Below are 72089 nucleotides of genomic sequence, written 5' to 3'. Positions count from 1 at the left end.
TCATCGGCAGGCGGGACGATGAATTATACTTTGAACTTCGAGACATTCCCCTCGTCACCTCGTTAATAACCTCCCCGAGAACCCAATTGGGACAAAACCTGGGTGAGGGAAAAAGAGTACGACTCGAGTGGCGTTATTTTTCAGAAGTGGAAGTATTTGAGGTGGGCGACATTCCAGTTGTTTTGTAGTAGTTTTCCCTCTATTGTTTCTAGTTGGAATGCCCCTTTGCTTTCCGCCGCTGTGATTTTATACAGCCCGTCCCAGTTGCTTCCCAGTTTTACTTCTTTTGGGTCTTTGGTCGCTTGTGTTTTGGCCTTGAGGACGTAGTCTCCGACTTTGAGTGGTCGTATTTTGGCCTTCTTGTTGTAGTACTTTTTTCTTGTTATTTTTGGGCTACCATTCTTACATGAGCCATATCTCTCCGTTCTTCTACTTTGTCGAGGTCTTGTTCTCTGTTCTCGTCTTTGTTTAGTCCACTTTCATTGGAGTATCTCAGGCTAGGTTCTCTGACTTCAACGGGTATAATGACGTTAGTCCCGTAGACTAATGAATATGGCGTTTCGCCTGTGCTGGTTTTTGGCGTGGTTCAGTAGGCCCATAGTACCTCCGGTAGCAGTTCCGGCCATAGCCCTTTGGCGTCCTCGAGCTTTTTCTTTAGTATATTCAATATTGTTTTGTTGGAGGATTCTACTTGACCATTGCCAGCAGGATAATATGGCATTTAGAGTATTCGCTATGCGCCATATTTCAAAGAACTCGGTCGTCTTTTTTCCGTTGAACTGAGGTCCATTGTCGCAACTGATTTCTTTGGGTATGTCGAAGCGGCATATGATATTTTTCCATATGCATGTGATGACTTCCTGTTCGCGTATTTGGGCGAATTCACCTGCTTCCACTTATTTGGAAAAGTAGTCAGTTAAAACTAAAAGGAAACGTGTCTTACCTCGCCCCATTGGGAGGGATTCGACGATGTCCATTCCCCATTTGATGAATGGCCATGGTGAAGTGATGGAGTGCAGGGGTTTACTTTCTTGGTGTATCATTGGTGCCTACTTTTGGCATTGGTCACATTTCTTGACGTAATACGCGGCTTCCCTTTTCATAGTGGGCCAGTAGTATCCTGCCCGAATGAGGCATCTGACGAGGGTTCAGTTGCCTGTATGGACACCACAGTGAACCTCGTATATGAGCACACACCTTGTTTGATTTGGTCCTAGGCATTTTGCCAAAGGACCACCGAACGTCCTTTTGTAAAGGTCGTGATTTATGAGGCTGTACCTGGCCTCCTGTATTCGAAGCTTTTTGGCTTCCTTTTTGTCTTGTAGAAGTGTTCCCTCCTGCAAATATGTCATGATGTGGTTGCGCCAATCCCAAGTTAAATTTATAGAATGTATCTCAACTTGGTCTATTGACGAGTGGAGGAGGGTGACCACATTCTCCTTGGTGATATTTTTGGTCGCTGCTGCCAGTTTGGCAAGGCCATCTGCTTCGATATTTTGCGCTTAAGGTATCTGATCGAGTCAGCATTCATTGAATTCTGGCAGTAGCTTATGGATTTCTGCCCGATATTTCTGTAGCCTTTGTTCCTTGATTTGGAAGTCCTAGTAACTTGGTTAATGACGAGTTGTGAGTCACACCTGAGGATGACTCGCCGTGCCCCATATTTGAGGGACAGTTTCAATCCTGCAATTACGGCTTCATACTCGGCCTCGTTGTTAGTCATATCGGGGCACCGTATGGATTGGCGAATTACTTCGCCTGTGGGGACTTCGAGTACGAGTCCTAGTCTAGATCCCGACGCATTAGATGCGTCGTCGATGTAGAGGACACAGAGGTCGGGTTGCCCAAGGGAGGTGAGAAGCACTTCCTGCTCGACCTCGGACAATATTTCAGCACTAAAGTCGGTGACGAAGTCAGTGAGTACTTGCGACTTTATCGTTGTTCGTGGATGATAGGTTATATCATGCTCGCTTAATTCTATGTCCTATTTGGCCAATCTTCCCAACAACTTGGGTTTATGTAAGATGCTTCTGGGGGGGGGAAGTGGTCACCACTGATATAGGGTGACATTGAAAATATGGTCTAAGCTTTCATGAAACTATGACCAACGCCAGAGCCAGTTTTTTGAGGTGGGGATACCTCGTTTTGGAGTCAATCAAGGTTTTGCTGATATAATAAATCAGGGATTACATACCTTTGTAATCGCGGACCAGAACTGTGCTTACCGGGACTTCTGAGACGACCAGGTAGATCAAGAGGCGTTCACCGGGATCTGCCTTAGCGAGTAGTGGCGGTGAGGACAAGTATGCTTTTAGTTCTCTTAGGGCCTCGATGCAATCTGAATTCCACTAGAGCTCGTTGTCTTTCTTCAGCACATTATAAAATTTATGGCATCTTTCAGATGACCGTGAGATGAACCTCGACAGGGCGGCTATCCAGCCCGTCAATTTTTGTACCTATTTTTTGCTGGTTAGTATTTCGGATATTCCTTCTATGGCCTTGATATGGTCTGGATTGACCTCGATGCCTCTTTGTGATACCAAAAAATCGAGGAATTTGCCTGAGGTTGCACCGAAGGTGCACTTTTTGGGATTTAGCTTCGTTCTATACCGCCTTAATATGCTGAAGGTCTTTGTAAAGTGGTCAATGTGGTCCTTTTTCCTTTTGGATTTGACCAACAAGTCATCGATGTAAACTTCCATAATTTTGCCGAGTTAGTCTTTAAAAATTTTGGTGACCAACCTTTGGTATGTCGCCTCTGCATTTTTTAACCCGAATAGCATGACTCTGTAGCAGTACGTTCCCTGATGGGTGATGAAAGTGGTTTTCTCTTGGTATTCCTCCTCCATGAGGATTTGGTTGTAATCCGAGTAGGCATCTAAAAAGATAAGCAGTTCGTGCCCTACTATTGCATCGATGAGTTGATCGATATGGGGCAGTGAAAAAGTGTCTTTCGGGCATGCCTTGTTTAGGTCCGTGAAATCAACGCACATCCTCCATTTCCCATTTTTCTTTTTTACCATGACCACATTTGCGACCTATTAGGGATATTTTGATTCTTGGATAGAATCGTTGATGAGTAGCTTATCAACTTCAATGCTGATGGACTCATTGATTGCAGCATTGAACTTTCTCTTTATCTGTCGCACCGATGGATATAGCGGGTCGACGTTCAGCTTGTGCGTAGCGATGTCTTTTGAAATGCCCGGCATATCTGAATGGGAGAAAGCAAACAAGTCGGCATTGTCAGTTAAGAATTTATGAAATATAACTGGTTCTGAGAGATTGTGTCCGATATAAGCCTTTTTTGTGCTGTCGTTGCTGTCTAGTTGGATGGAATCGAGATCTTCTATTGTCAACTCAGCAGCCTTTACGATGTCGGGATCTTTGATAATGTCTGTCTGTGCATTGGGTTTGGTTCCCGAAATTGCTAGTTGTTGTGTTTCTTGCTCCCATCAGTTGTTGGGTATGCGCGCAATCCTAGGCGATGCGATAGTATTCTTGTGTGGTACGTTGTTCGCCTCGGATGATGAATATTCCACATGGAGTAGGGAACTAGATTACTTGATAGAGACTTGACGGGATGGCCCGCATGGCTTGTATCCACGGTCGCCCTATGATGTCTTTATAGGTTGTGGCTTAATCCATGATATGAAATGTTGTTTACAGGGTGACTCCTCCGGCTAGAACGGGTAGCATTATTTCTCCAGAAGTTCGCTCGACTACATTATTAAAACCCGTTAGTGTTATGCAATGCGGTATTATTTTATTTTCGAGCCTCATCTGTTCGAGGACTCAAGGATGGATTATACATTCAATGCTTCCATCATCCACCATTATTCTTTTCACATCAGTATCTGCAATACGTAAAGTAATAGCAAGAGCATCGTAGTGAGGGAAAGACAAACCGTTGGTATTTGACTTATCGAAGGCGATACTATCTTTGAGGTCATCATACCGTTCGTGAGTGATCAACCGTTTGAGTTTGTGTGTAGTGGTGAATTTCACATGGTTGATGCTGTCCTGTCACCTCCACCAATGATCATTTGTATGGTACGAGCGAGAGAGGGAAGTTTTGGAGGTCCCTAGGGTTGTTCGCGTCTGTGGGCAAAGTTGGCTCGCCCTCAATCGCTCATCAATTCTTTTGGGTATCCCTGATTTAGCATTCTCACTACCTCCTACTACAAACCTATGCAGTCCTCGATTTTGTGACCCTGTTCCTGGTGAAATTCGCAGAGGGCATTTGATTTCCGAGTACTTGGATTAGAATTCATCTTTTGCGACCATTGTACCTTCATGACGAGCTTCTCTAGTGCGTACACTATTTATGAAGGAGAAACACAAAAATTGTGAGCATATAAGAGCGGAGGCATACCTCTTTCGTTTCACAATGTCGCGGTATGTTGAGGAGGGCCATCCGTGTGTCGCGGGGGATGTGGGATGGCTGTTCTGATGTAGGGCTGATGTCTCTCTCGACCAAGATGGGGGCCTAACTGATCCCTTCGATCGTCAATGTGACGATCCTTACTTGTTTATGCTTGAACTAACGTTATCCGTTGGATCGTGCCATTGAAGTCATCCTTGTCGGCTCCTACCTCGGCGTAATAGGCATTGTGGACTTCTTCCCAAGTGGTGGGAGGGTATTTCATGAGCCTACTTACTAGCTTTCTGGTTTCTCTCGACCTGTTTCTGCTCAACCCGTTCTGGAAGGCCGCTACCGCCATCCCCTCTGATACATTCAGTAGGCTCATTCTCACCCTGTTAAACCGGGCTAGGAAGTCCCTGAGTCCCTCGCCAGGTGTCTACCTAATGGCGAATATGTCGTTTACCCTGGCTTCCGCCTTTTTAGCCCTTGCATGAGCGGTGACAAACATGTCTGCCATTCTTTGAACATTGCTATTGTTTGTGCCGGTAGTTGTGAGTACCATGTTAGAGCTCCCCTGTTAGGGTTTCGCCAAACTTTTTCAGTAGCACTAATGGTACTTGTTCTTTCGAAAGATCGTTGCTTTTTACCGCTGTAACGTAGTGAACGATATGATCTTCTGGGTCTGTAGTACCGTCATATATCTTCAGGTACGGTGGCATTTTGAAGGTTTTAGGAATGTCATAGGTGGTTGCTTCCTCGTTGTATGGTTTCTCGATGAATCGACCAACGTCCCATTTCGGTAACAACTTCAGGGCGCTTGGTATCTTATCGACCCTTTCTTGATGCTTCTTCATCTGGTCGTGGAGCGCCTTATTTTCGCTTTCCATTTCTTCCATCTTCTTTAGAATGGCGGCGAGTGCGTCATTACCTGCATCAACAGTGGTATGTGTGTAACCAGTTCGGGGGCATCTTGTTCGTCGGTGGCTGTCGTGATTTCTATGTGTGCAATGTCCTTGTTCTCCCTTTGGGTGGGTTTATCAAGTATGTTGTTTGTTGATACCCAATTTTTTTCTATATATTTTCAATATGCAAAATACTTTCAAAATAGCATATATATGCATATATAAGCATGTCCAAGGTTTTTATTATTTTTTCATAATTTTAAGGGTTTTAATTGATTTAATTTTTCCCTTTTACCCATAAAATACCCAGTAATTATTTCTAAAATTATTGTTTTGATAGACCATCTATTGGATTTCTATATTTATGCCAAATTATGGCTAAGGTAATTTTTACATATTTTTATAATTACATTTAGTATTTTTAAAGCTAAATTGCACATAATTGCAATATTAGCCCTTTTAAGATTTAATTACGTTTTATATGCATAAAATTGGATCCTGTATTTTTAAATTTCTAATTATGTATTATAAATCATTTTAGCATTTAAATTATATTTTCAGAAATTTATCTACTATTTTCTATAAATTAAATAGGGAAAAACTGGCTATTTAAAATATAGCCAAACTGGCTTCCAATTATGGCCAAATCGGACCCCAATTCCCAGCCCAATTTACAATTAAAAAAACCGACCCACACCCTATTAATCCATACTCAAACCCGAAACCTACCAACCCCATTTAGTCTCGATCGTTGATCTCTCATATCAACGGTCCACGTCGTTTCTTTCCATTTTTAATCGAGCGACCCCCCAAACCCTACCCCATTCTTTCATTTGCGCCACCTCTGAATCCTCTCCTCCTATCTTCTCTCTCAGACACCCTCAAACCCTAATCATTGTCCGCCCTTCTCTGGCCATCTCCCTCGCCGGAAACCATGACCTCTCATCATCTCCTAGCCTCCGCTTCACCTCACGCTGGTTTGACACTACCTTGAGGTCCTCAGGAGAACCTTGAGAGGTTCAACTCCTATCTAGGGTCTTTCATGCCATTTCTCAGCCATCCATGGCTGTTCGAGTAAGATCTATGACTTTTCAGGCTAAGGCCAGTAACATTTTAAGGTCCTCTCGTCTTCTCTGGGTTCTCTAAAACCCTAACTCTTGAGATTTTTCACTTTTCTTTTAGATCTGTCTTAAATCTAGGTACATCCATGAGTTTTTAATCGATTTTTCTTCATCTCTACTATTTTCCGAAAACCCTAGATTCACTATTGTTCGTTTCTTCTTAGATCTTTCTAAATCTGAGGTGATTCGAGTATTATTAAGCGTTTTCCTTTAAAAACCTCCTGTTTTAACTAACTATTTCGAATTTTCTATCACTCTTCCTAAACTAGGGTTCATCCCAAGTTGTCTTTCGAAGGTTTTTTTTTGACTTCTAAGTGTTTGATTAATTATCCTTTAGTCTTCATGACTGATTTGTGCAAGAATATGAAACCCTAGTTGATTCTATGTGGTTCCTTCAATCTTTGCTTCGATTTTGGGTGTTTTTGTGGTACCAGTCGTGCTAGTTTACTCTATCTTTGGACTTAAACATTTTTCCTTGTTAAATCCAGTATTTTTGTGGTTTTGCCCTAATTAATCTTTATTAGGGTTCGAATCTATTTCTCCGGCTAATTTCTATATCTTTGTGAGGTTTTACTTAGCCTAATTTTTGTTTATGGAAGTTGAGTGTTTCTTTTTGGAAATCAGTGTTATTTTAAAAGTTTTGGCTGGTTGATTTACTATGTTAGAGATCCATATGCGTAAATCTTGGGTGTTTCCTTGTTTATGGCCGTAATTTGTCATACTGACCTTATTTGATTGCTCGTATAATTGTGGATTCTTACTGATTCCTTTGCATGGTATGATTGGGATTCTTTCCTTAATTAGATCTCTGCTATTACCGTTTGATCAATTACCCCTAATTAAGGGGTTATTCTGAACTCCTTTATGTTATTGGTTTATGTGATCCTATGATTTCCTTAATTGACTGAATGTTGATTCCTTTACCTTATTTTGTTCTACTCCTAAAGTGCTATATATACACTCTTGTTTTACCTCTCAAGACACGAACACAGTTCAGAATATACACACACATACTCAAACTCTCTCCTCTTTCTTTGCTACGTGTGCCAACTGCATGCCTAGCCGGCTGAAAGCCAAGGCTAGACTGTGGAACTCTACTTGCTTTACTTTCTGCACTTTGTTTCCCTAACTGGTATGTTCCTAATTCAATTCTGAAACTCAACTCTATGTGCTCCATGTCTCCTTCTACACTAATTTAATGGCTTATGTATTTAATTGCCCTTCTTGTTTACTGGTTTATTCAGCATGCTTAAGTTTTGCCCTCTCTTGTTCAAGTGTGTAATTAGCACGTCTACTTGAGTTCTTGTTTATTCCCCTCAACTAGTATGCCATGTTAGCATTACAGACTCTTAAATGTGCTTGGTTAACACAAAGTGGCATGACTAATTATGTGTAATAGACTCCTGCCCTCAGCATGACTACTCCTACACCCTGCCTCTATGTCTTATTGCCTATTACTATTCTAATTTCGAGCATGATTCCCTTGTTAACATTTTGAAGTAGTAGTTGGTGTGCTGGAGGCCAATCAGCTCCTACCTATTCTTTGTACTTGCTGGTCTATATGCTTCTCTTCTCATCCATGTTTGTGTGTTTCTGATTTGAGCTCTCTGTGTCCCCAACCCCTTACTTCCCTGCCTGTGAATATTGAAAGAATACTAATCTTTGAACTTGTTCTGTGTGTGCTGGCTTGTGCCAAGTTGTTGTTGCTCCTAGTTCCTTATCTTTTCAAATTTATTTTCCTAAGCAACGCATCTGTTGTTTTGCAAACTTATTTCAAACGTGCTTTGTCAAAACTGTTTCCAATTCAACCCTTTTAAATCTATGTCAAGCACTCTCCCATATACTCTTAGACCACTAGGTTCTACCCCTTTTATGTGAGCCTTGCCTTGGGACCCTTGAGCTCTCTCTGAACTTGGACATATAAAAGCTGGCCTTTCCACACTGCACTTACTCTGTCTTGGCTATGAAATTTGGGTGTGAGCACTGCCCGGGATCCCTTGAGGTCCTTAGGTAACTTTGACACACCCGGATAAGAAAAGACCATGCAAAAATCTTGGCACTTGAGGTGATTTATTACATAACTCAGGGAGGAAGTCCTAATCAGGCTCTTTATAGTGTAACTTCTTAGTTTTCATTTCTACTTATGTAATTCATTTCAATGTTGGTTTGTAATAACCTGTTGTAAACAAGTATTGGTGTGGCTAGTGAAAAGGGATGGAGTAAATATGCATGCCACAGTTGTTAAAGGTAGAAAACATGTTATTAGGTTTATATTCCTAATTGCGTAATAGAAACCATGCTTAGGATTCATATATGCATTAAAATCATGCTCTTAGGTCCCACGTTTATTGATTCAGCATGTGCACCCTTATAAAATCATGTGTTAAAATCTGCTAATAACTAGCACTTTACTATTATGTTATGCGCTGCCATGTACACTTAGAGATCATGCCTTAAGATAAAACAACGCTAATAAACATGTCATTTTTCATGTTCTGAAAGTATGTAATACTTATGCATTTCCTGCTCAGGTCTTGCATATACATCACTCTGCAATTTTGTGCATTAGAAATCATGCCTTTAGGATTGCATTCGCATCCGCTTAGGCATCTCTAGTACTGGTAATGATTCCAAAATTCTAAACATTTATAATAGCGATACAATTCAAACAGTCTTCTCTAAGTAACTTTGATAACTGGAATATTATTTTATACCTAGGCAGGCCTTAGGTGTTAAATTTGTCAAAACTGAAAACATGCTTTTTATGTATGATGTTAAAATCAGTAAGCAAGTGTGATTCGAACTTCTTTTCTGAGTCATGCAATAAATCCGGTTCGATTGTTATCACTTAGATACCATGCTTAGGATCTTAATTCAGACCTTAATTGTGTATGAGTCATGCTGTTTATGTGCATTGTATGTGGAGGTATATTTGAGCCTTTCGTTTGTCTTCCATGCTCCCTTTAATTGAAGTCCTACTTGTTATTGTATGTCGCCTTAGCATTTTACCTTTAAACTTGAGGGTTTGCCTAAAACCCCCTTTATAGGATATGAGTCTTAAATTCCTCCGGGACTGAAAGGAAGGGACAGGTAACAACATGCAATAGGGGTCGAGACCAACCCTCGCTTTAATTACCTTCAGGGGGCGGGAAAGGATAGATATGGGTATGATGACCGGTGCGTTAATACCACGTGTAGCCCCTCTTTTAGGAGTGTCATACCGGGTATTGCATTGATGTGATCCATATTATAAACAAACCTAGGACACCCCCTCTCTTTACATTCACAAATGCACTTAGATTATAATTCCTTTAAACTCTTGCTTTTCATTAATTGCTTTTCAAACATCTGTACTCTTAAACTTAAATCCCCTACTATTTGAGCCATACTTGCTTATCTGCTAATTGTACAAATTCATAAAAAGCTCTTTGGCCAGGAACCACACTAGTGGATCCTGAGGGGTGCCCAACACCTTCCCCTTAGGATAATTTCAAGCCCTTACCCTATCTCTGGTTACCAAACGTAGTTATAAATGAACCCTATAGGTATCCTAACACACCTTAAATCGTTAGGTGGCGACTCTTCAAGAACGCAAACCCCCTTTCCCAAAAGGAAAGAGTTGTCCCATAACCAAAAATGTCATAAACCCGATTCCGTGAAGGAAAAAGGGGGCGCGACAGCATGGCGACTCTGCTGAGGATATTTAGGCTTTTACCATTTCATACCGTTTTTGTGAATTTGTACCCCTCCCTATGTGCAATTATTTGTTTAATTCCTTTAAGCGTTTGATTTCTTTTTCAAAAGCAAAACTGACATATCTTTCTTGTTTCCTTCCTTTATAGCTATTTTAAATTATAAAACTGCTATATTTATCGCTTTCTTAACGTGCAAATACATGCCAACATGCTTTTAATTATTGCATAATCATGCTCAACATCATACTCCACTCGTGCCAAATAAATACCATAACAACGCTTGGTGAGTTGTTGCGCCCTTCCTATATCATTACCCCCTAAAATTTAGAAAGGCTTATTTGCGGTAAAACTAGTCGATCAGCGGTGCAGGCGACAGTTCCGTGCCTTCCCCCTTGAGTTTTCCACTCAAGGGTACCAGTCTAAAACCCTATAGAAATATTACTCTGTTTAAATTGTGCATACATCATTGTCAAACTTAGTCGGGTCAGCTATGTTGTCCACGTAATGATCCTTTAAGATAGCCTTGTCAAAAAGTTCACTGGGTTTCCCTAAACCCAAACGGACATCATCACGTTTTGTGCATTTATTTGGAGAACTAAATGCTTCATGCTAATTGTTGATATTAAATAGTCGAGTCTGGTGGGGTAAGGGCCTAATCTTGTTTGTCTTGCAAAAATATAAGGCATGGTCACCAATATCCACCCAAGATTGCTAAGTTGGTGGGAAGATTTACATTTTAGTGACAAAACCCTCGTCAAAAAATATCTGGGTAACCTACCATCTCTCCTGGAGATCCAACCTAACAACATGATAATAGAAGCTGCTACCTTATTTTGGGATTGTGAAAGGGCCGTGTTCTGCTTTGGGGACATCGAAATGACACCTTTGCTAGAGGAGATAGGAGGACTGGCTGGTCTAATGTGGGAAACTCCGGGTTTGCTAATGGCTGAGAACCACACAAGCAAGGGTTTCCTAAAAATGATGGGTTTGAAGAAGAATACATAATTGGTATGCCTGAAGGAATCGTACATTCCCTTTGACTATCTGTATGAAAGGTAAGGTCACAACAAATCATACCATACCTACCATGACGAGTTTGCCATCACGTCCTTGGGACATATCCATCATAGGGTTTTCATCTTCATATTTTGTTTCCTGGGTCTGATCGTGTTTATAATGAAGAAAGGGAGAATCCATACTAGGCTGACTATGGTAACCAAGACCCTAATGGAGGGGATTGGTGGCAGACATTCAGCATTATACCCATGATCATCACAGACATATACCGAGCCTTAGAGAAGTGTCAATGAGGAGCGAGACACTTCGAAAGCTGCAATCTACTACTTCAGCTTTGGCTCATGGAACATCTCCAAAGGGGTGAATACCGACAAGAAATTTAGCGAAGGGTCTGGGATGATCATATCGTTTTCCACCATCCGAAGCGAATAAATTACATCCCCGATATGTTCACTCAGCCTGAGAATGCCAAAGGAAGGGTTGAACTCTTTGATAATCTGACTGAAGAACAGGTTCAATGGATGTTCAAGTGGTTTCCGATAGAGGAGTTCATCGCACGATCCAAAGAAGCACCTTTCCTGATACTGATTGGTCTAAGAGGAACATACCCTTACATCCCTCTTTGAGTTATAAGGCAAGCAGGTAGGAAGCAAGTCATGCTTAGGGTCGACAAGATGAGCCATCTTCGAGCTGACTTCTAAAATGATGATAGTCCACACAAGTGCCAAGCCCAGCACATGTGGCACTGCAAGATCGTAATGGGGAAAGACACCATCGAGCCAGACAGATATCATGCTGGTTGTACCCCTTTCTTTTTGGGTTGGTTGGAAGACAATTGGGATGGTTTGGGCCAGCCAGGGTTCGTTCGAGGTCACAGAATTATAGATGAAAAGGCCGAGGCGCAAGTCAAGTACAACCAGCTGCGCAAAAGGATCCGTAAATGCCAGAGAGAACACCGCGATACAAGAGTCCAACAAAAAGCTGATTGTGGAATGGAAGGACATGGCTATCAGTGCCAACTAAAGGCTAGGATACTTGGAGCGACGCATAGTAGAACTAGAGGGAAAATTTCTCAAAAGGGTTGAAGACTGTCAAAAGGCTGAAGGGACCAAAGGTGGACATCTAGCCAGAGCATACCTGTTGCTGGGACTTCGTGAATTGGGGAAGCTGTTCAAAGGAGCCAAGGATGCCGAGTCTGGGGAAGGTCCTTCTGGGACCAAGTAGATAGGAGTTTACTTTTTCACTTTATGAATGTAATAAGGCCAATGGCCATTAGTGACTTTTATTTCTTGCTTATTTAGTGTCGTTTGGGATTCGTCTATTTTTAATCAATGAAATGAGGCATTTAGCATTCTAAGTTCTCCAAGTCTATTTGTCGCAAGGCCTACCTCGGGCACAAAGAGGTTCCCGAATTAGGACACACTTTACATTTTCGCACTATGTGTTTAAATATTGCAATACATTTTATAATCCTCACTAACTTGATTAGCTTTTTTTATTTTTTATTACTCCCCTCCCCAAAAGTTAGTTCGTGCACTCTAGCATTATTATCTTATTTCACAAGATCCAAGGGCCCTCCACCCACTCCTCCTCTTAAGTCCCATTAAAGGTAAGAACAAAGGCAAAATGTAAGATTTAAACAACATTAGGAAGGAGAATACATCTGAACGGGTAGAGGCCACTAATGGCTAGGGTATTCGGGTTCCTAATGAAAATGTGTCACAACTTGAACAGAAACTGTTGAAATTCCAGAAAGAGTCGATTAGGTTTGAAATCTGGCAAACCTGTCATTTTCCCTCAACACCCCAGATATCAACTTCCCCAATGCTCAAAACCCTACACCTCCTCAAAATATCCCAAAACAGCAGAATCATCTCGCACCTCATCATCACGCAGCTCCACCAAATAACCAATGCAACACCTGCCATACCCCTAACAACACTCCACTACTTATCCTAGAACCTCAGAAGTCCACAAACGACCATTTCCACACCCATACACCAGGACACCATAACAATCCTATCCACGTGGAGACCATGCCACACTCCACTCAACCTATCTCATGCGTACCTAAGACTGATGAAAAGGATCTGCTTATCAGGAACTTGGCCGAGGAACTTAAGAAACTGACCAGCCGAATTCAGGGCATTGAGGGAAGCAAAGGAATCGAGGGGCCGAACTATGAGAATCTTTGCATACAACCTGATGTCGAACTGCTTGAGGGGTACAAACCTCCTAAGTTCGAAATGTTTGATGGCACGGGTGATCCAAGGGTCCATCTGAGGACATATTGCGACAATTTGGTTGGAGTAGGAAAGGATGAGAGGATTTGAATAAAGTTGTTCATGAGGAGTTTGAAGGGAGATGCATTATCTTGATACATCAGCCAAGATCCCAAGAAGTGGTCAAGTTGGGTGGGCATGACATCTGACTTTATGGACAGATAGAGAACGCACCAGACGTGTTCTATATCCAGAATTTGAAGAAGAATCCAACAGAGACGTTTTGCGAGTATGTTACTCGCTGGAGGTCCGAAGCTGCTAAGGTCAGACCCGCCTTAGAAGAGGAGCAAATGAACAAGTTCTTTGTCCGGGCTCAGGACCCGCTGTACTATGAACGACTGATGATGATTGAGAACCACAAGTTCTCCAACATCATCAATAAGTGAAAGAATTGAGGAATGTATTAAAAGTGGTATGGTTACAAACTTCGAAGCCTTGAAAGCTACGAACAAGGCTTTACAGTCCGGTGGTGTGTCCAAGAAAAGGAACGTAGGGGCCGTAATGGTTGCACAAAGGACCAAGTCTCCCCTCAAATACCAAACTTATCCAGCACCTCCACTCACATACCAGCCAACCCCAAAATAACCAAGCACCCTCACCTTCATACCAAGTTTCGCCACCAACTTATCAGTCATCTCCACCTCCTACATATCAACTTACTTCACCCAGATATTCCCAACTCGCTCATGTCTAACAAACCTATAATACTCAACCATCCCATTATCAATCACCCCCTGCACGCCAAAATTTCCCTAGACCCCGACCTAATTTTGATCACAAACCTCCAAAATAATATACAACCATCGCTGAACCCATCGACCAGCTGTATGAGGGGCTCAAAGCTGCTAGTTATGTCACCCTCATCCCTGCTGCAACCCCTGAGAATCCTTCTCAGTGGGTTAACCCAAACAAGTCCTATGCATGCATACCACTCCGGCATGAAAGGGCATACCATCGATGAATGCCGCTCTTTGAAAGACAAGATAAAGTCCTTGATTGATAACAAGATCACTGGGGAAAAAGAGCTCGCTCCAAATGTCCGTAACAACCCTCTGCCAGACCATAAGTGTGGAGGTATCCACATGATTGAAATAGAAGATGACTAGGACCCCGAGGGATCAATCGGGTTGATCGTAGAAGGTGATGACCCAAAGAAACCAATAATTACTCTCAATCCAATCATAGTCCAAATCCAACAGTCTGAGGACACTGAGGTGAATATGTCTATACCTCTTGAGTTTGAAGCAGCGCCATCCGCAAAGGCACCGACACCGATTGAGGTTGAATTCGTGTCTCCAGCAAATGCACCCACATCATTTGAGGTTGCAGTCTTGCCACCCAAGGCACATGTTCCGTTTGAAGTGAGGATAACAGCACCAATCCCAGTGACAATGTCTACCATGCCACCATTATATACAAATGTTGTACCTTGGGACTATACTGCCGAGACGAGAAGGAAAGGCAAAGTCAAGATTGAAGAAACTATCGCAGCACATGGTATGACAAGAACTTGTAAAGTCTATACCCCTGAACTTCTAGCTAAATCAAGCAACCAGGCCTCCAATCGGCTGCCCCTCATTGAGACAGGTCCGGACGACCTTTGGAGGAAAATATAAGCAAGGAATATTCGGTCATCGACCAGTTAAACAAGACGTTAGCACAAATATCCATTCTCTCTTTGCTGCAAAATCCTGAGACGCACAAGAATGCTTTGTTAAAGGTTCTAAATAAAACATACGTACCAAGTAACATCACTAGCAGGGAAGTGGCAAATATGGTAGGACAAGTGCTAGAAAAACATAAGATCACCTTTCATGAGGACGAGCTGCCACCTGAAGGGCCAGGGCACAACAAAGCCCTGCACATCACTGTGCAATAAGAAGATTATTTCATCACCAGAATCCTGATCGATGGAGGTTCCAGTTTTAATATTTGTCTGCTCGTAACACTCAAGAAGTTGGGTAAAGGGCTGCATGAGATAAAGGACGGAGCAATCAATGTGAAAGCCTTCGATGGTTCTCAGAGGTCCACCATTGGTGAGATTAGTCTATGCCTGCAGATGGGACCAACCTGGTTCGAGGTCGATTTCTAGGTAATATATGTGCCAACGTCTTACAACTTGCTACTGGGACAGCCATGGATTCATGTTGTTGGGGCCGTAGCATCAATGCTGCATCAGGCAGTAAAGTTCGAATGGAATCACCAAGAAGTGATCATTCACGGTGACGGTAGCAACCCTATATACAGTCACCAGACCATTCTAACAATCGAGGAAAGAAGGAAGCTAGGTGGAGAAACTTACCACCACATTGAGCGGGTTAATGCTATCGACAAAGACAAATGGTGGGATAGAAAAATCGAGAGTATACTGAGTTGGAGTGGGTAAGAACCCGACAAAGGGCTCATCAAGAACCTCCAAGGAATCTCTAAACCCATAAAACTCAAGAAACATGGCACTACCTTTGGTTTGGGATATGAATACACCTGGGAAGAATTCAATAACTGGTCGCCATGATGGCGCAGTCCTCACTGTCCACTAGAGCAGCCAATACCACATCTGGAGCAGACCTTCCAGCAGGCTGACATTATTTATGGGCCAGATGAAGAAGAAACACTTGCAACAGTGAAAAACTTGTTTCTAGAGGACAGTGATATAGACTGTTGTGTTATTCTCGAGGAGGAGGGGGAGGAAGGCCTTTCCATAGGCTATAAGTAGAGGGGCATATCTCAAGAATTGGACCATTAGGACAACCAAAGCCCGACGAGCCTTGGGGTAGCAAGGCTAAAACAAGCATTATTCACTGCTTTATTTATTAAATGATTTTCTTTTCACATTTTTCAATTCCCGCAATAAGATCTCCAATGTTTAAAACAACAACATTTTTTCTTATGAATTAATATTTATTGCTATTGTTTTCTCTCCTTACTTTACCAATACAACATTACTATTACTTGTCTTGAAGAACTAATGACTATGACATGCAATGAGACAACACAACAAACAGACATTGATTCAGAGAAAGATGACATAACCGATGAGATTTTCAAAGAAGTTGAGAACTTTGAGAACGGGCCTAAGTCCAACCTGGACGAGATAGAGATTGTCAACCTGGGAGATGCAGAAAACACCAAGGAAACGCGAATCAACATTCACCTATCGCCCTCAAAGAAGAAAGAATATACGGAATTTCTGAAAGAGTATGAGGACATATTCGCCTGGTCGTATGATGACATGACTGGTCTGAGTACGTCTATTGTGGTTCACAAACTGCCAACCGATCCAATGTGTCCACCGGTAAAGTAAAAGCTCAGAAAGTTCAAACCTGATATGAGTTTGAAAATCAAAGAAGAAGTCACCAAGCAGATCAACACTAAGGTTCTCAGGGTAGTAGAATACCCAACATGGTTACCCAACATTGTGCCAGTACCAAAGAAGGATGAGAAGGTCAAAGTCTGTGTCGACTACCGGGATCTCAATCAGGCCAGTCCGAAAGACGACTTCCCTTTGCCAAATATACACATCCTAATTTACAATTGCGCCAAACATGAACTACAATTATTCGTAGATTGCTTCGCTGGTTATCATCAGATCTGGATGGATGAGGAAGATGCTAAGAAAATGGCTTTCATTACGTTGTGAGGAGTGTACTGCTACAAGATGATGCCATTCGGCCTGAAGAATGCAGGGGCCACCTACGTGAGGGCCATGACTACCATTTTCCATGATATGATACACAAGGAGATAGAAGTATATGTAGATGATGTTATTATCAAATCCATGAAGGTCACTGACCACATAGAAGATCTGAGGAAGTTCTTCAATAGACTATGGAGATACAACCTGAAATTAAACCCCGCAAAGTGTGCATTTGGGGTTCCTGCTGGGAAATTGCTTGGGTTTATTGTGAGCCGTCGAGGAATAGAACTAGATCCATTGAAAGTCAAATCCATTCAGGAACTACCATGCCAAAGAATAAGAAGGATGTGAAGAGTTTCTTGGGAAGGCTTAACTACATCAGCCGATTCATAGCACAGTCTACAGTTTTCTGTGAGCCAATCTTTAAGATGTTGAAGAAGGACACCGTCACCAAATGGACCAATGACTGCCAAAAGGCCTTCGAAAAAATCAAAGAGTACCTATCAACACCACCAGTCTTAGTCCCGCCCGAGCCAGGTAGACCCTTATTACTCTACCTTGCAGTGTTGGATGGAGCTTTCAACTGTGTTCTGGGGTATCATGATGAAACAAAAAGGAAGGAACAAGCCATTTATTATCTAAGTAAGAAGTTCACCCCGTACGAGGCCCGATATTCTCTATTGGAACACACCTGTTGTGCTTTGACTTGGATAGCTCAAAAGGTGAGACATTACTTCTGTGTCTATACTATATATCTCATATCGAGAATGGATCCCTTGAAGTACATTTTTCAGAAGCCCATGCCCACTAGCAAGCTAGCCAAGTGGCAAATCCTGTTGAGTGAGTTCGACATTGTTTACATAACTCAGAAAGTGGTCAAGGGAGAGGCACTAGCAGACCACCTTGCTGAAAACCCCGTGGATGGAGGATACGAACCCCTGAAAATGTATTTTCCTGATGAAGAGGTATCATTCATAGGAGAAGACATTGTGGAATCCTATGATGGTTGGAGAATGTTCTTTGATGGAGAAGCAAACTTCAAAGGAGTTGGCATAGGATCAACCCTACTATCAGAAACTGGTCAGCATTATCCAGTGTCTAACAGGTTCCCCTGTACCAACAATATGGCCGAGTATAAAGCCTGCATCTTAGGACTCAAAATGGCCATTGATATGAATGTTCAAAAGCTGCTAGTGATTGGAGATTCATACTTACTAATACATCAGGTACGAGGAGAATGGACGACCAAGAACTCCAAGATACTCCTGTATCTGCATCATGTAGAGGAATTGAGAAAGAGGTTCACGAAGACGGAATTCCAGCATGTTCCCAAAATCCAGAATGAGTTCGCCGATGCATTGGCTACCCTATCATCTATGATACAACACCCCGACAAGAATTTCATCGATCCCATTCCGGTGAAAATCCATAATCAGCCAGCTTATTGTGCCCATGTTGAAGAGGAAGCAGATGGAAAGCCTTGGTTTCATGATATCAATGGATATTTGGCAAAAGGAGAGTACCCGGAGCTTGCTAATCCTACTAAAAAATGCACACTTCAGAGATTGTCCAACAACTTCTTTCACAGCGGAGGAATCCTGTATAGGAAGACTCCCGATTTAGGATTATTAAGACGTGTCGACGCAAAGGAAACATCCAGGCTACTAGAGGAAATTCATGTTGGGACCTGCGGCCCACATATGAATGGTTTTGTCTTAGCAAAGAAGATACTCCGGGTCGGTTACTTTTGGATGACTATGGAAACAGACTGCATCCAGTATGTCCGAAAATGCCATCATTGTCAGATACATTCAGACATGATAAACGTACCTCCAAGCGAGCTCAATACAACAAGCTCACCGTGGCCGTTTGCCGCCTGGGGGATGGATGTTATTGGACCAATTGAGCCTGCCGCTTCCAATGGACACAGGTTTATCCTAGTAGCCATCGACTATTTCACCAAATGGGTCGAAGCAACATCTTACAAAGCAATAACTAAGAAAGTCATGGCAGACTTTGTCCGTGACCACATTGTTTGTTAATTCGGGATTCCAGAGTCAATTATTACTGATAATGGCTCCAACCTTAACAACGACTTGATGGAAGCTATATGCGAAACTTTCAGGATCAAACACAAGAATTCAACAGCCGTAGAAGCTGCCAACAAGAATATCAAGAAGATATTAAGGAAATAATAGAGAAGCATAAATAGTGGCACGAGAAGTTATCATTTGCTCTACTGGGGTATCGCACCACAGTCTTCACATCAACCGGGGAAACCCCCGATATGCTGGTTTATGGTACAAAGGCTGTCATTCCCGTTGAGGTGGAAATTCCTTCCCTAATGATCATACAAGAAGTTGAGCCCGACGACGCGGAGTGGGTGAAAAGTCGTTATGAGCAACTAGCCCTTATAGATGAAAAGAGAATGAATGCAGTCTTCCATTGTCAACTCTATTAGAATGGAATGTCCAAAGCCTTCAACAAAAGAGTCAAGCTAAGACAGTTCACACCGGGGCAGCTGGTGTTGAAGAAGATTTTTCCGCATCAAGATGAAGCCAAATGGAAGTTCTGTCCCAACTGGCAAGGTCTATACATGGTTCACCAGGTTTTTGCAGGAGGAGCCCTCATACTTGCAGAAATGGACGAAGAAGTCTATGCAAAGCTAATCAATTCAGATGCAGTCAAGAGTTACTATGTGTAATCTTTTTGCTTTCCTTATATGATGTAAATTGAACTATGTCTGACCTGATTCCCGTTTAAGAGGGGATACGTAGGCAGCCCTATGGGTTCGGTCACAATTCAATAAAATTTCATCCCCCCCCCAATTGGAAACTGGGGCAGAATTTTGAGGAGGACCCTCAAAATTCCAAAGTAATTTCAGCCAATCGCCGCATAAGTAGCAGTCAGAAATGTCAACCCATCAAACTGGGGCAAAATTTTGAGGAGGATCCTCAAAATTCTGTTGCAGGAGAGGTTGCAATGTCTTGAGCTACATCATAGTCGCCGGTTCATTTAAAAGCTATTTTTAATTATACACTTATGTCATACTTTTACAAAATCATGCATGATTATTATTGAAAATGCTTTGTTTAGCAATGCTACCCCAACGATACAAACGGTATCACCAGATCAAAGCCGAACGAGTCAAGCAAAGCCAGCGGGGATACAAACTAACCTTCCCCCTTACAAAACGCATGATTTTTCTTTGAATGCAGGCACTAGGATTGTGTAATCCCTTAAACATACTGTACGCCCGTGGGACAAACATTGTTCAAGAATATGATTCTCAAAACCATTGCACTTGCCGATACTTGCTATCCGCACACACTAGTAATGCTCTGTAGTCACAATGCTCCCAGTAATCACAACTCGCAATCTACTATCAGCTAAGAAAAACTCCACTGTCATTTGTTATTTTGTTTCTTACATAAGGCTACTATTTTGCCTTCTGAGACTAAACGATGTCTCCATCTGCATCTGCATTGCATAAGGCTACCATTCTGCCTTCCAATTTGCATAAGGATACCATTCTGCCTTCCGAGACTAAATGTTGTCTCCATATGCATTTGCATTGCATAAGGCTACCATTCTGCCTTCCAACTTGCATAAGGCTACCATTCTGCCTTCCGAGACTAAACATTGTCTCCATCTGCATTCGCATTGCATAAAGCTACTATTCTGCCTTCCCATCTACATAAGGCTACCATTCTGCCTTCCGAGGTTAAGCTCTACCTCCAACTGCATTCACATCTTTGCATAAGACTACTTTTCTGCCTTTTGAGGCTAAGCTCGGCCTCCAATTTTCTTCGAAACTAAGCACTATCCCAAACACTATTTATCTCTCTTCTCTTACAGGCTAAGCTCTGCCCTTCAATTCGCAAGACTAAGCTCTATCTTGTCCGCATCATTCTACTGCATCCTTCATGGGCTGAAATATCACCAACTTATCCAAATGCATCATCGTTCGGAGGCACCATCTTCATAGCCCGAGAACACCATGTCATGGCCTGAGGATCTCTTTCAATCTTTTGCATATCATTATTCAAAGGCGTCATGGTTCGGAGGCACCATCCTCATAGCCCGAGAACATCATTTCATGGCCTACGAATCCCTTATCATATGCTTCATGGCCCAGGACATCATGGTCTAAGGACATCATCCTCATCGTCCGAAGACAACATTCATGGTCCAACAAGAATTTGCATCATGTTTAAATTTATGCACAATATACGCTTGTATTGCTTCTATTTGTAGGTAAGCCGACGAGCAACGACTATCCCACCAGGAGAGATCCCACTCCAATTCCCCCATCCATAACAAACCTAACCATTCCCGTAAATCGTCCACTCACACACCCCTAGATATTGCGTTTGTTCTTGAAATGTCTTCATCGGTATACTCCGTCGATGGATCCTGAACTACATACGGCCTGATTCTTGTAAAACCAGGGATATTTAAGCAACTTAGAAGCTAGGGTGCGGCCTAAATCTTCCCAAATCGTTTCGCTCGGTCAAAATTGGCCATCATTTCTTTATCCGAAAACTCTTTCATTCTTCCCGGGTAAAGAGGGGTAGCTATTGATACCCAATTTTTCCTTATATATTTTCAATATGCAAAATACTTTCAAAATAGTATATATATGCATATATAAGCATGCCCAAGGTTTTTATTATTTTTTCCATAATTTTAAGGTTTTTAATTGATTTATTTTCTCCCTTTTTATCCATAAAATCCCCAGTAATTATTTCTAAATTATCGTTTTGATAAGTCATCTATTAGATTTCTATATTTATGTCAAAATATGGCTAATGTAATTTTTATATATTTTTATAATTATATTTAGTATTTTTAAAGCTAAATTGCACATAATCGCAATATTAGCCATTTTAAGATTTAATTACGTTTTATATGCATAAAATTGGATCATATATTTTTAAATTGCTAATTATGCATTATAAATTATTTTAGCATTTAAATTATTTTTTCAGAAATTTATCTACTATTTTCTATAAATTAAATAGGGAAAAACTAGCTCTTTAAAATATAGCCAAACTGGCTTCCAATTATGGCCAAATCGCACCCCAATTCCCATCCCAATTTACAATTAAAAAAACCGACCCACCCCTATTAACCCATACCCAAACCCGGAACCCACCAACCCAATTTAATCTCGACCATTTGATCTCTCAGATCAACGGTCCACGTCATTTCTTTCCATTTTTAATCGAGCGACCCCCCAAACCCCACCCCATTCTTTCATTTGCGCCACCTCTGAATCCTCTCCTCCTATCTTCTCTCTTAGACACCCTCAAACCCTAATCACTATCCACCCTTCTCCGACCATCTCCCTCGCCAAAAACCATGGCCTCTCATCATCTCCTGGCCTCTGCTTCACCCCAGGCCGGTTTGACACTACCCTGAGGTCCTCAGGTGAACCTGGAGCGGTTCAACTCCTATCCATGGTCTTTCATGCCATTTCCCTACCATCCATGGTTGCTCGAGTAAGATCTATGACTTTTCCGGCTAAGACCAGTAACATTTTAAGGCCCTCTCGTCTTCTTTGGGTTCTTTGAAACCCTAACTCTTGAGATTTTTCACTTTTCTTTTAGATCTGTCTTAGATCTAGGTATATCCATGAGTTTTTAACCGGTTTTTCTTCATCTCTACTATTTTACGAAAACCCTAGATTCGCTATTGTTCGATTCTTCTCAGATCTTTCTAGATCTGAGGTGATTCGAGTATTATTAAGTGTTTCCCTTTAAAAATCTCCTGTTTTAACTAACTATTTCGAATTTTTTATCACTCTTCCTAAACTAGGGTTCATCCCAAGTTGTCTTTCGAAGGGTTAATTATCTTTTAGTCTTCATGACTGATTTGTGCAAGAATATGAAACCCTAGTTGATTCTATGTGGTTTCTTCAATCTTTGCTTCGATTTTGGGTGTTTTTGTGGTACCAGTCATGCTAGTTTACTCTATATTTGGACTTAAATATTTTTCCTTGTTAAATCCAGTATTTTTGAGGGTTTGCCCTAATTAATCTTTATTAGGGTTCGAATCTATTTCTCCGACTAATTTCTATATCTCTGTGAGGTTTTACTTAGCCTAATTTTTGTTTATGGAAGTTGAGTATTTCTTTTTGGAAATCAGTGTTATTTTAAAAGTTTTGGCTGGTTGATTTACTCTGTTAGAGATCCATATGCGTAAATCTTGGGTGTTTCCTTGTTTATGACCGTAATTGGTCATATTGACCTTATTTGATTGCCCGTATAATTGTGGATTCTTACTGATTCCTTTGCATGGTATGATTGAGATTCTTTCCTTAATTAGATCCCTGCTATTACCGTTTGATCAATTACCCCTAATTAAGGGGTCTATTCTGAACTCCTTTATGTGATTGGTTTCTGTGATCCTATGATTTTCATAATTGACTGAATGTTGATTCCTTTACCTTATTCTGTTATACTCCTAAAGTGCTATATATACACTCTTGTTTTACCTCTCAAGACACGAACATAGTTCAGAATACACACACACACACACACACACTCAAAATCTTTTTTTTCTCTATTATTTGTGCTAACTGCTTGTCTAGCCGATTGAAAGCCAAGACTAGACTGTGGAACTCTACTTGCTTTACTTAACTAGTATGTTCCTAGTTCAATTCTGAAACTCAACTCTATGTGCTCCATGTCTTTTAAATCCATGTCTCCTTCTGCTCTAATTTAATGGCTTATGTCTTTAATTGCCCTTCTTGTTTACTGCTTTATTCAGCATGCTTAAGTTTTGCCCTATCTTGTTTAAGTGTGTAATCAGCATGTCTACTTGAGTTCTTATTTATTCCCCTCAACTAGTGTGCCATGTTAGCATTATAGACTCTTAAATGTGCTTGGTTAACACTAAATGGCATGACTAATTATGTGTAATAGACTCCTTCCCTCAGCATGACTACTCCTACACCATGTCTCTATGTCTTATTGCCTATTACTATTCTAATTTCGAGCATGATTCCCTTGCTAACATTTTGAAGTAGTAGGTTGTGTTCTGGAGGCCAATCAGCTCCTACCTGTTCTTTGTACTTGCTGGTCTATATGCTTCTCTTCTCATCCATATTTGTGTGTTTCTGATTTGAGCTCTCTGTGTCCCCAACCCCTTACTTCCCTGCCTGTGAATGTTGAAATGATACTATTCTTTGAACTTGTTCTGTGTGTGATGGCTTGTGCCAAGTTGTTGTTGCTCCTATTCCCTCCTCCTTTCAAAACTGTTTTCCTAAGCAACTCATCTGTTGTTTTGCAAACTTATTTCAAACGTGCTTTGACAAAACTGTTTCCAATTTAACCCTTTTAAATCTATGTCAAGCACTCTCACATATACTCTTAGACCACTAGGTTCTGCCCCTTTTGTGTGAGCCTTGCCTTGGGACCCTTGAGCTCCCTCTGAACTTGGACACATAAAAGCTAGCCTTTCCACACTGCACTTACTCTGTCTTGGCTATGAAATCTGGGTGTGAGCACTGCCCGGGATCCCTTGAGGTCCTTAGGGAACTCTGACACACCCGGATAAGAAAAGACTATCGAACAATCTTGGCACTTGAGGTGATTTATTACATAACTCAGGGAGGAAATCCTAATCACGCTCTCTATAGTGTAACTTCTCAATTTTCATTTCTACTTATGTAATTCATTTCAATGTTGGTCTGTAATAATCTGTTGTAAATAAGTATTGGGGTGGCTAGTGAAAAGGGATGGGGTAAATATGCATGCCACAGTTGTTAAGGGTAGAAAATATGTTATTAGGTTTATATTCCTAATTGCACAATAAAAACCATGCTTAGGATTCATATGTGCATTATAAATCATGCTCTTAGGTCCCACATTTATTGATTCAACATGTGCACCCTTATAAAATCATGTGTTAAAATCTGCTAATAACTAGCACTTTACTATTACGTTATGCGCTGCCATGTACACTTAGAGATCCTGCCTTAAGATAAAACAACGCTAATAAACAGGTTATTTTTCATGTTCTGAAAGTATGTAATACTTATGCATTTTCTGCTTAGGTCCTGCATATACATTACTCTGCATTTTTATGCATTAGATATCATGCCTTTAGGATTGCATTCACATCCGCTTAGGTATCTCTAGTGCTGGTAATAATTTCGAAATTCTGAACATTTAGAACGACGATACAATTCAAACAGTCTTCTCTAATTAACTCTGATAACTGGAACACTGTTTTACACCTAGGCAAGCCTTAGGTGTTAAATTTGTCAAAACTGAAAACATGTTTTTTATGTATGCTATTAAAATCAGTAGACAAGCCTAATTTGGACTTCTTTTCTAAGTCATGCAATAAATCTGGTTCTACTATTATCACTTAGCTATCATGCTTAGGATCTTAATTCAGACCTTAATTATATATTAGTCATGTTGTTTATGTGCACTGTATGTGGAGGTATATTTGAGCCTTTCGTTTGTCTTCCATATCCCCTTAATTGAAGTCCTACTTGTTATTGTGTGTCGCCTTAGCATTTTACCTTTAAACTTGAGGGTCTACCTAGAACCCCCTTTATAGGATAGGAGTCTTAAATTCCTCCGGGACTGATAGGGGTCGAGACCAACCCTCGCTTTAATTACCTTCACGGGGCGGGAAAGGGTAGATATGAATATGATGATCGGTGCGTTAATACCACGTATAACCCTTCTTTGAGGAGTGTCATACCAGGTATTGCATTAATGTGATCCATATTATAAACAAACCTAGGACACCCTCTCTTTACATTCACAAATGCACTTAGATTGTAATTCCTTTAAACTCTTGCTTTTCATTAATTGCTTTTCAAACATTTGTGTTCTTAAACTTAAATCCCCTACTATTTGAGCCATACTTGCTTATCTGCTAATTGTACAAATTCACAAAAAACTGTTTGGCCGGGAACCACACTAGTGGATCCTGACGGGTGCCTAACATCTTCCCCTTAGGATAATTTCAAGCCCTTACCCTATCTCTGGTTACCAAATGTAGTTATAAATGAACCCTATAGGTGTCCTAACGCACCTTAAATCGTTAGGTGGCGACTCTTCAAGAACGCAAACCCCTTTTCCCAAAAGGAAAGAGTTGTCCCATAACCAAAAATGTCATAAACCCGATTTTGCGAAGGAAAAAGGGGCGCGACATTGTTCAGAGTGCTTGTTAGCCATTCTTCCAGTAGCCTTTTTACCGCTGGTGGTGCTTCTTCCATTATTGACGTGAAGGCTTCTTTTTTGCGCGAAGCAGTAACACTTTCGCGGGGCGGGGGGGGGAAGCATTTTGCCTAAGCGTAGCGCTTGGCGTCACGTTTTGATTATCTTCCCTATCATCTTCGTTGATGGTGTTCAAGATGTTGTTAGTGACACCTGTTATCGTTTTCAACCTCGCATCTCCTTTCCCTACCATTGTTAGTTGGTGCAAATGAAGAATGAGATGTTTTTTTTATCTAGAAAAAACTACAATTTCAACTGAAAAACTCCTCATAGACGGTGCCAAATTGTTTGAGCAAATAATTGATAAACTAATTAGTAATAAATTAGTAGGGTGAATCGCAGTTGAATTTAATAATCTCTAGATCAAATGGAACAAAACTCTTGTATGGTGAGTAGAGTTTATATAAGCATTAAATAGTGAACTTATTATGCTGGGGTTGACAAGATGTGCAATATCATAAAAGTGTAATAAATGTAAGAAATAACAAAGATTGTAGTATAAAAGAGTAGTCACCCAATGATTATATGATTGTGTGTTTCCTTTCTCTGACGACGTGGGAAGGAAAGCAGTCAATATCTATGTGGGATCTTGATATTTATAGATAGATAATGAACAACATGTGTATGGATGAATAAGACAACTATCTCATATATTCTTTTCTCAATCTTACAATATCTCTCAGTTCTCGAAAAGGGCAGATTCCTCTCTTGTCCACTTTCTCCTCCTATTTATAAGGGACATTCTCCAAAAAATACCCTAAAAAGTACAGCACAAAGAATATTCCAAAGGTATATTCTTCCTGTTTCTTTCTAAATATAGACTACCGAAACTACTTCATTTCAACTACTCGACTCTGGTCGTCATCCTTTGCCACAACGACCGTCAGTCGTTGCATTGTAGTGACTCCGTCCCAAGCCTCGCTTATCCGTTGTCGTGGTTTCCAAATTTGGACCAATACACTAGGTAATCACTCCCTTACTACTACTACTAGGATTGTTTTCCATTTCTAGTTAAGAGTGCGAATTATATCCATCATACCATCCAGGTGTTTGCTAATGAAAATACGTATTAGGAGCTTTATTTTGTTTCTAAAATTAATTTATTTTTGATATTTCCTGTCTGTTTAGTTTCTTTGCTCATTATTAACTTAAAGGGAACCAAAAGTGAACCATTCTAATGTTCCTAATTTTGATGTCTATTATACATGTTTAACAAATATATCAAATCTTATTTGGACAAGAATTCTTAGACATTTTGTAAATGCATAAATGTGGTTTTATATTAATTTTTTTAAAGTAATACAAAGATTTCTATCTCACACTAGAAATATAATTAGTCTCTTTTCGTCTTTTCAGCCAAGTGTCTATCGTAAACAACCTATCTATCCCTCGAGTAGAGGTAAGGTCTGCTTGTTTAACCAAAAAATGGGATTTCGATCAAAGCTTTAATTTAGAAGAACTCGGGTTACTGATAATCAAAATATATGAAAGAAAGTAATTTGGCTAGCAATAATATAATCAGAAGAAAAGCAAGTAAATCGGTATATTCAGATAGTATTTCGTGTCCCTACAATTGATCCGTTCTCTCCCTTTTATAGCTATTTTGGAGATATGCATTTTGCCTTTGTCATAATAAGGCCATTATGGACAATTAAAGATATTAAATGCTATGTTACATAATCATTGTATTCAATACAGATTCTCTAACATTTTTAGTATTTAAGGCTCATTAAATACTGTATTTGTACTCCCATGTAGTGTCAGATTCATTCCCCTTGATTCTTGGACTTAAATAAGTACGAGCGCTGAGTCTTTTGGATAACTGCTTGTGCCTCTTCCTTTGCCTCTGCTCGTATCTGTTGTAACTCGTGTCATGACACGTCATCTTCACACCACTTTAATATGTAAACTCAAATTTTCCCAATACAGATATCCCCCTCACTTGCCATTTATTCATCAAAGTGCGTGTTCTCGCCATCCACGAATGAACAGAATAGAAATTCAATTAGCTTTGAGAAACCAAATCGCACGACAGGAAAGAATAAATGTGAGGTTTTTCCTAACTCTATAGCCTCCGGGGCTAAATACAGACGTCTCTGTACTGATCCCTCATACTCTACTAAGCTTGTCTGTGAACTGTGAGACCCATGTAACCTAGAGCTCTGATACCAACTTGTCACTACCCGGATTTTCCACTCTCGGGAGTCGTGATGGAACCTACTAATGTGAGCTAGGCAAGCCGAACCTTTAATCTAATTACTTCATTAACCAATTATTTCCTTTTAACAAATATAAGGTGATAACGTGATAAGAAGGAAAATTGAATTTTAAGTAGAAGAAAACAAACAAATATCTGAAATATGTATCTATTACAACTGCTTAAGCCTTAATCACCCAAAACCTGGTATCACAATGTCACATATGGTCTAAGACTACTAAATACAAGGTCCGAGAATAAAAGACACATTGTTTCTGAAGCAAAAACATGAAACAGGAAATAAAAGATAGAGGAGACGCCAGGGCCTGCGGACGCCTGCAGGTCTACCTTAGATCTCCGCGTGGACTGATGGTAGCCTCCAACTATGGTCCAAGAGCTGCTCCGGGATCTGCACATAGTGCAGAGTGTAGTATCAGCACAACCGACCCCATGTGTTGGTAAGTGTCTAGCCTAACCTCGGCGAAGTAGTGACGAGGCTAGGACCAGACCACCAAATAAACTTGTGCAGTTATATAATATACAGCGGAAAGTAAAGCAGGAATACAAAATTAAAGATGGGAGGGGGAAACATGCTTCAGGGAATAACAGGTAAAAACAGAATATCAAGAGAATTATAAAGGAATCAAAATCCAACCACTAACAAGAATAAGGAAAGCAAAGGCAGATTTCACTTTCTTTTCACATCTTGTTGCAGGCGTTATTCTTTAAAAATGCTTCTATTAACTTCATGAATATTTACATTAATCATGAATTTTATAAAAGAGGGCCCTTTTATATTCGACACTTAATGAAGAAGACGTCTCAACTTCATAATGGTGTTAAACATACGATAAAAGAAATATGAATACACATGTTTCTTTGAAATAACTTTGACAAGTTTTTATTTGAACTTTGTCTAGTTTTGAATAACACTTTACACGTATTTGAATTACATCTATAACTTTCTCGTAACTATTTTTCTTGTAACAGATTTAAAAAAGAAAAATAAATACGAGGCTTTTATCTATAACCTGTTTCGGTACATAGCCTTTACCCTGACTATGGTAAGGTAATAAACACGAGGTTTTTATCTATAACCCGTTTTAGTACATAACCTTTACCCTAACTATGGTAAGGTTTTTCTTTGGCCTTAGCTCGTGACTTTGCTCTGCACTTGACTTATTCAATGAGTGAACTTTTCAGGGCTTGATCTTCTTTGCCTTCCTTATACATATGCATGTGTATATTATGTAGTCCCCCAAGTGTTTGAGCATTGAAGTATGAAGCCTCGGGCACTTGATTGTTCCTTTCATTTGGTCCTTTCCCTGTAAAAGAAAAACATACGGGACTCATAGGTACGATTATAGATGAAGACTGCTTAACCCGTTTGAATTTCTATCAGAATAATTGTAACCCTAGGCCAGGAAGTTTAATTTATTCCACATGCCTTGCAGGTCGTGACTCATCATTTAGTACGGGTTAGCGTTTTGCCTATCATCTAAAATCGTTAGTAGAATTTTAACAATTCAAAAATTAAATTTTAAAATATGGATACCTGACCGTGGGTATTCTTCAGAAATAATATCTCTTCAGATGAACAACATTCCAATGTGAAGGTAATATCTTGCCATCCATTGTTTCTAGCTCGTATGCTCCTTTACCTGCAATATCATGAATTCTATAGGGTCTTTCCCATGTTGGACTTAATTTCCTCGAGTTAGCTGCCTTCGTAGATTGAAAAACCTTTTTGAGCACGAAGTCCCCAATTTTGAAGAATTTGAGGTATGCTTTTCTGTTGTAGTATCGTTCTATGACCTGCTTCTGTGCTGCCATTCTTATTAGTGCAGGTTCTCTTCTTCCTTCAAGTAAATCAAGATTTACACGCATTTCCTCGTCATTAGATTCTTCTGTCGTCTGTGTGAATCATGTAATCGGCTCTCCTATCTCAACTAGAATTAAAGTTTCATCTCCATAAACCAATGAAAATGGTGTTTCTCCTGTACTTGCTTTTGATGTTGTGTGATATGCCCATAAAACACCAGGTAACACTTCTGGCCAATTACCTTTGGATTCCTCTAAACGCTTCTTTAAATTGTTGATAATGACTTTGTTTGTTGACTCAGCTTGCCCATTACCCACCGGATGATAAGGTGTAGACGTAATCCTTTTAATTTGCCAACTTTGAAAGAATTCTGTGATTTGAGTGCCTATAAACTGAGGACCATTATCACACATGATCTCCTTTGGCACACCGAATCGGCATATGATATTCTGCCAAATGAAATCTTTAACTTCCTTTTCTAGCACCTGACTAAATGCTCCTGCCTCTACCCATTTAGTAAAATAATCAGTGAGTACGAGCAAAAATTTTACCTGTACTTTTGCTTGCGGTAGTGGACCCACGATATCTATCCCTCATTTCATAAATCGTCACGGTGCAATGACCGGATGTAATAACTCCACAGGCCTATGCATATTATTATCGTACCTTTGGCATTTATCATATTTAGCCACGAAACTTTCCGCTTCTTCTACCATTTTGGGTCAATAATAAACTGCCCTAATTAAGGTTCTTACCAATGACCTTCCTCCTGTGTGATTCCCACAATGCCCTTCGTATATTTCTCTCATTACGTATTCCGTCTGAGAAGGTCCGAGGCATCTTGCTAAGGGACCACCAAACATTTTTCGGTAAAGATTGCCTTGCTTTAAGCAATACGGAGCAGCCTTTTTCCGAAGTGCATGAGCTTTTTTCTTATCTTCAGGGACGGTACCATACTGCAAAAAAACAACAATCTCGTTCTTCCAATACCAAGTTAAGTTATTAAAATTTACCTCATTCTTATCGTGGTCGAGAACTGAATGAAACAAATAAATAACTGAAGCATTTTCATTGCTTGCCACGTCTGCCGTAGATGCAAGATTAGCTAGGGCGTCGGCTTCAACCTTTTCATCCCTTGATATTTGTGTTACTTTCCAGGTTTGAAATTGCTTTATCAAATCCCGCACCTTCTCTAAGTATTGCTGCATCCTTGCTTCCCTGGCCGTATAAGTCCCCAGCATTTGATTAACTACGAGTTGTGAATCGCTTTTGATTATAATTTGATTTATGCCAAGTTCTCGTGCCAGTTCTAAATCTGCAATCACAACTTCATACTCTGCCTCATTGTTAATTATAGAATGACATTTTATGGCTTGTCGAATGGTTTCACTCATAGGTGGTACCAAAACAATCCCTAAACCAACACCTTTTACGTTAGATGAACCATCAGTAAATAAGGTCCAAGTTCCTGGGTTAGCTCCATTGAACACCTGCAACTCTTTTTATGCTTCTAATTGCATCCCTTGGCTAAAATCAACCACGAAATCAGCTAACACTTGAGATTTTATAGCAGTTCTAGGTTGGTAGGTGATATCATATTCACTCAATTCTATAGCCCATTTAGGTAACCTACATGACAATTCATGCTTATGTAATATATTGCGTAATGGATAAGCAGTAACTACAGCAATAGGATGACATTGAAAATAAGGCCTTAATTTTCTAGATGTCATGATTAATGCAAATGCAAGCTTTTCCAATTGAGGGTACCGTGTCTCCGCATCTAACAAAGATTTGCTAACATAATAGATCAGAGATTGTTTACCTTGATCCTCACGGACTAAAACAACACTTACCACTACTTCTGAAACAGCAAGGTAGATGAGCAGTCTTTCCCCAACCTTTGATTTTGCGAGCAATGGTGGATTTGATAAGTATGTCTTCAAATTTTTGAGTGCCTGCTGACATTCCTCGTTCCACTCAAAGTGATCTTGCTTTTTAGGAGCTGAAAAGAATTTAAAGCACTTTTATGATGATTTAGAAATGAATCTTCCCAAGGCTACAATTCTTCCTGTCAACCTCTGTACTTCTTTCAGGAATTTCTTCAATGGCCTTAATCTGTGCGGGATTCACTTCAATACCACGGTTAGAAACAAGAAAACCCAAAAACTTCCCTGACGCGACACCAAATCCACATTTCTCCGGATTTAATTTCATATTATATTTGCGCAAAATCTGAAATGCATCTGACAAGTGTGATATATGATCTCTCGAATGCTGAGTTTTAACAAGCATATCATCTATATAAACCTCCATGGTTTTTCCCAGATGTTCTTGAAACAATTTAGTAACCAGCCTTTGATATGTTGCACCAGCATTTTTAAGACCAAAAGGCATTACTTTATAATAGTAAGTCCCCCTATCTGTTATGAATGAAGTTTTTTCCTTATCTACCGGATCCATTTTGATCTAATTGTACCCTGAATATGCACCTAAAAAACTTAATAGCTTATGCCCTGCAGTAGCATCAATTAGCTGATCTATATGTGGTTGTGGAAAAGAATCTTTAGGACAAGTTTTACTAAGGTCTGTGTAATCCACACAAACTAGCCACTTACCATTCTTCTTTGGGACTACAACAGTATTGGCTAACCAATTAGGATACTTTACCTCGCGGATGGATCCAATCTTTAGCAATTTTTGAACCTCTTCTTGAATCACCTGATTCTTGAAAGTTCCTTGCTTTCTTTTCTTTTGTTTGATAGGAGGTTACGTTGGGTCTTCATTAAATTTGTGAGTCATTACCTTCGGTGGTATTCCTGTCATGTCAGAGTGGGACCAAGTAAAACAATCCACGTTAGTTTTTAAAAATTCAATTAACTTACCTCTCATGTCTTGGCTTAGATTGGCCCATACGTAGACTCTCTTATCATGCCATTGAGCAAATAATACCACAGCCTCCGGTTCTTCAATTGTTGTTTTGATATTTTCATTTTCTTCTGGTTCTTGAATGGTATAAGGTCTTGAATCCACATCTATTCGCCCTTATTCAGTTGAGGTTTGTGTTGTGGTGCCCTCAATTGTCTTCTGTAATTGCTATTTTTCTTCTTTTTTCGTACTTGAATTTGCTACAGAGTTGATGCTCCTGGATGTATGTTGATCCCCGCGAATTTGACATATTCCCCATGGTGATGGAAATTTAATAACTTGATGCAAGATTGAAGGAACGACACCCATTACGTAGATCCATGGTCTCCCAAGGATCATATTGTAAGCCATCTCCATATCTACTACTTGAAACTTTGTATCTTTGACAACTCCTTTTGTGAATGTGGTGAGTGTTACCTCTCCTTTCATCACAACACTAGAATTGTCAAATCCAAATAAAGTATGTGCCTTTGGTATTAATTTATTCTCAGCTTGCATCTCACGTAATACTCTTAGCAAAATATTGTTCACAGAACTACTTGGATCCATCAAAACTCGTTTCACATTAGTATCATGTACAATTAAAGATATTACCAGGGCATCGTTATGAGGAGATAATACGCCATCCGCATCAACATCATCAAATGTAATGTTGTCTTCCTCTAATACATGTCGCACTCGTTTCTCTTGGGTAATTGTGACTTTGGAAATTTTATTAGCTGCAGTGTACGTTACGCCATTGATGTCTTCACCCCCGCTTATAACGTTGACAGTCCTTTTGGGAGAAGGTGGTTTAGAGGGTTCCTGCCTATTCTTCATGTAAGCTTGCTTACCTTTCTCACTGAATAACTCGGTGAGATACCCCTGTTTTAATAAATGATCAAATTCACTTTGTAAGAATCTACAATCTACTGTTTTATGCCCGTGATCATTATGAAACTCACACCAATGATCAGGGTTGCGCCTGTTTGGATTCGATCTCATCTCTTTTGGCCACCGTACATTGTCGCCCATGCTTCTCAAAACAACTACGAGTTCGGAAGTGCTCACATTGAAATTGTAACTACCAAATCTCGCCTTCAAATTTCTATCATCATCTCATGACTCATGGGTGTTTCGATCATTCCTAAACCTTGATGAAGTGCTTGACTCTCTATTCCTTGATCTGTGATCATACCTTTGATTGTCCTGTTTTGACCATGAATCTTTTCCCGCAGGTCCCATGTATGGCTCGTACCTATTTTTACCGGACCTTTTTTCGGTTTTTGCCCATCTCGAACTTACTTTTTCTTCTTTTTGGAATCGTGGAACAGTATCTTCTTCTATCCTTAGCTTCGTGCTATACCTGTTGTAAACGTCATTCCACGTTGTAGCTGGGAATTCACGAAGACTTTCCTTGATTCGCCTCGTAGCTTTCGAGCTCTTTTCGTTCAAATTACTTATGAAAGCTATAGCTGCCCAATTATCAGGTACACGTGGTAATGTCATTCTTTCACGTTGGAATTTGTCAACGAACTCCCTAAGCAATTCTGAGTCCCCTTGCTTGATCTTGAAAATATCTTCCATTCTTTTTTCGACTTTTTGAGCTCCCGAGTGTGCTTTAATGAAAGAATCTGCAAGCTCCGCAAAAGAATTTATAGAATTTTCGGGTAAAAGAGAATACAATGTTAATGCACCCTTGGTGAGTGTTTCACCAAATTTTTTCACTAACACTGATTCAATCTCCTGCTTGTCAAGTTGTTGCCTTTTACGCATGTTGTGAATGCAGTCATGTGGTCTTGTGGGTCTGTTTTTCCATCGTATTTTGGAATATCAGGCATTTTGAATTTCTTTGGAATTGGGAGGGGAGCAGCACTTGGCTTCCAGAGTTGTTGCGAATATTTATCCGTATCTATCCCTTTGATTACGGGCGGTACCCCGGGTATTTTCTCTATGCGGTTACCTTGTTCCTTGAGTTGTTTCTACAATGTTAGTACTAAATTTTGTAAATCAGAATTGATAAGTTACCTGGTTCTCCCTCCTGTTATTCGTTGGGGTTCCACCACTACCTGAATTAACAAGCCCGAAACGGGGGTTCTCCAAAGTGTTGTTATTTGGAGTGGGTGTGGGTGGTGCAACGGGTAACTGGCTAGCAAAAGCCTCAAGAGCTTTATTGACCTGTGCAGCAATTAGTTTCTGCAAAGCTTCATCGATAGCTGCAACATTTTCAAATTGAGCGTTTCCATTTGTATGAGATCCATCAGGAGAGCCTTCACGAGATCGCCAAGGAGAGCCTCGTGGAGAAGGGACCGGGGTTTGATTATCCTGTGGATTTCCCTGAAGTTGTTGGTTTCCTTGGTTTACTTGAATGTTGTCATTGTTGTTCGACATGGTTGATGCAACAAGGAAAGTTAAGCTAAAAGAGGATAGATTATCAGATTCCCGGTAACGGAACCAATTTGTTTAACTAAAAAATGGGATTTCGGTCAAAGCTTTAATTTAGAAGAATTCGGGTTACTAATAATCAAAATATATGAAAGAAAGTAATTTGGCTAGTAATAATATAATCAGAAGAAAAGCAAGTAAATCGGTATATTCAAATAGTATTTCGTGTACCTACAATTGATCTGTTCTCTTCCTTTTATAGCTATTTTGTAGATATGCATTTTGCCTTTGTCATAATAAGGTCATTATGGACAATTAAAGACATTAAATGCTACGTTATATAATCATTGTATTTAATACAGATTCTCTAACGTTTTTATATTTAAGGCTCATTAAATACTGTATTTGTACTCCCATGTAGTGTTAGATTCATTTCCCTTGATTCTTGGACTTAAATAAGTACGAGCGCTGAGTCTTTTGGATAATCGCTCGTGCCTCTTCCTTTGCCTCTACTCGTATCTGTTGCAACTCGTGTCTCTTTGCCAGTTGTAACTCTTTGACCAGTCTATGTATCATGACACGTCATCTTCACACTACTTTAATATGTAAACTCAATTTTTCCCAATACACCGCTACACACTATCCTTCACAAACCCCACTAGTGGATTTCAGCGAGTTGTTATAGAAATAAAATTAGAATATAATATTTTTTAACAACTTATTGTTGTGAAAAGATATTATGAAGGGCAAGCATGAAGTCTCTATTGACTAGAAAAAACAGAACTACTTTAAAAAAAAAAACAGTATAAATCCTGAGTTTGAATCCCAACAACATTCACTCGTGACTTAAAGAAAGAAATAAAATAAATTATAAAAAGCAGTATATGAATTGTCTAATAAAAAAATCAACTGGTCAAAGAAAAATATCAAAACTCGAATAATTTTTTTTTTTTTTAAATGGGAAGAAAACTTTAAATTTTTTGAAAAAATACGGAAGACAGCTCATGAACATGTGAAAGTTGCAGCGCATTGGGCCCCCTTTAGCCTTTGCTGGAACGACTTCTATCCCAAACAAAAGCTCGCTCCTTTTAAAGAACTTTTTGGTCATTTTGATAGTATTAGTTTAACATATTAAAAGACAGACTATTATACAAATTAGAGCCCGTTTGAACATAGGAATTTTTTCATTTTTTCTCAATTTTTTTTTCTTTTTTTTTCGAAATCAGCGTTTGTTGATAAATTTTTAATTTACACTTTGAAGATGCATTTTGGAATTTTTTGAAAATTTGAAAAACTCTATTTTTCAAAATTTTCATTCAGATCACTCACAAAACTTAAAAAACAATCCAAAATTATATTCATGTCCAAACACAACTCTAAATTTCAAATATCATTTTCACTTAAAAAAGATTTTCACCATTTTTTAAAATTTTAGAATTCTTATGTCCAAACGCCCACTTAGATTACCTGAAGAAATTAAGCAGTGGTGGATATAACTTTTGAAAGAAGATTCAACTGAAACTAATATTTTTGAAATTGAACAAAATTATATGTGGGAAAATAATAAATATTAAATTTTAAACTCATAATTTCTAAAATATAACAATTTCAATCCTTAGAATTTTAAAAGTCAAACCAGTTAAGTCTAAATATCCTTATTCCACCTCTGATTATAGATAAATCTTTATGATCAAAATTAATATATTACTAGGTAAAATAGTTACTTACTATAATATGTTAAATTATACTTTTGATATGTAAAATAATCTTCAAGCTATAAATATATATAACTTATATCTTTTTGCTGTTTGTTTGTTTTCTTGGAAAGTGTTGGATTTCATTAATTGCCTTTCTTATTTTCTCGAGATCCAAACAAGAGTTTGTTGTGAAGACTTTTCCACGATTTTAGCCGGGATTTGATCAGCTAAATAATCTGTTTAGTGGGTTAAGTGAATTTGGGAATTGATACTTGGAAATTTGGTAGTTTTATTAATTTTTGTGTTCATGTACCTTGGATTCTGTCTTTGTGTGGCCCCTCCATGTTCTTGGACAACTTATGTACTTTCACATGTTAGTGTTTATCCTCACCATTTTCCAAATGGTTTATGTATAATTTTTTAAATAAATTTTAGTCAATCTATCCATAAGAGTCGTGGTGGAGTGATAAGTATTTATTAATGAGAAATTTTCGTTCCTATATCCTATAGGAAACTATATTACCAAATATGTTCATAGTTTGCATATTACCCTTTATGCTAATAGTATTCCTACAAAATATAGACAATGCATTAAATAAGGAATCATTATAGCTGTAGGATTCCTTATTTAGGCGCGCTAAAATTGAGGAATTAAATATTCTTCAAGATCTTCTACAACGCAGATCACGCACATTCATAATTATCGTCGGTTTCACTCTGATCTTTCACAACACATATCAAAATTTTCCATACTCTGTTTTGCGATACACTCTGTTTCTAGAATTCTCTCTACATCTCTCTCTATCTCTCAATCTCAAATTTCAGTAGTACAAAGCAAAGGAAAGAGAGCAGCAATTCCACCATTGACAACCATTAAAAAGCTTGAAAGTTTTGAATTCAAATTTGGGTTTTCAAAAATCATTATTTGTTTGGATTGGGTGTTGTTGAAAATAATTGGGAATATGATTTGGAGTTTATATCTCAATTTTGAGGGGTTTTGGTGAAGATTAGACTTGGTTTTGACTGAATTTCAGATTGAAAGAAGAAGAAGAAGACGTATATTGCAGAAATTGTTGAAAAATTGAAGATAAATTGAAGAAAAATTGTAGATTGTTGTTTATTTATTTTTCTTTTATTCATTTACCTATTGTATGAAAGTTGAACAATATTGTATAAATATTGTATTTAAGTGGATGATTTTGTACTGTTTTGGACAAAAATATGTATCAAAAATGTGAAACATACATTTCAGGGGGAGCATGTTGAGTCCAAATATGTACTCAATTTATAAATATTTTGTAGATAAATTGTAAATTATTTGTATTATGATTGTAGATGCTTTATTTTCTGTTTTCACAAATAAAAAACGACTAAAACTTTTATAAATCTTCTGAAAAAACGCAATTATGTCAAAAATCTCAATTATGCTACAATTGAATGGGAATTGGGATATTAAAATTCATTGTACCCGATTTGTAGATATTTTGTATATAAATTGTAGATTATTTGTATTCTGATTGTAGATGCTTTGTTTTCTGTTTTCACAAATCAAAAACGACTAAAACTTCTACAAATCTTCTGCAAAAAATGTAATTATGTCGAAAATCCCAATTATGCTATAATTGAATGGGAATTGGGATATTAAAATTCAATGTACCTAGTTTGTAGATATTTTGTCGATAAATTGTAGATTATTTGTTTTCTGATTGTAGATGCTTTGTTTTCTGTTTTCACAAATCAAAAACGCTAAAACTTCTACAAATCTTCTGCAAAAAATGCAATTATGTCGAAAATTTCGATTATGCTATAATTCTGTGATTCTCCTATATGCTCTTGTTACTCCTTACGAAACTGCTATGCTAAATATGGAATCCAAAAAATATGCTAAAGGGATAGATCTTCCTAAGAAATTTTGTAGATAATTTGTAGAAACATTGAAATTCTGTATTTTCATATTAATTTTTCAAATGATATGTAGTTTTGTTGTAGATTAAATGTAGAAAACAAGCCATTGTGAGTCTTATTTAACTCATTCCTCACATTCAACCTATTCTACAAATTCACCCCTCTTTAAATACAATACAACCATACTTTCTTGAATTTAAAGATATAACAATATATATAACTTAAAAAACATCTTCTCCTCTGCACAAGTTAGCTCCAAAACAGACGAAGTGGAATAACAAGCTCCCATCAAAACTTTTAATACAAAAACACAAAGCTCAAAAATAAATAAACAACAGTCTACAATTTATCTACAATTTCTGCAATATAATGTATGTCATGTCTTCTTCTTCTTCTTCTTCGAGTTTTAATCTGATATTCAGCCAAAACCAAGTCTAATCTTCACCAAAACCCCTCAAAATTGAGATATAAACTCCAAACCATATTCCCAATTATTTACAACAACACCCAATCCAAACAAATAATGATTTTTGAAAACCCAAATTAGAATTCAAAGCTTCAAAGCTTTTTAATGGTTGTCAATGGTGGAATTGCTGCTCTCTTTTCCTTTCCTCTTATATTATTGAAATTTAGGATTGCGAGATAGAGAGAGATGTAGAGAGAATACTCAATTCTTTGCAACAACATCCAATCCAAACAAACAATGTCTTTTGAAAACCCAAATTCGAATTCAAAGCCTTGGCTATGGAAGAAATAATGGGATTTTGATACAGAAATCGTGGGTGTGAGAGGGAAACATGGGTGAAGGTGTGGAAATTGGAGAGAGAAACGTGGGGGGAGTGGTATTAGAAGGAATATACGGTACCATTAAATTAGGAGTGTAATTAATACCCTTAAAAACCACTAATTGTATATAATTGGTAATTAGGTATACTAAATATAATTATATCAAACCTTAAATATCGAGAGTAATATAATTTCGTATATGGTATAGGAATGTAAAAATTTCTTAATAATTTAATTCATTCTAGCATGAATTCGAATTTAGTGGCCCCAATGTAGACACCAACCGGGTGGAAACAACAAAAGATAAAATTACTCAATCTAACGGGGAATTCTTCTTACTTCACTTTTTAAAAGTTAATAGTGACAATGTTAATCTATCTTACAATATGCACTGTTAGAATTAGCTGATTGTTACTATATTTTTCGAAAATATCATACCATATTTGCAACGAAGAATTATCTATAAGTCAACTTAATTTGATAATGATAAAAATCTATACATTATTAGTACTTATAACTTAATATTCTAAACTATTTCCCTTTTCATTTTCAATGGGGTGGATAGAAAGTAGGAATAGAATGACATAGTATGTTTATTCCCTCCCCCCCCCCTTTAAGGGTTTATATTTTAAGTATCAAGAAGAAAGTTGACAAGTTTGGTATGATATTCTCTCAAAAATTAAGAGGATGATCTGGCTTTCAACTACCAGGAGAAAAAAATTATTATTGATATCACGAAGACTATTTCAGCAAATGAAAGCCTGGCAGATATTAAGAAGCGAAGTTTACATTTGGATTTGGGGGGGGGGGGAGACAATAACATGACAATGTTTTCCAAGAAATTAAATTCTATTGATATTGAGAGATTATTTGAGAATGAGAATTAATGTAAAAATAACTTGATGATGTTGACAAGCTTTTTTGAGGATTTTGTACTAGTGGACATTATCAACTTGGCCTCCCCAGCCATGTTCTCAGAGCAAATTATTTGTTTGGACTTGTCTACAATGCTCAAAATCAGATAGCAACTACTCGATGAAAACAAGCTTTGAGATGTAGGCTTATAGCCTCAAGCATTAATTTGGAAGATGTGGAAGATTAGTGAGAGGGACAAAACTTAGTAGAAAAAGATTATATATACGGTCAAACCTCTCTATACAGTTTCATTTGTTCCGATATTTTTTGGCTTTTATACTGAATGATTGTTATACACCTATAATAACATTTGACATTTAAATATATTTTGGTTGTTATAGATAAAACTTATCCAAAAATCAGTTTATTTATTTATTTATGTTACATAAAAATATAAAAAAATTATTCAAAATTTAATATATTAGAAAATATACACATTTCATTGGGTATATATTGAAGAAAGCTAATACATTATTAATAAATTCATAACTAAGCGTACAAAAATTTAAATTTTAAGACACACTTTTAAAGTTACTAGGAAAATATATAAATTCTTTCAAGATTGATGGAAGAACTTTGTAATTGTAACTGTTTCGTAGATTTTATTCTCTTACTACCAATATAATGTTTGAATTTGCTAAGATCCGTGTCCAAAGTTTTGAGAAAAAAAGTATCCAATGGAAATTATATCATTTGCAAATCTTCAAATCTTATATCTTATGCAAAGATAAAAACTTTGTTCGCTAGAAAAATAGTGTATATTTTTAGAATTATTATTAGTAATCTTAAAGATTTTATATGACTGTCCTAGAGGGATAATTTTATAAAGAGCGTTCTGCTATAAATATGGTTGTCGCTGATATGAGTAAAAAGTTATTATAGAAAAGTAAAATATAACTTGAAAAATCGATTCTAAGAAAAACTTGTCTTTTATAGTAAATGACTATTATATATAAGGATACTGCTATAGAGAGGTATAACTGATTGCATATGTATATATGTTTCGAACCAACTGAATGCTTGGACCTCGCACTAAATCCGTCTCTGAACAGAAATATTGTGGCTTGATTTTAATCTCGAAACAGTCGAGCCTAACATGAAGTTGGAAATGTTAATTAGACGTCGAGACAGAGATAAAATTGCAGCTTATAATAATTAATGCCGGCCACCTTTTTTATTAAAGAAGGAAATCTTTTATATTTTGTGTCTCAGATAACTAACACTAATTGCGTGATGTCTCTTTTTTGTCTCACAACTTTGTGTTCTCAGAATTTTGTGAGCCCAAATTTATAAGATATGAATCCACAAATGTGCGACATAAAAAGGGGAGAAATTCAAAATAACCAGATTTTCAAATGGTCATTCACAAATAGCCACCGTTTCAAAATTAATCGAAATTTAGCCGTTTTTCATGTAAAGATAAATTTGAACGAAAGCACTGTTTAAAATCCGGAAAAATACTCCAGTATAATATACTGAAACTTTCCGCGTGTTGGAGTTCCAGCATAATATGCTGGAAGTTCATACACAGGTGCACCGATCTCCAGTATATTATGCTAAAACTTTCCGTGTTGCAGCAAAATAGTGGCTATTTTCAAGAGATTTTTACATGCTTGCTCCCTTTTTAAAAACTATTTTCATAAATGATAGTGGGCTTTGTTTATTCTAAAAGTAGCAATTTTTCTTTTATTACTTTTTTAGCACTTTTACATTGATAACTCCATTAACTAAGGGATCCCTCCATACTAATATACTTTTTACTATATTTTCTTTTCCCTTACTCTTCCATAATTTCTCTTTTCTCTTCCATAAATAACACTTACCCAAATATATCAAAGATTCTGAAAGAAGAATATCTCAAAAATAATCCCTCTGCACAATGAGAATTTTAGTATTTTTTTCTTTTTTGAGTTTTAAACTTTTTTCTATATAATTTTATTTTAACTCAAAATATACCTTTAATATATTTCAAGTATATTATATTATGATAGTTTACAATGTAAATATTCCATCAATATGTCATATATATTTTTATATGTATTTATACCACATATATACATTATTATATTGATATTATTCAACGTATATTGCTAGCCTATACCTTACATAAAATTTAATCTAAAATATTAACATGCCACTAATATGTATATAAAAGAAAAAAAAATATGTCACATATACTGTTTATATACGGATAATTTATACAAATATGCATGTTATATTAGTGCAAAATATAAATGGCATATTAATAATATCTATTTAAATATAAATAAGTGTATAAATAAAAATAAGTGTATAAATAAGATATGCATATATACATGATTTTTCCTAAAAAAAACACATGATTTATAATATACCACAAACATACATTATATTTTTGTTCACAAAATATATGTATTTTATTTCATTGGAATATACGGATATATAATTTTGCTAGGATTAAGTTGAATAAAAAGGTCCATGTATAAAAAGGAAAAAATTGTTATGGAATGGATCGATGATATATATTTAAATATAAAGACGTATATAAACAATATATGCACATTTACATGAGTTTTCCTAAAAAAATAAATGATTTATAATGTATATATACCACAAACATACATTATATTTTTTAATAAAACATATATATTTTATTTCACCAGAATATAAAGATGTATAATTTTGCTACATTACATTATATAAAAAGGTCCATGAATGGAAATGGAAAAATTTGTTATGGAATGGATGTGTTTCTAACGAAAACATAAACATATTATGGAATGGAGAGAAAAAATAGGGGAAAATATTAAATACTAGGACTGTCTTTTTAAATAACTTGATTCTTGCTGATTTGAATTGAATTAAATCTGCTATATGTACAAATATTTTACTGCCATATTTGTTAATCATTAATTAATGCTAACCTTTTATATTATGTTTTTAATAGTGTGATATTAATGAAAGTACATTTTTCAATAACTTTGCAAACGCTGTCTATTTTTGAATGATCAGTCCGAAAATTGACTAACTCGTACTATTTTTACGATAAAAAGAGGTCTCACGTAACTAATGGTAGTTGGATGAGGCACACCATAAAATCACTCTTATATTGGTGTGCACCTCTATTGGTTATACGACATGTTTTAGGTCGTGGGATGAGACAACATGAAGGGCCATAGAGAATTGTACTCAAAGTACGAGGACTTCAAGAATTGTACTACCTCTAGTCTATATTACTATCTTTTACACATCCCTTAAAAAAGATTAATATAGATATATGTTTTTTTAATCTTTTAACTATTCGTTATCTCTTTTAATCAGGGGCGAAGCTACTTTGGTTGACCACCCTTCGCCGAAAAATTATACTACATATAAGGTAAAATATTACTTGTTATTGATTAAAAACAGACTTTGAACATCCTTGCATAGCCCACTGGCAAAGGGTGTTTAAAATTTGAACACCCTTATTGAATTTTCTGGCTTCGCTGCTCTTAACCGTCTCATTTAATTAATACTTCACTTAAACGGGAGCAACAAAGGTATATCTTGAACAAATTGATGCAAATACTTCTTGTTTACTAAAACAATTAACTAGATATTTTCTCTTTCTCTAGTAAAGTTGTCTAGCCATTGCCATGTATCGGAGTTTGTAACCATGCTCCAGTTGGCCCAGTACTCATGTAGTACTACCTCCATTCTTTTTTACTTATCTAATATACAACAAAACAAAATTAAATTCTGAAATCATCTCTGATTTTTGCTCCATGCACGTCATTGGTGGGATTCCATCTTGTTTTATACGCGGGCTAATAAGTTTGGATCGCTCCTTCATGTAGTAAATGCTGCAATCACACGAAAAATAGTATAAATTGTTTATTGTTAGGATAGAGATATATGGTATATATAGCTCACTGCCTAACTTACTACTCCTATAAAGGATGGCAATTACTAACTTTATTTCAATTATGTGACGGTGCAATTAGCTAACGTTTTCCTTTCCAATTTTTTGCAAACTAAATTGAAAATGCATGGCTGAACACTGAAAACAATGTTAATGTTCATCTTTCTCATAGATTCAATGAAGAGGAACTTAGGGTTAAAGAGAGAAAGAGAGAAGGTTCGAGATATTTTTTATTGACCTCAGAACAAAAATGAATTATCTAACTATTACAAAATCGGGTCCCTCTGTATATATACATGGCCCAATATATGTAAAGAAATAAAAGGCTAACTAATGGGCCTAATATGATGTACATAAATAAATAATAATTGAGCCTGGGCCACACTGATTTCAGCCTATCTCAACAGCCTCCCTCAAATTGGAGGGTGAGAGAACCCCCAATCTGCGAATATGAAAATGATGAGAAAGCCCACACAGGGGTTTGGTGAAGACATACGCGAGTTGAGAAGCACTGAAAGTGTGAGATAAACTGATGATACCTTCAACAAGCTTGGTATACGAATAAAATGGCAATCCAACTCAATGTGTTTGGTCCGCTCATGGAAGACAGGATTGCGAGCAATGTGAATAGCAGAGATGCTGTCACAATAGAGAGGATCAAGAGAAGCAGAAGATACCCCAAGATCAGATAAAAGCCTACATACCCAAGTAATTTCTGCCACAGCCTTGCTCATAGATCTATACTCAGCTTCAGCTAAAGACAAAGAGATCACTGCTTGTTTCTTGAATTTCCACCCAATGAGACTGCCACCAAGGAATATACAGAAACCAGAAATAGATTTCCTGCTATCAGGGAAGGATCCCCAATCACTATCATAATAAACCTGCAAAGAGAGATCAGGAAAATTGGAGAACAAAAGGCCAAAATCAGAAGTGCCTCTGAGATACCTCAACAGGTGCAAAGCTGCCTTCATGTGAGGAAAGCTGGGCTGTTGTATGAACTGACTAAGATGTTGCACAACAAAACTTAGGTCAGGTCTAGTGTGGGGGGAAAATTTAGCTTACCAATGAGGCTTCTATAATTTTTCAGGATTAGGAAGAGGATCCCCTTCTTTAGCCTTTAACTTCATATTTAACTCAAGGGGACAAGTTACAGCAGAGCAATCAGAAGAGTTAAAGGTAGCTAAAAGATCATGTATAAACTTTTTCTAATGCAGAAGAACCCCAGAAGGTGTATGAAGAACTTCAATCCCAAGAAAGTAATTAAGAGAGCCAAGACCTTTGATTTTAAATTGAAGATCCAAAAAGGCCTTAAGAGAAAAAAATTCAGACTCATCAGTGCCAAATATAATATCATCCACACAGACAACCAGAATAACCATAGAGTTCCCAGAACCCCTAGTGAACAAAGAGTAATCATTGAGTGAATGTACAAGCCCTTAGAATGTAAGGCTTGAGATAACTTGGCATACCACTGCCTGGAAGCCTGCTCAGCTATATAGAGATTTTTGAAGCTTGCAAACTAAAGGAGCAGAGGAAGAAGAAGACCCAACAGAAAGACCAAGAGGGAGTTTCATAAAAACTTCCTCATCAAGATCACCATGCAAGAATGCATTGTTGATATCAAGTTGGAACATAGGCTAACCCTGTTTGACAGCCACAATAATTAGGGTCTTAACAGTAGATATTTTGACAACAGGAGAGATTGTCTCATGGAAATCAACACCCTCCACCTGAGTATCACCCCTTACAACTAATCTAGCCTTATACCTCTTTATATTCCCATAAGCTTTATACTTTACCTTGTAAACTCATTTGCAGCCAATAGGCTTTTTGCCATGGGGCAGCTGAACAATTTCCCAAGTTTTGTTAGCCTCAAATTCCTTCCTCATAGCATCCTGCCACTTAGGGACAATTGCTGCCTGGGAGTAGGAGTGAGGCTCATGAATATGAAGTTGAGTAATAGATAGAGCATCATGACTTGATGTAAGTATTAGAGAAGAGGAATGGCAGACAAAATATTTAAGATAAGTAAGAGGATTGTGAGGTTTAGAAGATCTTCTCAAAGGAAGATCAGAAGTAGGAGAGAAAGAAATAAGAGGATTTGAGGAAGGTGAAGGAGAACCAGAATAAGAAGGAGAAGAAAGAATAGGGGATGAAGGATCAAAGGAAAGAGAAGAAGAAGAGGAGGAAGAGGAAGATGAAGAAGGAGAAGGAGATGAGGTAGGAGAAGGGTCAAAAATGTCTGAAGAGAGAGGAGAAGGGAAAGTGGGTAAGCCAACAGATGAACTAAGGAAAGGGAAAATGTGTTTTTTGAAAGTAACATCCCTTGAGATGAATACTGCTTTGCTAGAGAGATTATATAATTTGTATCCCTTCTTAGCAAAAAGATATCCTATAAAGACATATGGAATAGACCTAGGGTGAAATTTGTTCTTATAGGGTTTGGTATCAGTAGAGTAACATAGACACCCAAAAGCTCTAAGATGAGAATATTCAGGTACAAACCCAAACAACATTTCATAAGGAGTTTTCCCAAGAAGTAAAGTAGAAGGAAACTTATTGACTAAGTATGTGGCAGTAAGAATACAGTCTCCCCAGAATAGAATAAGGAGATGAGATTGAAAGAGGAGAGCTCTAGCTGTTTCAAGTAAATGTCTATGCTTTCTCTCCACCACTCCATTTTGCCGTGGAGTGTGTGGACATGAAGTTTGATGAATAATTCCTTTACTGGAGAAATAGGCAGAACCTGCAATTCAAGGGCATTATCACTTCTAACTGTTTGGACTACAGACTGAAACTGAGTCTCAACCATGGCAATAAAGGCTTTGAGAAGGTCAAAAACATTGCTCTTTGCACCCTTTAGATGAGTCCAAGTGGCTCTAGTATAGTCATCAACAATGGTTATAAAGTACCTAGAGCCAATATAAGTAGGTGTAGAATATGGACCCCAGGTATCTATGTGAATCAATTGAAATATTTTAGTAGATTGTATAGAACTGTCATAGAAAGGCAATCTTATTTGTCTTGCCAAAGGACATATAGGACAAGTAAAAGACTGTTTAGAAGAAAAAATACAGCCAATATTATTCATATGTTTCATCTTAGAAAAAGAAATATGTCCAAGTCCATAGTGCCAAGCAACATCAACCTTGTTGAATTTATTAGGTACATCAATGGTATTTACAGAGGATGAATCACTAGTTGCAGGAAAAGAACAAGAAACAGAACTAGAAGTATTAACAGTAGGAGAGATTGGAACAGAACATTGTTGCCCAACAGAAGTAGCTTGTTGAAAGAGTTTGTAGAGACCATTGTCCAGCCTACCAAGCACCACTGGCTTCTTCAGTGAAAGGCCCTGTAGAGTGCAAGCAGCCTTGGTAAATTGTACAATATCAGCATCATGACATAATAGCTTATGAACACTAATGAGATTATATTGGAAACTAGGAATGTAAAGTACATTGTGAAGAATAAGATCAGGAAATAAGACTGTAGAACTAATATTAGTAACTTTGACTTTATAGCCATTGGGAAGAGAGACTAAGTAAGGAACATGTAAGGTTTGTATGTTGAAAATCAAACTTTTAATGGAGGTCATATGATCAGATGCTCCTGAATCTATTATCCAAACTATTCCATCTACTCTACTCATAATACAGGCTCCATAAGACACTCCCTTTTGGGTGGGCAACATACCAGCAAAGTTGGCAGACCCTATGAGGTTGGAACCATGAAGGGAAACAGTGATTTGGGCTTGTTGCTGAAGTAACATCATCAGTTGAGAATACTGATCCTTGGTAAGGCCAGGCTCTACAGAGGAACTCTGACACTGAGACTGAGACACATCAGCACCACACTCCATAGTAGGAACACCAGGCATTGTGTTGGCTTCAAGCTCAACATGAGCAGCTGATCTTTGGGGCCTAAAATCTCAGTAGGTCTAAAATTGGGAGGAAAGCCATGCAGCTTATAGCACTTGTTAATGCTGTGACCGGGTTTTTTGCAATATTTGCATACCCAGAAGACCTAGTAGACTCAAAAGAGACATTGGAAGGAAAATTAGGCTTTGACACAGCAGCATTGTGAGGTGGTGTAGGGTTCATACCAGCAGTGAATGAAGCAGAATTAGAGGGAAACTAAGTCCCAGCAGATACCTGCCTCTGCTTCTCATTAGACAAAAGAATACTGTAGACTGTACCAACAGAAGAAAGAGGAGGCTTCATCATTAAGATGTTACTCCTGGTCTGAACATAAATTTCATTTAGACCCATGAGGAATTGATAAGTTCTTTGTTTCTCATCCTCAGCTAATTTGGCCCCACAAGTACAAACACTTGCCATACCAGCTGAGATGGAGGCAATTTCATCCCACAACTGTTTTATCTTATTGAAATAGGATGCTATATCAAGTGACCCTTGAGAGATATGGGCCAGTTCCTTTTTTAACTCAAAGACCCTGGCACCATCAGCTTTACCATATCTCTCTTCTAATTCGTTATATATCCTTAGCAAATTCAGAATACTCTACACTTCGAGCAATATCTTTAGACAAAGAGTTTACTAGCCAAGATATTACAAGATCATTGCACCTTTGCCATTGTCTAGCTAAGCGTGATTCATCAGGAGGTCTCCCAGTAGCACCAGTTATAAAATCAATTTTATTTCTAATAGACAAAGCAACTAACACAGTGCGTCTGCAGCTACCATAACATGTTCCATCAAAAGAAGTGGAGACCAGAGAAGTCCCAAGTACATCAGAAGGGTGAACATATAAGGGGTGTCAGGGATGTGTATAATCGTCCTCATGAAACACAATACGCGAACCAGTAGAAGATGCAGGTGTTTGAGTGGGATCAGAATTACCATTTGCAATATTGGCAACAAATTAAAAAAAAATCAGCTAAAATAATGAGAATACCAACAACTATATGACCAGAATAGGGGAAAATAGAAAATGTATACCAACCTCTTTCGCAACCAGAAAGAGAACGGCCTTCAAAGATAAGGAAAATGAATGAGAAAACCCTAGCTTAAAACCCTAGCTCGAAAGACGGTCAAATCCTGAAGAGTATCGACCAAACCTTCAGATTTAACATCGAAAAACTCCATCGCGCAATGAAAACCCATCGGAAACAGAAGAATCAACCGAAAATATCACCGAATCGACGAACACTGTTGGAATTCGAAAATTCGACGAAAACCAGCGAGGGTAGAATTGGTCGGAAGCGTAACACTAAATAAGCACGGATTTGTGCTCTGATACCATGTTAATGTTCATTATTCTCATAGATTCAATGAAGGGGAACTTAGGGTTAAAGAGAGAAAGAGAGAAGATTCGAGATATTTTTTATTGACTTAGAACAAAAATGAATCATCTAACTATTACAAAACTGGGTCCCTCTGTGTATATACATGGCCCAATATATGTAAAGAAATAAAAAGCTAACTAAAGACTAACTAATGGGCCTAATATGATGTACATAAATAAATAATAATTAGACCTGGGACACACTGATTTCGGCCTATCTCAACAAACAAAGCAAAAAAAATTCAAACGTATGAATCAGAAGATTAATTCTAAGAAGATTACAAAACTAAAAATATCGTAGTATAAGATTACTGTTGATAGAAACGTACGGTCTTGATATTACAATTGTCTTCTGGGATTTATGACCTTCATTCCGAGTAACTTCCTCTCGTCCATGACATTGAGTCTGGGAAAATATAGGCTATCCAAACACAAGGTGACAGGAGGATACTCATATTCGAAATTATTGAATATACAAACCTTTGTAACAAACTGTTGTTGTTTAGGATTATAGATGGAAAAATGGTATTTGGTTGGTCCTTTAAAGATAATTTCACCATTTCCTGTGCAATACAAAAGCTCACTGTATCTTACAAAATAATGCTCGCAAAACCCTAATGGTACGTTGCAAAGTTTCATTAACCATTTCCATCCATCTTGTTCCTTGATCCAGATGTTTATAAGTTCATCCATGGTTTTGCCACCATATAAACTGAGCCAACCTTTCAAAGTAGTCAAACGAAACAATTGATCATCTTCACTTATAAAATTTGGTTTTGGAAGTACCTTCAGTTCGTCTGCCTTCACATCAAAATATATAATTCTAGAAGCTTTACATACAAGATGGTCAAGTTCTTGATTTAGAGACCAAAATACACAATCATATGTGCTAATACCCTGACCATAGAAATATGAACATGAACTAGTTGTTCCTCTTAAACTAAAGAGACTTTGCTTTAATATAGGAAGAGTTGGTTTTGCCGTCCAACTATTCATATTACTCATAGACCAAACAACATAAACCTCGTTATAGATCGAAATAATCTTGTAATCATCAGTAATAGAATCATAACACATCCCACAACCATAAGGAAGTATGTTGTCGTAAGCTTTCAGATATGGACATACGAGAGTTCGTTGTTGTCTAATTGATGGATTCCACAAAATAAATTTGTAAGACTTACGTTTTTTCAATAGTACCAATCCATCATATGAGCATAAAACATCATGATCAGCACGAAATCTCTTTAGAGGAAAGAGTTGCTTTTCTATGGCAACTTGTGGACTAATTTCCAAGTCCATAAACCTGAATTCGGAGGTAAAAGCTCTTTGTAACAAGAGTTTTTTACCTCCCAAAGCTTTGGAATGATCACGGTGAGCTTTTGTGAATTCTTCCTCAGATATTATAGCATTCCATGGTGCGGAAACAGATCGAAAACGTAACAAAGATTTAACAGGTAGATTAATAAGGATGAAATATAAGATATCACATGGAACAATGGATGTACTGTCCTCAAAGGCTGGTTTCTTATGTAACTTCGTCTCCTTTGACATTATTATGTCTTCGGCTGTTGGGGGGTAAGTTGTGGCGCAGGAAAGACAGCTTCCTATATATTAGGGTTTAATATTATTGGAGACTGAAGGAAGTAACATTGGAGAAGGAAATTGAAGTCAAGACTTGTTATGAGGAAAAAGAATTCTTTTCCTTTATGGTTTGTACTACGACGATTCTTTCCCACGAACCCTACCAAAACTCAACTTACATATTTGCTACTTGCTATTCTGTATGTTGCACAAGTCTAACATGATCTGCTATAACTATGCCCTTCTTCATTCACGCGATAATGCTGGATCGAGCTTTCGCCCATTGTCCAAGATTCCCCACTGCTGCCCCCGTGGGAGTCCGGGCCGTGTCAGTAAGGGTGTCAATAGATATTTAAAAACTGACTAAATCGACGGAACGTATCATACCGAATCGATTTTTAGGTTTCTTTTAATAAAATCGTAGGTTTTTATATAAACCTATAACCGTACCGATAATTAGTGTAAGTTTTTTACTTTATGAAAGCAAACCGAAAAAATACCGAACCGTACCAAATAAATTTACATGTGAAAAATATATTTATATATCAAGTTTAAAAATAATAAAGCACTAAATTTTTTCGTGGGCCTTGGAATTATGAATATGATTAAAAGTCAACAAGTAATTAAACTCAAAATCATAATTTCCAACCTATTTCCCGCATATTCACTGGCAAGACACACGGTATTCTGGCGATTATGAGTAGCAAACTACAATGTATTAAATATGTTTAATTTCGTACGATTTAGATTTATTTTTTTGAATATTTAATCTTCTATAGACTTTATTCTTGAGTCCCAACTTGGTTAATATCTTTCCACTCGTGTAATTTATATTTTCTTTATCTTTTCTTTAGTTTCTTTTACGCTGTTGTAGAATGGTTAATGAATCTATACTCTGACCATCTTTCATGTTCTTAATTTCATCATCCTTTAAATAGTAAAAATGTATAGAGTGTTTTCCTCAGTTCTATAAAAGTACGTATGTTATTGCATTTTACTTCTACTAGTGACTTTTTAAAAAATATCGAAAATTAACCGAACCGTACCGATACCGAAGAGAAATCGACATGAGACGGTTTTGAAAAGTCTAATTTTATTTATACACAATAAAATAACCAAAAAATTTATATGATGCTAATTTTATAAAATAACTGGCCGAACCGAACTATTGATACCCCTAATAACTAGTTAGCAATAGATAATATATAAGAATTATTTAAGATGTCACTGTATATAAGTTTAACCTTTCAAATTACTAATGACTAAGCAAATAGAAAGTACAATTAATTATTGAGATGGCAATTAAGAGTCTGTTTGGCCAAGCTTGTAGGAGGCCAAAAGTATTTTTTTTGGTCAAAAAAGTACTTTTGGAAAAATTTAAGGTATTTGGCCAAAATAAAAAAGGTAATTATGAGCAACAACAAAACTAGTATTTCTGCTTTTGGGGAGAAACTACAAATTCTAGCTTCTTCCAAAAGTAGAAGCAGAAGTAGAAAACTAGTTTATTCAAGACAAAAATAACCTTACAATAAATTTATATTTTCTAAATTATCCCTCATTAATTTAATATTTTTATTCCTTTTCCTTTTTCTTTTATTTCTACTATACATTTCTTCTCTTCTTTTATTTTAATCATATTTTTATTCTCTTTCTCCTATTCCTATATTTTAAATTTGTATTGAATGATGTATTTTGACATATTTAAATTATCATGTAATAATAAGTAATACCAAACACTTAATGTTATTGCTTTAGAATAACTATATTTTATATTAATTAGAATTATTAATTTATATTTTTACTTTACATTTTATATTTTAATTGAATTCTTTTCTAATAAATATTTAAATTTATTTTTCTTTTCTAAATAATACTTAAAAATTGAACCTTTATTGTCCTTTTTCCTAATATGATACTTAAAAGTGCTTTTTAAAAGATATGTCAAACACAATAAGCTTGGTTAAACCAAATACAAACTTTTATTGTACAAAAATATTTTTTCAAAAGCACTTTTGAATAAAAAACGCTTTTCAAAATAAACATTTTTTGGCAAAACGGCTCTAAATCTTCTCGGTTCATGCAAGATCACTAACAATTCCGGCATGAGTTGTCGTCTACAGTACCAAAAGCCAATCGTTGTCACTAATTTTTAAACAACATTACTATTATACTATGTAGAGACTAGTCCAAATAAGATATGAGAAAACATACAAACTTCATTATAGATAAAGTTCATTTTTTTGGTGAAGTTAAACATTCAGTAGTTCAGAACTAGGTCCTTACATCACTTTCTTAGCAGGTTATATTAAAAAAAATTGAAAACATAAAGGACATGCCGAAGGAATTACTCTCATTTTAGCTGAATAAACCAGACAAAAATTGATCTAATAAAACTAAGCCATTTTTGTTCCATTAATATCTTCTTCGGTTTAAGATGTAACAGACAAATGAATGGGGAAAAAAATGCTCGGATTTGCTACATGTATTAAGCTGCAAAAACTAGCTTATAAGCTAAAGTTATTGACTCCGTCATTATCAAGATGAGACTTTAAAATGGAATAATATGGATAACATCTCGCAGAAAGTAATCAACTTCAAATTTAAACTATAATCACTGTATACACCAAACCATATGTAGGGTGTTGATAATACGCGAATATATATCAGTGATAGACACACAAAATGCACAAGAAATTCATCAACAAGCAAGAACTTATAGCAGGAATCCTGTAAACTTTGGATAATGAATCACTTCCATCTCTTGAACTTGTGTTTGCCAAACATGCCATGTTTCCAACGCTTGCCAAACTTCCCATGCTTGAATTTTCCGTGCTTAAACTTGCCATGATGGCCGTAATGGCCATAATGGCCGAAAGGACGACCATGATGACCATGCATGAGATGGTGAGCCCCATATGCAGCTGCAGCTGCAGCTGCACCACCAGCTAGCATACCTCCCATATTAGGTCCATGTCCTGTAAAAGTTCTTAATAATCAACCAACTGTAATGTAAAAGATAACAATAAGATCCATTTCCACATTAGTACAAGTTGATGTACTCGGTGGTTGCTCAATAAAAGCAAGTAGGATTCACTTGTCAAATGATGGATTTAAATGGAAAATGCAAAGAGGTATGGAAATGGAAGGATAAAAACCAATTAATATTGCATGCGATGCCAGCACTCTCTTTGGGTAACTTAAGCGTTGAACTAACAACCTAACATAAACCAAGTAAACTCAAAACTAACGTCTGATAACCAAAACTAACTCAAAACCAAGTCACGACCAGTACTATACTATTTAGCACATGAGATTGTAGCTTCGTAAGCAAGTTAAATCAGTAATCAAAAGTATAATCTCAAAGAGATGAATAAAAGCAATGCTACTGGGAGATGATCCAAGTGCGCGGAGCACGTACACCTGTTAAAAGTTCTCTCTCACACCAAAGCTTCAATAATCTCCTTACTCTTTTAATTTCTATTTACTTCTCTATTGGTAGAAGGTACGTATCACCTACTTAAATTACGGATCAACAGTTCGAATTTATCAGATCATGCATTTGAGTTCATGTATTCTCCTCCAAACCACTAGTAGGCTACATGCCAGGGACATTGCCTCAAGTGTATAAGTTATCAATTATATTAAGAACCAGAGCAAGCAGAAGATAGCAAACATTCTAAGATAAACAAAATAGCCTAATTTATATCAGTTTCATTAACTTTTCAAATAATAAGAAACCCTCCCCCTCCCTACCCCCCCCCCCCACCAAAAAAAAAAACCCAAAAACAGAGCTATGGTGTTTCTCCACAAGGTTGCAAGTTCTACTTAGTCCGTTTGTTAAGGTGGTCGCAAATATAAACAGACCACATGGACGATCAACATTCTTCCCGTCTAATGCTCCTTTCCTAATCCTCCATGGACAATCACCCTTGGGATTCATAGCTTTATCATCTCGTCGTGACTCCTTACCCATAATTCAGTCATGGTGTAATAAAGCAGAATGCAGTTAATCAGAACTGTGCGAGAGAAAACATGGGATGTGCGAATAAATGGCGGAATATTATATCTTGAAACAGATGTAAGAACTAAGAAGCAATGAGTACTAGGAAAATGATTCAACGTACCATGATGTGATGAATGACCCGGATAGCAGGCGGGAGGGTAACCTGCAGGAGGATATCCACCAGGTGGAGGATATGCAGGTGGCGGGTATGCGCCTGGAGGAGGAGGATAGCCTGCGGGTGGGTATCCACCATGTGGAGGATAGCCGGAAGGCGGGTAACCTTGTGGTGGATATCCATATCCTTGAGGTGGATATGCCCCATAGCCTACGTGGTGATGGCCCCCGGCATATCCAGCAAGATGAGAAAACAGTCCTTTGTCATCACTTCCATGCCTGTCCCCCATTTTTCTTTTCAATTCAATTATCAGAGCCTGGAACGCAACAAGCACAACAAGGATGTAAATATTCAGAATAGATAAATCAGCTAGGTAAAATGGAGAACCATAGTTTTCATAGTTGAACACCACCCCAGGCGCCATCGATTAGCATTTTCTGTAACCTTGTTTCACAAGAGGATTTATGCTTAGATCTTATTCAATCCACAACAAGGAAACCACATACCACATAAAGATCATGATTCTCATAGTCAATTAATCTATTTCAACCAAATAAACAATTAAATTTTATAGTCAACAACAAACAAATTTTAGAGTGAACAACAAACAAATTTCAGACTATTCTTGGAGCCAATGAGCGTATGTGCTATCATCAACTCATAGTTGCATCTAGATTTTTTAAAGGTCATGAACAACTAACCTGATAATCATACAACATCTCGATATGTCACAACTCGATAAGCTGATATTATCCAATTCAATCTTTTTAAGGCAAAAGAATTACACAAAGAAAAAGCTGCACAAAACTATATCCTTGGACAAGATCAACTCTTTCTATACCAAAACAAATTGTGCAACCTGAATTGGGAGGGAAAAAGGCCAACTTTTCCACCCTCAGAAAGAAGATTAGATCATGAAATTAGCAGTAAAACACTACCATGCTAAATCCAAAAATTTGGTTACGTGCCCCCCCCCACCCCCACCCCCCGGGTCTACTGGTAGATTACACAACATAAAAGGACTAGAGATGAAAAAACACCAGAATTAGGATTATTTCAAGCTGTTAAACGGGAATTAAGTATATCCGTTTAGCTAACTAAGGATCAATGCTAGCAAAACAGATACATGATCACATGCAGAAAACAAAGAATTACTAAATCAAACAGAAACACGTTATACCAAATATTACTGCTTCCAATTTCCTGATCACCTAAAGAAACAAATAAAAGATGTTGAAATCACAAAAAAGTAAAGCAAAAATAACGGCAACGAGACTGTAGATTTAAAACCCAAATACCAAAACAAATGAAAGTAAGGGGAGAAGAAGAAAGGAGTCACCTTGTTGGATCAGGGAGATCGGTTTTGAAATTTAGTAGTAGCCTTGTCCTTCAATTTGTTGAACACACCTGAAATTTGGAAACTTATATTTTCAGAAATTTACTAAATTCATCGGATCAAATTTGTTATTACACGTTTCTCCATAATATATATATATATATATATATATATATATATATATATATATATATATATATATATATATATATATATGTTATCCTCACAAATTTCTTTACGCGTTACTTCAGCGTGTCACCTTTTATGGAGTAATTATCTTCTCTTTCTTTTTAGTTTTTTTAATTTGTGATATAATAGATTTATTTATTGGTAATTGATTAGAGAATTGAATCGCACTCCGAACACGTGTATGCATGGAGTGTCCCAAGGAATAAAGTAAGCAAATCTTACTGGTCAAGTTTTATGGTGTACTACTATTCTTATGACAAAGTTCTGTTAAATTGGATAGAATATTAGGACCAAAATATCATTCTATATTTTTATGGGGGAAAATCTGGATCATTCATACAAAGTTTGGTTGGATTGGTTAATTTTTCCAAAACATCAAAAACAATTGACTTATGATCGATTAATTTTGTTGGATAAAGACCAGTTTGTGACTTTTGGGTTAAACAAGATTGTATCACTTATTTTGATCTCCTTATCATCTAATGAAATGAAATCTAAAGAGGAACAATTGAAATTTTTTCACTTTTAATAAAATATCTCTAAGATCAAGTCTTGAAAATAAAGAACGTTTGATAGATAGCGTTTTACTCCATCGTAAATATATTTTGCACGAAATTGAATTTTGTCGAGTGTGTGAGGTCTGATTACTAGATAGTTAAATGGACGAGGGGAAAAAATGACAGCCAAATAGTAGTAGTAATTTTTTCTTCGCATTATAAGTCTAGTCCATTTTTTGAATTGTCTATTACGTTGATGATTAGCATAAGCACTTCACAAAGGAAAAGGAAAGACATACGTCCGATGTACATAGACCGGGTTGGTTCGGATTTTACAATTATCAAATCAAACTAATTGTGTCGGATTATTAAATCTAAAGACCAAACCAAACCAATAAAACTCGGGTTTTTCAATCTCGATTTTTCTCTAGTTTTTCGGGGTTTTTTCAATAAAATCTTCGTAGAACAAAACATAATGTATGCTCTAAATATTTCTTTAATTCTAGTAAGATACAACTATATAAAGTTTTTTCCAAGAAAATAATACAAAATATGAGATGTGTCATGGCATTATCCTAAAATATTCAACAATAAAGACAATAAAATTATGTAATATAAATATTGTTAATTGAGAAGCCATAATAAAAATAAACATAATCTAGAAGTACTAAGTCGTGCTAAAACAAATAAACTAATAAGGGAGTATTAATTAAATGATTAAACGCTAAAGAAAAATAAAAATAGGTTATGCATTTTTATCTAAATTATTACAAAACAAAAAATAGATATTCTATACATTCCCGTTCGTAATATTGAATTGAATGTCTTTTCTTAGTATTATATTGATATGATTTTGGTTTGCATTATTTAATTTACTAATATTAATGGCTATAAACTTATTGGAACATTCAAAAGTTCTAAGTCCAACCTTGAAATAATACCTTAAAAGGTAAAATTATGAATTTTTTTAAGAAATATTTATAAATTACATCACAATAAGTATATTTATATATTAAATATATCTAAAATTTCTATATATGTAATGTCGGGTTGGTTTGGTTTCGGTTTAACTTTCTTTAATTAAAACCAAACCAAACCAATTATGGTCGGGTTTTTTTCCCAACACCAAACCAAACCATAGTCGGGTGTTTTTTTCTCGATTTGACTCGGATTATCGGGCTCGGATTATCGGGTTGGTGCGATTTGTCGGTTTCCTTTGTATACCCCTACGTCTGATAGCATGTTGATATTTCAATATGAATACCGAGTTTGGTCGTAATACACTAGTACATACATCTCCGAAAACCAGTTAAAGAAATAGAAAAGTATGTAGTACAAAAATGACCATCTTTTAAGAATTTGACTATGTACATTACAAAACAAAGCAATACACTCTTCAAAAATTATTAGCAAATACACTAAGTGGTCGTTTGGTAGGATGTATAAGAATAATGCCTAATATGGTGTATTAGCAATGTTAAAATTAGTATACTGACATTAATTATACTGAAACTAGTTAATTTATCCGCGCTCGCGTGGTGACAAAAGAACTTCATAAATACTCGGAGACATAAAAACGTACAAGTCATTAAAAAGATCAACATTTTCTAAATATTCGTCATGTACTTCACTAATTGCCAAAACATAATTATAAAAATTTGAAATCATCCTATAACAAAATAAACTTTAAGTAAGAAGATCCAACTAATTTCATAACAACAAAATTGGTTATCAAGATATTTGACAGCTTTGTGAAAGGTTAAAACCTATTACTAGAAAAAAAAAAGTCAGTTAAAGTCAAATTTACGGTTACCCTTTATTTATGTGGCGGAAGAAAATTTGTTCTCCTAAAGGTGTGTGGGGTAATAATAAATACGTCCCTTCGCAATAGTTGCCAAGTTAAGAAAAAATTTAAAAATGGAATAAAGTCAAAAATTATTGTTACGGAATTATTAATGAAATATTTGACTCACTTAAATAGAAGTAATTACTTATCTCCTCTTCCTTTCTATTTCACTAATGATAGAAATATTGGACGGTGTAATAACTGGGTAATTACTTTTTACTCTTCATAAATTTTTTCTTGTCAAAATGTTCACAAACTAAAGACTTTGAAGTTTGAAATATTAAAAAGGAACTTGGAATTTCTTTTATCATCTTTGTTAAAAGCTGAAGCGCTTGAACATGTTTGATACAATTATAAACCTATAAATATTAGTATTTGTGATTTATGTTTAAAGAGATGTTTGAAATTTGAGATTCCGATCTCGACTTAGAAAACATTACTATGATGTTTTTCTTCTTTGTCCCCTATTAATTGAGATGATGATTTTTGCTTTGTGTACACAAACTATCAGTAATATTTGTATAATCAGTTAGCTACTCCAATTAAACCAAAACATTAGCATCTTAAATATATTGCTATGACACTAACAAATAAACTACATATGAAAAACTAAACCAGAAATATTTTTAGAAAAAAACAAAAGAAGGAATTAGGAAAAGGAAGTGAATAATGATAACACATACTTTGACTCCTTGTCCAAGTTGCTATTTTGATTATCTCTCTTTTTCTTTTTTCCTTTTACTTCCTTCTTCCATTCCACTCTTTCGATATTCTTCTTTCCATTTTTCATCTTAGGCCTTTACCTTCCTTCCTCTGCAACAATAATGGAACAACATTTCCTCTCAAATCCCTCCTAATTTGCATTGTTTCTTTTTCCAAATAATTCTTCTTTCCTTAAGGATACTCTTGGCACTCTTCAATTAAATTCCTCAATCAATTTAGAAATATTGTTCGATATCTCTCTGTAAGAAAAATTATAGTGAGACAGCTTTCGAGAAAGGTTTTTACGTACCTTGGTGCGAAATTGTTGCAACTTGACCCTTATCATTACACGCATCACCTTTTAAAAACCATATATCTCTTTCTCTTCTCTAAAAAAATTGCACTTGATAGGAGCAGACAAAATTGTAGAGATGCCCCATAGTTGTTGGTCACAAGAAACTTCTACATTCTATTACTACTACAACATTCTATGCTGTAAGAAACTTCAACATTCTATGCTGTAAGAACTAATATATTCAATATTACTACTACAATCATATAGACAGAAAAAAACACAAGGAGCGGTAAACAGAATGAGAAAATAAAATGTACAACCTTCTTTGACTCGATGAAGTTTGCACTTAAATATCCTCTCTTTCACCATCAATAATTTTCAGTATTCTCAGCATAGCATGCACAACTTTAAAAAGGAAAATGTAGATCATATACTAATGGTTGCATTCTCAATTAATAGCACATTGATTACACAAAGAAATTGTGTCTTTTGGCTTCTGATGAAACGTAATAACGATATTTTTAATATTGAGTCTCTTGAGTGTGCCTTTTTGGTTGTGACTCATTTATTATGGAGGTGCGATTACGGTTTTTTTTTGAAACGGTGTCTTTCCCTTGCATTAAAATGTGATTTTCTTAAATTTAATAGGAGAAAAAAGCTCAAAAAATTGAAAAATTAGATAAATGCCTTTTCTAGTCAATAAGAGGTATCACATCATCTTGCTAAGTCCCTCATTTATATATATATATATATATATATATATATATAGATATATATAGATTATTTCTTATTTGCTATTTGATTCGGTGTATTAAAGCATTGCATAATTTCTTAAAAAATTAGTTGTTTACAAAAATACACTTCACATTCTTTAAATTTTTATACTTTGAGGGATTTGACGGGAAATTATGTCTTTAACCATGCTAATGCAAGATTAAAAATGGCAGAATACATAGACAGACACTTAAACTATCAAAGAAAGTTCACTTGAGCACCTCAACTAAGCCATTTTCCATGGAAACACTTCTACTATACTTTTACTGCACCAGTTTAACACGTCCGACTGACATGGCAAATAACGTGAATATCACTGCATTTGAGTGCTTGAACAGCATCAATATGCTGACAAAAAGCCTATTAGCGGTACAATAAACGGTAACATCCCTCCTTTCTCCAATAATATAATTAGACCCTCCTCCCTCTTACCAGTCCTAATTCTTCACCATTCCCCCAAAATCCACCCCTATTTCTTCACCATTTTCTTGATTTTGTTTAAAATTTCTATTCTTCTCTCCAAATTGTGTTCGAATCTTGGCTTAATAAGCTCTCTATTATGTCTCTCAAAGCAAGAGTCGATTCATGTCGGTGTGGTCATAAATGTCAATTGAAAACGTCATGGACTCCATCTAATCCTGGAAGGAGGTTCTATGGATGCAAAATTGAAAAGGTAAGTGATAATTAACTAAAATTAATTAATTTTTAGTCCTGTTATTTTTGGACTAATTTTAGTTTGAATGATTTTTTTTGAAGGACAAAGGTGGATGTAATTATTTTAAGTGGGTTGACGACGAGTTTCCTAGCCAAGCGAATAAGGTTATTTGGGGTTTACTGAACAGGGTCAAAGCTTTTGAAGAAGAAAGGGCTCGAGCAAGAACAAGGAGGAAGAAATTGGCTTCTATTACAATAACGATGCTGATTATTTGGGTCTGCTACTATGTCGTTAGTCATTGAAGTTGCTGTAATTTTGCTGGTGGTTGAAGTATTTTGTGGGCAGTTTGTAGTGGTGGTAGATATATTTTGGGTGTATCTAGTGTTATTGGATGTAATTGTGGCATGTGGCCTTACTTCAATAAAATGAAACAACTTCTGCAGTTTTATGCAATTTGTTATGCCTAGGTGAATTTTTTTTTGCAGTTTTTATGTATTGGTTCAATTTTTCTGCAGTTTGATGTTACCAACTGAATGCATACAAAACTGAATGCATTTGTTTAAACTGAATGCAATTTTTTTGTAGTTTGATGTTACTAGCTAAAGTGTTTAAACATAGGCATTTAAATTGCATTAAACAGAATGCTACCAATGCATTTAAATTGTATTCCAGCTAAAGTGTGTCACACCTCCTTTTTCCTACACCCGGGAAGGAGTGTATAAGAGAGTTTTTCCAATTAAAGAACAATCGAGACGAGATTATTACATTAAATTTAGAGTGACCACTCAGGAGATTTATGGTGTCCCAAGTCACCGGTTAAAAATCCTGAATCGAGGAATGGTTGACTCTGTAATACAGTCCGTGAATACAGAAGTCCGGGTAAGGAATTCTATTAACCCGGGAGAAGGTGTTAGGCATTCCCGAGTTCCCTGGTTCTAGCACGGTCGCTTTGATCATACTTGGCTTATTAAAACTGTTTAATTACTGACTTTAAAACCTACGTGCATTTACCTTTCAACGTTTTTTAATCAAGAAAATTATTTTGAAACGGGTTACGCGTACGTATACCCATTTGTTTGGCGCATCAAAAATCATATCACGCGTACGTGTCCACAATTAATAACGCTTTATTAATGTTAAGAAAATTGGGCCAAAATTGTGCAAACTCCGATTTTGCTTTTAGAATCGTAATTATGTCACGCAAACATGTACACAACCACGATAGTATTTTATTAAGATTAAGATTGTTTCGCCCGACGTTGCGCGAACGCATACGTTGGTCTTAATTCTGGAACCCGTAATCATGCCACGTGAAATGTACCCGCGATCCGCGACATATTCTATTTAACGTTGTTAAGATTTGGATTTGGATCAGATAAATGTGCACCCGAGTTTAGGTTTAAAATACACGCCTAAAGCAACTACGCGTTTTAACTTCGCGAGTGCCATGGAATTTTGCTAAATGGCACGCCTCGAATTCTAAAGTTGAGTTAAAAATTAATTAAAGCGAGGGTCACACAATTGTCATTTTTTGTTCGGCATGACTCAATTAAATTCCTACATTAATTAGTTAATTCGCTCCCACCTATGAAACTGCGCCTACTATTTTAATTGGCAGACTTAATTACTCATTAATTAAACAACCATTTGCAAGAATAACTAGCCTTACACTAAAGTAGAGACATTTACGAGAATAACCACCTTTCGCATTCTTGAGCCTTAGGCTTGAGATGTGAAATTCCAACAATTAAATGACTTTTATCATGGTACTACAACACCCAGATTTTATTATATGGACTAGCCTAAACCACTTAGAGCAAACTCGCATAATTAATAAACCAATCAATATTTAACATTCAAATGCAAGTAATTTACCTTAAATAAACAAACTACTAGTATAAATGAAGAAATAAAATGAAGTTGATATTAAGCCTGATGCATAACTTGACCAAAACTCAACCCGTTCATTCTTCCGATTACCTGGATTCCTGTCTCATTCAGCAGTAATCCCAACAGCCCAACTAATGACCATTTTTTTATACTTCTTTAATTAACAGACTGATGGTTTAATTAACACAAAGCTGCCCAGTTTAGGCTCAAACCTGAGCCCAACAGCCTACCTTATTTTAATTACTAATGAGTCGAGATACTATCTAAATCCTGGGCCCAAAAGGAGCCCAGTATCATGTTACCAATGCCAGCCCAATTCAATGACACAGTGTAATGGCCACGCAGGGATTCAAGGTCGAATCCCTGCAACAACACGATCAACTCATAGGTTTTCAAATCACACCAACAGCCCTTTGAACATATAAAAATAATGATAATAAAAAAAATTGCAACATTGTATAAACATAGATACCACTAAGCTAAAACACCCCTGAAATTAATAAACCAAATTCCATTTTAAGTAATTACACATCCATTATGCATAGTAGATCCAAATATATTACGGCAAACTAAGAAGATCTTACTTAATACATGTTTAATGGAAGGTACATTTAGATCAAACTCACTAAACTACTGCAGAGATGGATTGGAATGAATATCATGCAATCCACAGCCATAAAACACATTTACAAGATGTTATTCACATATTAAGAATTGAAACACCACTGAAACAACTAACTATATAATCACATCTCTCCTTTCTAACATGGATTCTATACTTAAACACATTTACAACTTAACTTTGAACACACTCCTTTCAACAATATAAATATAGAAGCAGGCCTACATGATGATCACCAAATGTACTAATTATCGAATCTCATAGATACCTACGATTTTCAAATATTGCCAAACATTTAACATGACCTTTCATGCACCTTTGATGCCCCACAATGAACTACCCAGCCAATAATACTACAACAGTCCATACTTAGAACGAACAAAAAGAAATATAATAAGATGCTAAGCTAAACAGTTTCAAAAAGTGCAGAAACATTTGAATAACAAACTGCATTAGTACAAATTTCTATTTAAGGGAACCAATCTTCATATTCATCCATTCTGATACATTGGGAGGTGAGATGAATACCAGGATATTACAAAAGGAAAAAGAGGTGATCATAAGTAAACAGCAACAACAGTAGCATTCAACACCAGAAAATGAACCAGCAGACTAGTTTTGAAACCAAAAGATGAGATACAATAGTCCAGACCCTAATTTCAGTCTCAATGAATCAGCAGACCCCAAACCAGACTCGAATTAAACCCTCTTTAATATCAGCTACCCAGAAATTACTTCCATACTAGAGGAAAACTTCAGAAAATGCCAAATGAGCTCAATGAAACAGTGTATTTTCCTAAAAATTTGCAACCGTTTCTGATTTTTTTTCTATCTCTTAGCTCTCTTCTCTATTACTGTCTATCATTCTCTATTTTTTTTAGTATTTTTCAGAAAATGTTCTTCTTCATTTCCAGTATTTCAGAATCTCTCATGTCTGTTTTTTAACACTTCTCAAGTTCAGCCTTTTATAGGCATTCATCTTAGTGCATTTACCACTATCAATTCAACTTTTCATTTCTTTAATCATCCACTCAATTGTACACTCAATTATCCACTCAATTATCTAATCCATTAGTGAAATACTAACCTTACTATCCACTAGAAGCTTCTTAAGTAGGTAAACACTTGAATTATACTTATATTAATTATTTCTTATCGACATAATTAGATAAGGGGTTAAACCAGACTATTGAACTAATCCTAACTATTTTGACTAAGTGATTAACGAGATATAACTTCATAGTCTTAAAACAAGCTGATATCGAAACAAATCTACAAAACCAAATCTTAAAGAAACAACAGTGAACAGGAATAATTTATACCAAAGAACTGATCGAATTTCAATTGAAATTGACCAGGAAAAGAAAAAGAGATGAGGAAGACGAATATTAGAATAACACTAATGTAAATAAACAAAAATTAAGAAAGAACTCACCGGACAGGCTCGAACTTGGATTTGGCTTTGATACTCTGACTCACCCCAAACTGATGCTAATCATTTGTTCTTTATCAAGAACAAATGAACAACATCAGTTTTGTAGTGAATCGATCTTTTAATCACAAAAAACTAAAGGCTTGGATCGATGCATGTCATCAGGCACAATGGAAACTGATTTTGAACTTTTAAGGTTTGAACTTAGATTTAAAATTCGACAAGTTCTGGTCAGATTCGAAGGAAACCAATGATGGTATGAAGGAGTTATGGGGGTTATGTGGTGTTGATTTGGGGTCGATTGGGTAAGCTAGGGTTCGGGGATCAAACTTCGATCTGAAATTCGAGGGATTCGAGGGGGATTTGAAGAGAATGGGTTATAGATTTAGAAAGAGGAGATCAAGGGGGTTCCATGGTGTAAAACTGGGGGTGATTGGAGGTTGTCCGCTGCCGTGGGCGATTTCCGGCGGGCCGCGGACGGTGGTGTGATGTGGTGTATGTGTTTGATCTCTGAAGAGAGACGAGTGAGGGGGGTTTGGTATATTAAAATGATTGATTTAATTAGGGTCATTGGATGATGGGAATCCAATGGCTCTGATCAAATCGTGAATGGGAAACGGGGTCGTTTTGTTTCATGGGTGCTGGACCGGTTCAAGGTCGGGTAATGGGCAAGGCTTTGGGCCGTTCGATCAAATGAAATTGACGGCCCTGATCAAAGCATGTCCAAACGACGTCGTTTGGTTCTGGTAGGGGCGAACCGGGTAGGGAACGAGTTGGGCTGGACTGGGGATTAGGTCTGGGTTGGATTTTTGTTTTGGGCCTGGGATTCTGACTAAATTGGCCCAAACCAGATTTTCCTCTTCTTATTTTCTTTTTCTTTTCAATTTTCTTTTTAATTAAAATAAAAATACAAACCTAAATTTAACCTTGACCAAATTATCCTAAAAAATATTAATTAATTCTAAGTAGTTATTATCACAAATAACTAAATACCTAATTAAAAGAAAATCATACCATTTTGACATTAAACACTAAAATGTGAAGTACGTTATTTTTTTGTGATTTTTTCATTTTTGTAAAACAACTTACATAACTAATCCTAATTGTAAAATTAAATCCTAAATGCAAAAGCAACATATTTTTGTATTTTCATTAATTTAACAAATAAACATGCACAGACAAATGCAAACAATGGCAGAAAATACCGCAACAATCCACAAAATTGCAAACAACGGAAAAATTATTTTATTTTGAATTTTTTGGGAGTAATTCTCATAGGGAAAAAATCACGTGCTCACAACTGCCCCTCTTTGCCCGAAAACACAAAGAGTTTTCGTGCAAAGATAAAGTGAGCGGATACGAGCGATTTTTGCCCGTTTTGAATACTCCGTGGAAGCATTTTTTGAAAGATTTGCCCGAACCTCTGCTTCAAAGGTTTCCTACATATCCTTGGCTATAAAGGAATCAGGTCAATGTAGTTCGGGAAGTTTTGGTAGTTGGGACTACCATGAAGCTGCGGTTTTACTGTTACTGTTGTTGTTGCTGCTGATACTGCCTACTGACCTCCTTATTATACCATGCCAAAAATAAAGAAGCTAGACTAAGCCATGATCTATGCTTTACAAAGATTTATTTTCAAACTTGATCTTGTGACTGATGTTGCCTCGTTGACTTGTATTTTCCTTAGAAGTTCCTTTGTGGCTGACTTGAATGGTATTTTTTGAAATGCTTTCCCTTCTTCTCCAGGCGGGCACCTGATTGCTGAACCTTTTAAATGTCTTCCTTTGACTATTGTTTCCTTTCCACTGTTCTCCAGGCGGGCTCCTGATTATTTGAAATTTGAATTGCTTCTTCCCTTCGTTCTCCAGGCGGGCTCCTGACTACTTGAAATTTGAATTGTATTCCCTTGTTCTCCAGGTGGGCTCCTGATTGCTGAAACTTGAAATGTATTTCCTTATTCTCCAGGTGGGCTCCTGACACTCTTAATAGACAAAACAAAGGAAAATTTCTGTCCCAGTTTGGTAGCTGGGCATATATATGAGTGTAAACTAAATCATGTTACCAAATATCAGTAAGAACTTGAAAGCTGAAACTTGAATTGTACTCCCTTGCTTTCCAGGTGGGTGCCTGATTGCTGAAACTTGAATTGTATTCCCTTGCTCTCCAGGTGGGCGCCTGATTACTGAATCTTCAACTGTTTTTCCTTGTTCTCCAGGTGGACGCCTGATTGTTGATACTTCAACTGTTGTTCCTTGTTCTCCAGGTGGATGCCTGATTCCTAGTACTTGGTCATGCTCTTATCTGTGTTGTTCTCCCTGTTCTTCAGATGGGCACCTGACTTCAACAAAATACACAAAACAAAAGAAAATTTTCTGCCCCAGTTTGGTAGCTGGGTGCATCTGTGAGTGTTAAACTGAATCATATTACTAAGAATTTGAAAGCTAGGTCCCATTATCCAGGGGGTCCTAACAACTCTTAACTAAACGACAATTTTAGGTGTAAGCTATATCTTTTAAAGGTATGACTTCTGCTAAATTTTGTTATCTAAGAGGGTCTTACACTACTCCCCATTATCCAGGAGGGTCCTGACAACTCTTAACTAAATGACAATTTTAAATCTAAGTTATATCTTCTAAAGGTGTTACTTCTGCTAAATCTTGTTATGCAAGCCAGTTTTAAACTACGTCCTATTATCCAGGAGTGTCCTGACAATCAAAAATCAAGTCTTATCTTAAGAGTGACAATTTTACGGCTAAATTATATTACCCTACAACAAAACTTATGCTAAACCTTGTTAATGGAAATCTTAAAGCTAGGTCCCATTATTCAGGAGGGTCCTGAAAACTCCTAATTGAATCCTATCTTAAACATGCAAACTTTGAAATCAACTTATATTCCTTGGGGTACATTTATGCTAGATTTTGCTACTTATGATTGTTTCGATTTTTAAACTAGGTCCCATTTTTCCAGGAGGGTCCTGAGAATTTATATGATCAAACCTGCATGGTACTTGCTTTCTTCACAGGGTGCTTCCTGAAATAAATGCCATCTTTGCCCCTGTTTCAAATCAAAGAAAATCTTGTCAGTTTAAAACGTGGTGGTTAGTTGTGACATTCTTGCTGAGGAGGGTTTTCTCTTTGCCATGCTTTGCTTCAATAGACTGCCTTGAACTGGTCGAAAGGACTATTTTGACCTCATGACTGATCCTTAACTGTAGGATCCCTAATTGTTGTTTTTCATTTCTGACCCTTTTATTCGTAACCATACATCTCTCATGACATTACTGAACCATTCCACCGATTTAACCTTTGCTTACACCCTAGGTCCCACTTTTTATCATACTATCTCCAGCATGTCCTAGCCGTATTTTGCTTTGTGCAATTTTGAATCTGGTAGTACACTTTGACATTCCTTCTTATTTGTTGGAACAAGGCTAACCTTGGAATAACTTTAAAGGAGTAAAAATTAACAGCAATGAAATGCGACGATTTTGAGAATTTAGAATAAAGAAGAAAATCCAAATTTGGATGACTGTTGGAGATAGGAAAAAGGAACTTATCTGAGTGGAGTCACTGGCACCAATGATCATGGTATGCATTTTGGATTAATCAGCCCAGTCTATTTAACCAATCTCCTTTCCAATTGTTTTACTTTGTTCTCCAAGATTTTCACAACCCAATTTTACTTTCTGCCAACTTACGGACCTTGTCCGACTTGTAGTGCCCTGAAGGGTTTTCACCGACAAACCTCTCTCATTCGTTTGTTCCTCAATTCCTTGTCGCCTTATGGTGCCCGCGAAGGTTTTCACTGATAAGACTCTTATTTTTTACTTTCTCTCAGCTTTCGTTGCCTCATGGTGCCCGTGAAGGTTTTCACCGATAAGACTCTCTCATTTTTACTTTCTCTCAGCTTTTCGTCGCCTCATGGTGCCCATGAGGGTTTTCACCAATAAGACTCTCTCATTTTCATTACTTTTCCTGCTTGGACCAGAGTGTTATCCTGATATGAATCATCTCTATTTGCTTAACTTGGCATCTCTCGAAGACTGATCGGAAGGTTTTTCTTTGGATCGTAATGTGGGCTTTTGGATGGGGTTAGAAAGAAAGGGTATCAAAGGCTCAAAACAATTTGACAGGGGTTTAAAATTACAACTCTTGGAATCGCATTTCTTAGTACAACTTTTGCCCCAGTTTCTTGCTTGGGGATCTTTTGATATTTTCTTTTACTATGACCGAGCCGTGAGGTTGCCTACGTATCCTTAACAGGAATCAGGTCAAATGTAGTTCACACTTGAATTTCCTTGTTGTTATACTTTCTCTTTTCACTTCTTTTTTTTTTCTTTCTTTTCTCTCTTTTTCGTTATTGATTCCAAAAGAGGGGTATGAAAGAAATAAATAAAGATCAAAAGGGGGAACAAAGGGTAAAGTGGTTAGATAGCAGAACGAATTGCCTTCGTCATTTCAATTTTCGAAACAATGCCCGGTACAAACAATCAGCAATTATAACAAAGAAATCATGCATAATATCTCTTGACTACATCGGAATTGATGGCCATGTCTATGCATTTTCCTTCGATATCTGTTAAACATAGAGCAGCATTGGACAATACTCTGGTTACAATAAATGACCCTTGCCAATTCGGGGCGAACTTGCCTTTTGCTTTAACCTGATGTGGAAGGATACGTTTCAACACTTGCTGACCCACTTCAAACTTTCGAGGACGCACCCTTTTGTTGTATGCTCTTGCCATTCTCTTTTGATATAACTGGCCATGACATACTGCTGCCAATATTTTTTCATCAATCAAGTTTAACTGCTCCAAACGGGCTTTGACCCACTCATCATCATCAATCTTAGCCTCAGCGACAATCCGAAGGGAAGAGATTTCAACTTCTGCAGGTATTACTGCTTCAGTTCCATATACCAACAAATAAGGAGTTGCACCTACCTAAGTACGAACAGTAGTGCGATATCCGAACAACGCAAATGGTAATTTTTCGTGCCATTTCCTCGAACCTTTTACCATTTTCCGAAGTATCTTCTTTATGTTTTTGTTGGCTGCCTCGACTGCTCCATTCGCCTTGGGATGATATGGGGTAGAATTGTGATGTGTAATCTTAAACTGTTGACATACCTCTTCCATCAAGTTACTGTTAAGATTAGCACCATTATCTGTGATGATCACCTTTGGGATTCCGAATCGACAGATGATATTTGAGTGAACAAAATCGACCACTGCTTTCTTGGTCACCGATTTGAAAGTTTTGGCCTCAACCCACTTGGTGAAATAATCAATGGCTACCAGAATGAACCTATGCCCGTTGGATGTTACTGGCTCAATTGGTCCAATGACATCCATGCCCCAAGCAATGAAGGGTCATGGTGCCGACATTGTGTGTAATTCCGATGGTGGAGAATGAATCAAATCTCCGTGTATCTGGCACTGATGACATTTGCGCACAAAATTAATACAATCTCGCTCCATGGTAAGCCAATAATAGCCTGCTCGGAGAATTTTCTTTGCCAACACATATCCGCTCATATGTGGTCCGCAGACTCCCGAATGTACTTCGGACATGACAATCGTAGCTTGTCTAGCATCTATGCATCTTAATAATCCAAGTTCTGGTGTTCTCTTATACAAAACTCCTCCACTTAAGAAGAATCCATTTGCCAACCATCGAATTGTTCTCTTTTGATCCCCCGTGGCTTGCACTGGATATATCCTCATTCTGATGTACTCCTTGATATCGTGGAACCATGGTTCGCCATCAAGTTCTCCTTCAATCATGTTACAGTAAGCATGTTGATCTCGGACTTGAATATGCAGAGGATCGACATAAGCTTTGTCCGGATGGTGCAACATTGATGCCAGGGTAGCCAAAGCATCGGTGACCTCATTATGGACCCTTGGAATATGTCTAAACTCCACTGATCGAAACCGTTGACAAAGATCATGCAAACATTATCGGTACGGTATGAGCTTCAAATCTCGCGTTTCCAATTCTCCTTGAATTTGATGTACCAGAAGATCCGAGTCTCCCAAGACCAAGACTTCCTGGATATCCATGTCTGCAGCT

General features: G+C 37.0%; 3 protein-coding genes across 3 annotated transcripts; all 3 read right to left on the bottom strand.

Annotated features, from left to right (window-relative positions):
• Window positions 1-26944: 26944 nt before the first annotated feature.
• Window positions 26945-31525, bottom strand: LOC138872354 (uncharacterized). The gene is made up of 3 exons (XM_070150393.1): window positions 31298-31525; window positions 31040-31240; window positions 26945-27022 (listed from the first exon to the last, which is right to left on the bottom strand). The coding sequence occupies exons 1-3, from the start codon at window positions 31523-31525 to the stop codon at window positions 26945-26947; spliced, it is 507 nt and encodes a 168-aa protein (XP_070006494.1).
• Window positions 31526-33380: 1855 nt separating this feature from the next.
• On the bottom strand, window positions 33381-34226 carry LOC138872323 (uncharacterized). The gene has a single exon (XM_070150392.1). It carries the CDS (start codon window positions 34224-34226, stop codon window positions 33381-33383), a length of 846 nt encoding a protein of 281 aa, XP_070006493.1.
• Window positions 34227-54228: 20002 nt separating this feature from the next.
• Window positions 54229-57273, bottom strand: LOC104234712 (glycine-rich protein A3). Its single transcript, XM_009788320.2, has 3 exons — window positions 57111-57273; window positions 55778-56087; window positions 54229-54628 (listed from the first exon to the last, which is right to left on the bottom strand). The coding sequence occupies exons 2-3, from the start codon at window positions 56058-56060 to the stop codon at window positions 54402-54404; spliced, it is 510 nt and encodes a 169-aa protein (XP_009786622.1). The 5' UTR covers window positions 56061-56087; window positions 57111-57273; the 3' UTR covers window positions 54229-54401.
• Window positions 57274-72089: the final 14816 nt, after the last annotated feature.

Source organism: Nicotiana sylvestris, chromosome 1 (assembly GCF_000393655.2).
Source record: "Nicotiana sylvestris chromosome 1, ASM39365v2, whole genome shotgun sequence".
NCBI lineage: Eukaryota > Viridiplantae > Streptophyta > Magnoliopsida > Solanales > Solanaceae > Nicotiana > Nicotiana sylvestris.
The sequence above is the reverse complement of the archived record's forward strand: the minus strand, read 5'-3'. Positions and strand labels throughout refer to the sequence as shown.

Coding starts and splice junctions, on each gene's coding strand:
- LOC138872323 (XM_070150392.1), bottom strand. CDS start 34,226: ATGGGCGACAATGTACGGTGGCCAAAAGAGATGAGATCGAATCCAAAC.
- LOC138872354 (XM_070150393.1), bottom strand. CDS start 31,525: ATGCTGGGGACTTATACGGCCAGGGAAGCAAGGATGCAGCAATACTTA. Junction 31,241..31,297: donor TCGACCACGATAAGAATGAG/GTAAATTTTAAT, acceptor GTTTTTTTGCAG/TATGGTACCGTCCCTGAAGA. Junction 27,023..31,039: donor ACACAGGAGGAAGGTCATTG/GTAAGAACCTTA, acceptor TGTACTTTTTAG/GGTATTTTTTGGAGAATGTC.
- LOC104234712 (XM_009788320.2), bottom strand. CDS start 56,060: ATGGGGGACAGGCATGGAAGTGATGACAAAGGACTGTTTTCTCATCTT. Junction 54,629..55,777: donor GGGTCATTCATCACATCATG/GTACGTTGAATC, acceptor GAACTTTTACAG/GACATGGACCTAATATGGGA.